The sequence below is a fragment of the Hordeum vulgare genome, chromosome 5H, assembly GCF_904849725.1.
Source record: "Hordeum vulgare subsp. vulgare chromosome 5H, MorexV3_pseudomolecules_assembly, whole genome shotgun sequence".
NCBI lineage: Eukaryota > Viridiplantae > Streptophyta > Magnoliopsida > Poales > Poaceae > Hordeum > Hordeum vulgare.
Window position 1 is genome coordinate 8,306,490 of NC_058522.1, and position 72,089 is coordinate 8,378,578.

General features: G+C 42.0%; 2 protein-coding genes and 1 long non-coding RNA gene across 3 annotated transcripts; 2 read left to right on the plus strand and 1 right to left on the minus strand.

Moving 5' to 3' along the window:
* Positions 1-16,139: 16,139 nt before the first annotated feature.
* LOC123399932 lies at positions 16,140-43,297 on the plus strand. The gene is made up of 2 exons (XR_006610455.1): positions 16,140-16,173; positions 42,968-43,297. It is a non-coding gene; the product is annotated as an uncharacterized LOC123399932 (long non-coding RNA).
* On the plus strand, positions 41,279-43,297 carry LOC123399931 (basic leucine zipper 23-like). Its single transcript, XM_045094321.1, has 3 exons — positions 41,279-41,435; positions 41,621-42,407; positions 42,862-43,297. Exon 2 carries the CDS (start codon positions 41,623-41,625, stop codon positions 42,403-42,405), a length of 783 nt encoding a protein of 260 aa, XP_044950256.1. The 5' UTR covers positions 41,279-41,435; positions 41,621-41,622; the 3' UTR covers positions 42,406-42,407; positions 42,862-43,297.
* Positions 43,298-43,666: 369 nt separating this feature from the next.
* On the minus strand, positions 43,667-50,508 carry LOC123399933 (anaphase-promoting complex subunit 5). Its single transcript, XM_045094323.1, has 20 exons — positions 50,220-50,508; positions 49,579-49,738; positions 49,363-49,478; positions 49,013-49,256; positions 48,633-48,726; positions 48,461-48,539; positions 48,272-48,357; positions 47,653-47,785; positions 47,507-47,539; positions 47,075-47,329; positions 46,786-46,863; positions 46,368-46,642; positions 45,685-45,744; positions 45,467-45,534; positions 45,258-45,363; positions 45,028-45,169; positions 44,844-44,942; positions 44,490-44,754; positions 44,334-44,401; positions 43,667-44,206 (listed from the first exon to the last, which is right to left on the minus strand). The coding sequence occupies exons 1-20, from the start codon at positions 50,469-50,471 to the stop codon at positions 44,051-44,053; spliced, it is 2,769 nt and encodes a 922-aa protein (XP_044950258.1). The 5' UTR covers positions 50,472-50,508; the 3' UTR covers positions 43,667-44,050.
* Between the last annotated feature and the right edge of the window lie 21,581 nt (positions 50,509-72,089).

Consider the following 72,089-nt stretch of genomic DNA (forward strand, 5'->3'; position numbering starts at 1 on the left):
AGTGATGCCAGGATATGAGTCACTACAGCTCGATATTCCTGGAGGTGAAGGGTAGCAGACACTGCAAGAAGTCATACGTGGCCTCTGCTTATGGAGAAAAGACTGCATCGTCTTTCCAAGTCCACCGACTCCTCCTCCAAGTCCGCCGCGCCAGCCGACTCCAACCCGCCAGCCGACTCCACCCAGCCAGCCAACTCCACCCTGCCAAACCATCACTGGAAAGCCATTTCACTTTCTGTCAAAGAACCAGAGTCCAAGGCGGAATAAGCCTAGGAAGAAACGCACCCCTCCTCCCTCGTCAAAGTTGGCTTACGAGAAGACCAGAGAGGAATTAGACGAGACAGTGGCTGCTGAGTTGCAGGCCCATAAAGACAAGAGAAAGCTTGTACCAAAGGATATAACACCTCTGGGACACGTCAAGCGTGTTCTGGCCAATCTTGCCGACCCGCCGCCTTCGAAGAGAGTTAAATCAGACTCTGGCCGCTCTATTGCCAAGTCATATCAAAAAGGTTAAACGAAGACGGTGCTCCTTAATAGAAGAAGCAGGAAAACTATTTCCCAGCTGGGAGAACAGCTAGTGCAATCGATCCCGCCGCTGAAGGTGTGTACCAATGATTCCGTAGTCGACCCCGATGTTGCTCAAAAGATGGCTATGCTTGCCGGTGTCACCGTTGCACAACTCCTAGGCAACGAGAGCATTCCCGCCACGGTGGATAAACAACTAGTTGGACATTTCAACCCAAGAAACCTCTCGTCAAGCCTGAGCTTGTCAAGCAGCTACCAAAAAAAATATACAAATTGCATAGCTGGTACATGAAGGAAGCAAAACTCGGGCGTGAGTCCCTAATGGTGAAAGTCAAGCTAGAGCATTTCTTCAATTGCAAAGATTTGTGGATTGAGATGCCAGAATCTTGGCAGTTATACAATCAATACGCACTTGACAAATCTCTCATCAATTGCTATTGTTTCTAAGTGATTTATTTCTGTAATTCAAGTCTCTAGCTCATCGGCTCGTTCATTTGCCTCTAATTATCCTCACTATGTTCTTTTGTGTGTGTGGTGTTATCCAGAATGAAGATACTTGAAATGAAAAGATATGGACTATATGACATTGGCTTCATTGACCCAAATACCATTTTTGAACAGGCGGTAGTAGAATACACAGAAGAGACAGAGGAGAACTTGTATCGGTTTTTAGAGATACTAATTCACAATGAAACAATATTATTTCCTTACAACTTCAAGCGAGTGTTACTGATGTCTTGTACTATAAATTCTATTTTGCTTACCGGATCGATGTTAAGTTTACGTATAGTTCTTTATGAGTTGCATGCATGCCCGTTTATCAACGCGGATTCCACTTTATCCTGCTCGTCATTACGATTGATCAGGGAAAAGTTCAAGTACTCGACTCACTAAGAAAAGACGAAGGCGAGTACATGTCCCTGAAGTTGATGTTGGATCGGTAATTTCAATCATTATCGCACTATGTCGGCCTCTTTAGTTCATTAACTGATATCAATAAATAAATGACTCCTTCTATTATTTTCCTTTGCCACGCAGGGTTTGGAGCCGGTTCATCAAGAATGTTTGCGGTGAATGGAAACCAGAGCTGCGATGGACACCGTCCAGGGTAATTAAATAGTATTGGTTACGCCCGCGCATCTCTTTAGATCTAGTTTCAATACCATTATAATGCTTGATTATTATCTGACTGAATTCTATTCTCGTAAAGTTTTGCATGCGACGGCAATCGGGAAATAATCTATGTGCATACTTTGTTTGCGAGAGCATTCGCTCCTTTACGACCGAACTAACCACTAAACCAGGAACTCTTGCGGCACATAAACATTATTCATAATTTTTATATTCATGGTAATATATATATATATATACGCACATATAAAATATTCATATTGGATGCCTTCTTTAAAAGATGACGAAGAAGCAGGAGGAACTCGTCCGAACGGGATGCACACGAGCACTTCAAGAGGAATTTGAAGGATTTTTGCTGGATGAGGTTATAGATTCCAAGGAAAAATACCACTTTACCAGTTAATGCATGCATGTAATTGATCAGCAAATTGTAAGAAAAATTATATATACCAAATTGTATATATATATATATATATATATGCATGTGTCTATGCATATATATGACCGTTTGGGGCACCTAGGTGCCCAGGCTCCTTACCTTTTCACCATTTGATTGCATTTAGATGCGTGCTATTGTGACAGGTATGGAAGGTAACTAGTCAATCCACTAGTAATTGCCAATTCTGAAACAATTAATTTTGAAAACAATTATGACGCAAATCATTAAATGGATGTCATTAAACATGTCATACATGGTATCATATCTTTAGAAAGAAAGAAAAATTACACATTAGGCATATGGACATTTATTTCATATATGTACGAATTAGATATGTATGAATCATTTATTTAGTGTATCCATCAAATTTTTGTATGTACATATCTATAATATTTAGTACATACGCATTAGATTTTTTCGTATTAATATATCCAAAATATTTAATACGTACCAATTGGATTAGGTATGTGGATTCGTTTACTTCGTACATACTCACTAGATTTTTTTTAGTATGTATATATACCCAGAATATTTAGTATGTAACGCATTTATTTTTTGTCTATGTATATACCCACAATATTTAGTACATGCCCATTAGATTATGTATGTATGAATTCACCTATTTACTATGTATCCATTAGATTTTTGTGTAGGTATATACCCAGAGTACGGAATATATGTTTTCTTGTATGTGCATACTCATCGAATTTATATACCTCGACATGAAATTGAGTATATACCCTGATAAAATAAATACATAGGTTTGTACGTGGTTATATAACATACATTTCTAAAAGTAAAAAATAATTATGGATGGGTCTATGTACGTAGGAAAAACATCATGCGTGTAGGAATATGTACATTTTATATTGGGGTGTGTAAATTTTAATGTACGCACACATAAATATCACGGAAGGATATGTACATTCAGGGGTATATGCACATAAATTTTAAGTCGGAGTATATAAATTTGTATGTATGTATATATAAATTTCACATCGGATATGTACATGTATATGCACATTTTTATTTTTAATGGCTAAAAAAGTAAAGATAAGTGCAGCATATGTTTGTGCATTGTATTCCAGTTACGAATACAGGACAAAAGTAAAAAAAAAAGATACACAAAATATTACAGTTTGTACATTATGTATAGACATTTACAAGGAAACTAAGACATCATGCCATATCCAGTAATAAATGGCATGATACTATAATGATGTGCATTTTTTATGACACGTTTAACTCACACCAATATTTGGGGAAGGAATCAATCACATATGGCAATACTTGCATGGTGTCTAGGTGCCTGGGCACCTAGGTGCCCCAAACATTTTACCTATATATATATATATATATATATATATATATATATATATATATATATATATATATATATATATATATATATATACACGAGATATTCTATGATATACGTCCTACGAGAAATTCTATGATATATATATATATGTACCAAATTCTATGATATGTTTGAAATGAAAAAGAATTAAATGAAAAACAGAAAATGAAAAGTAAAAATTAAAATCAAATTCCCAAAACCCCAAATCACATAATCCTTTAGTCCGGGACTAAAGGCCCCTGCCCCTGGCACACTCTAACAACCAAGTGGAAGGGATTTAATCCCAGTTCGTGGCAAACCGGGACTAAAGGGGGGCGGGCTTTAGTCCCAAGTTAATAGTCCCGGATGGGCTCGTACAAGCATACAGTGATGAACGAGAAATTCAAGGACTTGCAAGAATGTTCGCCGAATTCCTTGCCATGAGATCATGCCGAGGACTGGACATTGATCAACCTACTGACCTGCTGCAACAAACATCCCTTCAGGGAGGGAGGTTCTTCATGAAGAGCAAGGTCAAGAGAATCAGTTCGGTTGCTGCTGCTATTGAAGGGGGCTTGTTCAAGAGATCAACTGAACTTTAGCACAGAAGGAACAGCTGGCAGATGACTTGGAGCTCCACTTGGACACTGAAGGTGTCAAGCAGATTTACAGTTCAGTTGCAACAGGTAGCTGAGCCAAAGACTGACGAGGTAGTCATTCCTCCTGCTCTACCTATCCACTCCTATTCGATAGATGCCCCACCTGTACGTGGTTGACCCCGGCATCAGGCTCCCTCCATCTTTGCTTTATTCAAATCCAAAGCGCAAGTACATCTCTCCTCCTCATGTTAATTAGTGTTGGGACTGTTAAGAATTAATTAATTAGAATAATTAGAGGGTAATCCATGATTTTCCTAAACCGTCATTTAATCAACCATCGCGTTGTTTCACTTCCGACTCTTTGTAAAGGCATCCATTCGTGGGGCCCCTTGGGCATGTATAAATAGTTCATCTCATCAATAAAGAATACAGTTGATTCTCTCAATCAGTTTCACTTCTAACAGGGGCAAAGTGCAAGTACATCTCTCCACCTCATGTTAATTAGTGTTGGGTCAACTTTATTTCAAAAATATTTTGATTTTTTATATTTTTTTGATTTTTTTTACATATAAGATGTATACACACCCAAGTTTTAAAAGTTCCCATCCCGATCTGCAGGAAATATGTAGGACTAACCACGACGTGTGGCGTTGTGCAGTGGCGGAAACAAGCCTAGGGCAAATAGAGCTATAGCCCTAGGTGTAGTGACAATAGTCTTTGTAATATCTTCTTATAAAGTATAAAAAACCTTTAAAGTACACCACTCAAGCCAATTTACCCCTATTGGTAACCTCATGCTAATTCCGCCCCTGATGTTGCGTTCTAGTCGGACATAGATCAGCATCAATAGTAGTAGTGGGATTAGAACTTCAAACCGAGTAGGCAATCCTAGCTGCTATATATACTCACATATAGCCCCGTGTAATCACCAGATCAAAGGCAATACAAAGTTTACTGAAGACGAGCCTGCGGCAATACATCATCCAGTTTCCCCGGTCGCTTCGCCGGAAGACCATCAAATCGATTGGTCGACGCCAGCTAAGCTAGTGTGTACTCATGAATGCATATATATGTTAGTGTTAGGTCTAATTTTTCAGTAAAAATTGTCAAGCTCCGCCACTGTACTCACGTACACGTACGCGTACGGTGAACGTGGAGGCACTGTTCATCAATTAAGCTGCTAGCTTGCTTTTCTGGACGTGCACATTGTTGCAAAGGGTAATTGATCTAGACATCAGAAGCAACGAAATATATTTTGATTTCTGGTTGTATATGCAATCTATATGGAAAAAAGGGCGGCGGCGGGGGCTAGGGACAAGAGGGGAGTGTGGCGGGGGGAGGGGTGCGACATGCCCTACTGGGTGATAGGCTCCCCTTTACACCTCGCTTCTCTGCATCCACACATATGTTGTTATCCCGCTGGCATCCTCTGTTTGTTTCCATTGATTTTGTCGGCGAGATGAGTTGATTAATCAGGCCTTGTTTTAAAGTGCACAATTATTCAAATCCACCTATAGTAATCCATTGTCTATATGATTTCCAATGATTAATGAGACGAGACGGTGACAGTGGGGTCAGAGACGAGAGGAGCCAGCGACGGCGGCATCGAGGTTCGGGGGAGCGGAGACGGCGGCGATCCGGCAGCCTGGCGGCATCGCGTGGGTTCGGCGTCGGAGTGGAGAGGAACATTGGCGAGAGAGGGCCACGGACGTTATATATCCCAACCCTTTAGTCCAGGTTTGTAGCTCCAACCGGGACCAAAGGGTTGAGATCACGCCCGTTCGATTGACAAATTGCACCTTTAGTCCCGGTTGATGGCTCCAACAGGGACTAAAGGCTTGGTCTCCCTCCATTTGCGCTGGCAAAATTTAACCTTTAGTGCTGGTTGGTGGCTCCAACCGGGACTAAAGGACACCCTTAGTCCCGGCTGGTGGCACCAACCGGGACTAAAGGGTTGGTGCTGAGGCGGGGTGGAAGTTTAGTCCCACCTCGCCGAGCGAAGTCCACTTGCAACGGTTTATAAGCCCATGTGCGGCTATCGTCCCGAGCTTCTCTCTAACACAAGGAGTAAATGCCTAAATTTCATATCTTCCCTGCTGGGCCTACATTCTATGCGGGACTGCATCCTAGCCATGTATAAATGGGTTTCTAGTCGTATGCACGCACACTACACCACGACACTGCTTCCCCCACAAACAGTTTGGTTGGGAATACGAGTTTCGCCAACAAACAGTCGGACGGGAAAAACTATTGCCGACCGACAATGTCTGTTGGGGAAAGTCCAGACGGGAAAACCCTTTCCCGACCGACATAGATTTCCCGACCGACTGCTTGACAGCTATGGAGTATGTTTCCCGACCAACAGTCTGTTGGGCCTCCCATGGGCCTTTCCCGACCAACAGTCTGTTGGGGCAACCATGTGCCTTTGTCGACCGACTATTGGATAGGGTATTCTTTCCCGACCGACATTATGTTGGGCCTCGTGTTAGCCTTTGCCAACCGACTGTCAGACATGGTTTGTTTTTCTGACCAACAATCAGAAAGGGTTTTTCTTCGCCGACCAACAATTCATAAACATTTTCTTCAGCCAACCACACCTTACATATGGTACTGATTGTCACATACATATAGTTCATGTGTTCTAAGTACAATCACCAAGACAACGATCAGGCTCACTTCAGGTCCACCAAACATTTTTTATTCCATTAACTATTTGTCACATACACACACTTAAGTCTGTTCTAAACATAACCAGTGATACACCATGTATCATGTTCACAAAAGGATAGGTAAAAGATGCATGTATGAGAAATAAGTTGTACAAAATGACCATACATCAGGTTCACAAAAGTACATGTAAAGGATGCATGCATGAGACATCAGTTGTACAAAATGAAATCTAACACATCTAGTTGACGTAGATCATTGGCTTCATGGTTCCATGGGAGTGAAGTCCTTTTGGTGGAGGAGGGAGGGGGCAATCGCTAGTCTTCTTTGACCTTTGCACTTCTCTGTCCAGCATCTAAAACTAAAACTAACTTCAGTAGTATATAAAATCAAATAATGTATAATTCAGAAAAATACTCAAGTATTATATAGAAAACATTCATGTATACAAAGGCTAAAATGATAAGGGAAAATAGTATCTAATAACTGTAAAACCTGTAGAAGCATGATTGTAAATTAGAAACTGCTAACATATGTATCTAATATTGTTTCTAGAAAGTGAACTAAAGTTTTACAGAATAAATGTGCCAAAATTACAGATAAAAAAGTAAAGTGCTAATGTGGTACTATTGGCTACTAGCTAGCTTCTACATGAACACTTCTATGATACTTCTCATCTGTACTGGCGTGTACTAGAGGGCCAGCTTACAATGTAAAGCTAGGTCCAATGGCTCTTATGTCATATTACTCGTACAACATATATTATCATAGAAAATTATAGAGAAAAAAGTTGCAAGTTAATACAAGCCTAATCTGCATGTATTACATAACTACTTCACAAAAAGTCAGAAATACAACATACTCCCTCCGTTCCAAAATATAAGTCTTTTTTTGATATTCCATTATGGACTACGTATGGAGCAAAATGAATGAACCTACACTCTAAAATATGTATATATACATCCGCATGTAGTTTTTGATGGAATTTCTAAAAATACTTATATTTAAGAATGGAGGAAGTATATCTATAAGAATGGAGGGAGTATGTAAAACAACCAAGTAACTTGCTAACCCTGCACCATTCTTACTAGCACAACAAATAATATGCACCATTCTTACTAGCAAGACAAAGCACGAGTTTTTGCGTTTCGATGCATTCATAGAACAAATGAGTTTGTACAAGCCCAGAGAGTAAAAGATCAAGTAGAGAATATATGTTCTTCTCCAATCTTATCAAACAAGACAAAGTATTACCAATATGGGGAATCTAAACTACAAAGTCCAATCCTACCATGGTCAAGAAGCGTATTATAACTAAAACAGTAGCATAGCCAAGTCCAGTCAGTTCCTATACCATGCCACTTTCAAAATTAAACCTAGCTAACTTAGCATATCATCTGGAAATAAACAAGCCATGTTCCCATCAAAATTACTCCATAGAAATTCCAGAATGCTGATTGGAAATACGTAAAAGAAAGGAGACCTACCTATAATTGGGCACGAATTTTTATCAGGTCAATTAACATGTTCAAAATTCACATCATACTGATTTCTGGTTCGGATTCAAAAAACAAACACCATGCTTTTTGAAACTCCAAACTTCATTCCTTTCCGTGACTTGTCATAATTTTCCGGATTCCAATAATCATTTACCTCCCTCAAAAAGAAGTAGGGCTTTAGGTTTCAAAAGAGACACACACCTGGATACAAAACTACCTAAAACCTAACACCCGACAAAACGAAAACCCATCAAGCACTTGCCAGAACAGCATCACATTGCAGAATTTGACAATATAGAAGACGGGGCTTATATGCTACAACCACTATCACAAATGCGTGTATGGTCACATGACCATACTACAAGCCAAACACTACCCCTTGAGAAATTACCATGGCTAGAAGGCCATCACAGTACGGCTTTGGCACGATGGTCGGGCACCACATGTGATTTCTTAGTACTCCCTTCGTAAAGAAAATAAGGATGTTTAGATCACAACTGGAGTGATTTAAACACTCTTATATTTCTTTACAGAGGGAGTACACTACTGCAGCCAAGATCTAGCCAGCGCGGTCAATGGGTACAAGCAACCCGCATCACAAGTTCTTCTAATATAAAGAAATAGCTCATCTATAACCTCACGGGAAGTTAGGGACGGCCCTCCAATCAGCAGATCATAGGGACGTTGTTGGGTTCAACCTTCTTCTGCTTGCCTCCTCCAAACTTGGGATGCTTGGACGACTACGGCAGAGGCTGTGAGAGAGGGGGATGCATCAGTACATGGCTGCACTGCTGCTCCTACTATACAAACAATAATGCTAATAAAATAGTAAGGGAATGAGCTGATTTGGAAACCAATAAACAATTTAAACAGATCAGTTCAAGCATATATCCATGCACACTAGCCATATCAAATACTACAAGGTGATCGCTAAGTACCAAATACTATGCTACTAGATCTTCTTCCTCCGCTCAGTAGTACGAGTAGTGGTTCTCTGTGCTACCTGCAAGAAAACAAGATAGTTTAAGTAAGGTCACAGAGAGCAGTTGTACCTCAGCTAAATGTGAGAAAGTTTGAAAACTAATCCATACCTCAACCCAAAAAACTCAAAATAGGAAAATTCACACGTCGGAAGTTAGCATTCCAATCCTTTTGTGTTGCCTCAAAAGCAACATAATTTTGATTAAGTGTGTGTATTACATTTCATCCTATGAGAGAAACCATGATAGCACCAACACATCCCAAAATAGGAAAATTTGACAAAACTTAAACAACATTAAATCCACTAGCTGTCAAGTTCTTCACTGCATAGTACATATATCAACGTATAACTGTTCATCATTTGGGACACCCTTTATTTTAGAAAGTTATCATTAGTCTCCATTGGAAGTTCCTGTGTTCTTACTATTTCGACTAAAATTGTGCATCTATTAAAAATGATAGTGATTAAGTACTTCAGAGGTATCGCCCCCTTGATTTTACTGAATTGCAATTTATTGATTCTAACTTGTCCCTCACCTCATCAAGTTTTTCACGCTCCTCATATAAGTTACTAAGATTGTGTTATAACTGAAGAGAGGATTCATTAAGATAGCACACACAGGTACAGGATTAAAACTTAAAACAACTAAACTTGAGACCTGCAAGGCAAATAATAGGACCCATCCCAGGAACTCCTAAAAATCTGTGCTAAAAAGAACCACAAAGTGTATGATAGTACACAGTCCTTATCATAAATAGGTTCCCTAGATTTACAATAGTATGTCCACACCATATTGCTGAAGCAAAAATAATAATACGTTTATAGTACTCCATAACAGGTTTTTGATTAGGTAAAAAAATACAGTCCACGAGCAGACACCTTAAATGAACCAAAAACCCCATCATTCGGTCATCATGACAGGAACCATCTACTGGCATTTACACAAATAACAGAATCATGTAGAAACAACGCATGGCCTGCGTGTTATAGAAAAAAGACAGCACATGCATACTCCATGTGTACATCGTGACAAAAGAAAATATGATGAATTATTGAAGTAAAATTATATATCATGTCTCTTCATATCTCATGCAGCAAGTAGTAACTAGTAATCCTAATAACCAAACTAATCCATACCTAAACGTGGCAACCCAAACCGTGCAGGTGCGGAGCCGCGGAGGCAGGGCCAGTGGGTCCAAAGACGGACGCCGCAGGACGGCGCGGGGCGGCGAGGGGCGGCGCGGGGCAGTGGGGGCGACGGGGGAGACACTGGGCGGCGGGGGACGGTGTTGGGCGGCGTGGGACGGCGAAGGACGACGCGGGGCGGTGGGGCGATGCAGGGCAGTGGGGGCGACCCGGGGCGGCGGGGGACGGTGCTGGGCGGCGCGGGGCGGCGGGGCGACGCAGGGCAGTGGGGGCGACCCGGGGCGGCGGGGGAGACACGGGGTGGTGGGGGAGACACGGGGCGACGGGGGCGACGCGGGGCTGCGGGGGAGACGCGGGGAGGCGGGGGCGACGCGGGGCGGCGGGGGACGGTGCTGGGCAGCGCAGGACGGTGATGGGCGGCACGGAGGAAGACTGGCCGCAAGAACGGGGCACTCGGAGGATAAGGTTTTTGGCTGGAGAAGATAAGGTCATTTGGGGAAAAAAGACCGCGCGTTGGGCCAGAATTGGCGCTAAAATTTGGCTATTCACGCGCGAGGCCCATTTATTGTCCAACTGTTGCTCGGGATTATTTACGGACCGACGAACCGATGGGAACATGAGCTTTCCCGACCGATCGTTTGACAGGAAATATTCTACCATTGCGGACCGACTGTTTATTACTGTTAGCATGATTTCCCAACCAACTGTTTGTCACAAGTTTTTCCGACCGACAGTCGGTCGGCGATACTGACTTTTCCCAACACCTGTCTGTAGGGAATGCAGTGTCGTGGTGTAGTCGCAGTTGTTGCAAACTTAATCTGTAGTGCACGGTCCTTTTTTTCTCTCTTTCCGGCGACCATACGAATTGCAATAAACATCCATTAAATTAAAACCAAATTAAGAGGAAAGAAAACATCGTTAACCACACATGCACACCTTTGGAAAATCTCGTGGGGAGAAATAACATATTTCTCATCTTATTCCAAGTGACTGTACATTCAAACGCGTTTTCGTTGTGTGAGCACTGAGGCCATCGTCGGTAACAGAAATGTGATGCCATGTGAAAATATATTGCGTTCAGAGCGTGTGTTATTTTTTCTTCCATTGCAACGCACGGGCTTTTTTGCTAGTTCAAACCAAGAAGCCTTTGGGTGTTTGATCCCGTCCTCCTCGTCCAGCGCGGCCGTCTCACAAATCCCCTCCTCCCCATCCAGCGCCGCTAGGACTGACTCCCTCCTCTTCCCCGCGATGTCTTCCTCCTCATCCCGCGGCACCATATCGCGCCACACTAGTCATCGAAGCCGCCAACCTGCATCTCGTCTAGCAGTCGACGAGGATGGTCCGTTCTAGCCACCGTGGTGGAGCAGCACGGCCCGTCTCCGGATTTCCATGCCATCTCTTCTTCCTCCATCAAACTCCTCCTGCAAATCTTGTGAGGTTAGGGTTACAAATCCACCCGCCCATCTAATATTTATTTGATCTATTGTTGATCTGTTTCTTGGTCTATTATATGGTGATGAATATTGGATCTGATTTGTTGTTGATATGTTTCTTGGTCTATTCTATGGTGTTGAATATTGATTTATACGAGATTGTGAGTTTAGTGTTACTTATATTACTTGGAAGATGATGTCAAGGAAGTACAAGACATTGCAGATTGGAATGATGTCAAGACAGTGTACTACTTGCAAGATGATCTGTAATGATGATTTTTTTGCTCATTTCGTTGCAAGTACATTCTTTTAGCACTACTTGAGCCAAGTTTTGGTGAAGGATAGATATAGTATAGGATCTCAAAGTCTTATCTATTGAATGTCTCATTTTCAAATATTCCCCATTGGCATTCATAGGAGTGTACCAGACTCCTACGGTCCTACCAGTTCAATGATGATGGCCACTTTTTAAGGTGTTGGAAATCTTTAATATGATAAATTACAACTTTCCTGAACCATGTTAGTAGAAACTTTATGAAGACAATTAGTAGAAACCGTGTTGCAACTGTTGGCTTCTTGCCTATGCATTGCTAGTTGTGTTTTTATTTATTGTTGTTTGTGGTATTGTTGAGTTGCTGGTGAGTGTTGGCCTGTTGTTGTTATTGTTTGCTTTGCTGCCTTGCTAGCTAGGTGGATTTGGAAGCAGTGGCATGACAAGTAGCCAAACTTTGGTTACTGGACTTGAGGATCACAATGACTTAAAAGAGACATGGAGGCAACAAATGAGGCAGTATTTTGATCTCATCTCGCATCTCAAAACTATTCTTTGTCTTTATTATATATGATAATTTATTAATTATTTATATATACTTGCCAATCGCCGTATTGTCATTTCTAAAAGTTGTTGTATCCACGTACCCATATCGTCGTGTTAGTTTTGCCGTATCGGTTATTTGTAGGTTTGATGCACTTGCTTATGTAGCCTCCATGTGCATGCCTTTGGTTTATTTTTTAATTTATACAAGATGTCCTACTGAAGGAAAACATATGCAATTATGTCTACAACTAACTAGAGAGTAAACCTTCTTCATATATCTCGACTATTTATTTTGTGATCGCAATAATCATCATTGCACCAATTCCTAAATGTACAATAAATATAATCATTGTTTATTATATTTTGTCATCATGAAATCTATTTTGTTTCTTGTTTTGTACTACTACTAATTACTAGGAAAGAAAATCATACCAACCTTAATTAGCTATAGTTTCCTTATACTTGTATATCAAACTATAAACTTGATCGACTTCGGTTAGTGGGCAATTTTCATATACTGTTTTATTTCTTTATATCTAACTCTTGCTTATTGGCCGCTGCTCATTGGCAGATGAGAGGAAGAAGCAAGCTTGATCGGAAAGGAAGGTCTTTTTTTCCAATAGTGGTGTGACATGTGTGTACTTTGATGCAGAGGCTGCGGCTTTCCTCCTCCTAAAAAAAGTGCAGTGGGTTGTTAGTAGGCATAGAAATACCCATTATGTCCTTGGAAACACTGAATAAGATAACGGCTATGGTTTGGTGATCATGTTGTTCAATCATGCCAAATTCATCTCTAAGTACACCAATATGTTTGTTCCCGTGCTAGATGGTAGCCTTGGCCCGATAAATAATTATGTTTCCAATAGGTCCTTTGAGAAAACAAGGTTTGCTCCAAATTAAATCCTAACTGCAAATTGGAAGGTGTGAACTACCTAAAAGCAAAATAAATCTTGCACGTGACATCCAATTTAAGATTTCCTGTTGTGAGCATTGATGTAATGGCCACATTGTAATTTATCATTTGACTTTAGCTTTACTTCACTTTCTTTTTCTCCCCGGGGAATGGAATTAGCGGTTGGCATTTGTTTTCATAAACTCTGTATTACAAAATTGTGTGTTGTAGGTACATCATCACGTTATAGAGGTCCGAAGGTTAATGAAATTATATGTTTCCAAAAATAAAAGGTAAGTGACTGCATCACTTTCTTAAAGCTCGCGTGATCTTGGACCTACCGGAGGTCCAAGCTATTTATTGATTGGGGGAGAGGGACACCCATGTCTCTTATAAAAGAGCAAGGCTTCTCCCAAGCAAAGCATGTCTTGGAAGTATATACCTTGTACTGTTCTATGCATTTTTTGCTGTGACTCATATATATTAGAGATCTAATTAGATAAATATAGGCATAGAAGGCATCAAGAATTACCAATGGATAACTAGAATTATGACATGCAGGTTGTTCCTTCCAGATTCCTCGTACATCTCCCTCCTACTCTAATGCCTCGACGTGACTATGGCATGAAACATCGGATGGGCTCGTACAAGAATACAGTCATGAACGAGAAATTCAAGGAACTGCAAGAATGTTCGCCGAATTCCTTGTCATGGGATCATGCCGAGGACTGGACATTGATCAACCTACTAACCCGCTGCAACAAAACATCCCTCCAGGGAGGGAGGTTCTTCATGAAGAGCAAGGTAAGAGAATCAGTTCAGTTGCTGCTGCTATCGAAGTGGGCTTGTTCAAGAATTCAACCGAACTTTAGCACAGAAGGAACAGCCGGCAGATGACTTGGAGCTCCAATTCGACCGTTCACTTGCAACAGGTAGCTGAGCCAAAGACTGACGAGGCAGTCATTCCTCCTGCTCTACCTATCCACTCCCATTCGATAGATGCCCCACCTGTACGTGGTTGACGCCGGCATCAGGCTCCCTCCATCTTTGCTTTATTCAAATCCAAAGCGCAAGTACATCTCTCCTCCTCATGTTAATTAGTGCTGGGACTGTTAAGAATTAATTAATTAGAATAATTAGAGGGTAATCCATGATTTTCCTAAACCGTTATTTAATCAACCGTCGCGTTGTTTCACTTCCGACTCTTTGTAAAGGCATCCATTCGTGGGGCCCTTTGGGCATGTATAAATAGTTCATCTCATCAATAAAGAATACAGTTGATTCTCTCAATCAGTTTCACTTCTAACAGGGGCAAAGCGCAAGTACATCTCTCCACCTCATGTTAATTAGTGTTGGGTCAACTTTATTTCATAAATATTTTTATTTTTTATATTTTGTTGAATTATTATTTTTTTACATATAAGATGTATACACACCCAAGTTTTAAAAGTTCCCGTCCCGATCTGCAGGAAATATGTAGGACTAACCACCACCACTAGTGGGGACGGGGCCTTTAGCCCCGGCCCGTAAGGGGCTTTAGTCCCGGTTCACCAACCGGGACTAAAGGGGTGGGACTAAAGGCCTAACCTTTAGTCCCGGCCCTGTTACAAGCCGGGACTAAAGGTGCTCCACGTGGGCGCCTCGTAGCGCCCTAGGGGCACGCCCTTTAGTCCCGGTTCGTTACACGGACCGGGACTAAAGAGTTTCAGATTTTGCTTATTTTTAGGGTTTTTTTGAATGAAATTATTTTTGGGTTTTAGGGTTTAGGTGTTCGGGAGATTAACGTGATGCCTCGTTTGTTGTTCGGGAATTAGTTTTCATATAATTTAAATAGAAATAATTATGCATATATATATATAAGATTAACTTATCTTACAAGCGAGCATATATATACAATTATATGGAGATCTGAATTATCGGGACTAGAGCCCGTCTATTCGATTACATGGACGAACATCAGTAATGGCCCCTAGCTACACTAAATCGTCCTTTGCATCTCTAGCTTCCGTCCTCAGAAATCCCGCAAGCTCCTCTGCAACAGCAATCGCGCGTTGCTCTGGTAGGACCTTCATCCTCATGGCCGTGTGCTATATAAGAAGAGGAGATGAATATGAATATCAATCATGATAACAAAGAATGACGGGTAAAAATAGAGGTGTGAATGTTCATTGCTTACGTCGAATCTGTGATCCTTTTGCTCAGAGGTAAACGTGCGAATGGTCTCGCAAACATAGTATCCGCATAGATGTGTTCCCCGTGGCTGTTGGTCGCACTTTACGAGAATAGAATATATATAATCAAAATAATAATCTAGCATCATAAATGTATTGAAAATAGAAGTATATCATACTACTACTTACGTGAGCCGCTCTAAAGGTCAGCTTATCAGGAAAGTTACCGGGAGTCACGCACTTGAACCGCTTCCAAACCCTGCCCGACAAGGATAATGATTTGCTAAGTTTTTCATTAATTGATATATCAGAAAATCATCGAAAGAGACCGATAGAGCGCAAGAATGATTGAAATTACCCTTGGAGCATGTCCTGCAGGCTTTGGAACTGTTCCAAGGGTCTCGATAATGGGTCGAAGGCATCAACTCTTCCCTTATCAATTTGAATGTCCAACAGAATGCAATGGAAGCTGCACATGTATATATATATATATATATATATATATGTGTGTGTGTGTGTGTGTGTGTGTGTGTGTGTGTGTGTGTGTGTGTGTGTGTGTGTGTGTGTGTGTGTGTGTGTGTCAGTAACTTATCAATTACACTTATAAGTGAATGGACACAACAGAGTAAAGACCCTCACCTGAAGTATGTGGTCACAGAAACCTTAGAAGGTTTTCCTCCGTCTCCTTGGGTTTATCAGTTAGCGTCGCTATATGTATTTTATCTGGGTCAATAAACCCAATATTTAGGATTTTCTTACTTTTACAATCCAGAATCTTCATTCTGCATAATAGAGTACAAGTTATATATAGACAATGAATTGAAATAACTAAACAAGTTATATGTAGACAGCAAATTGAAAAACTTACAGACAATAGCAACTCATAAGCGATTTGTCGAGGGCGTCGCCATTGTACATCTGGAAGAGTTCATCAAAGTCGATATGGATTTCTTCGGGGCGGCCGTAGTACTGCCGTGGGACACTCAGCACGATCATCGTTCTCCCATTCTTTGATTCACTTAAGTACCATTGATGCAAGTAACGCATATTTGTTGGGAGATCATCTTTGCTGACCAAAGGCTCTCCCATGACAAACTGTGGCTTAGGGGCTACCACAGCCTTGGGTATCCTGTCGTCTTGGGAAGCCAGCAAATCTTCAACCGAGACACCACATTCAGCCGCCCACTCCTTTGCTATTTCAAAAGCTTGCCCTGCACCGGAGGGGGAACATTCTCGGTTAACACCTTGAGGGGTGGGATCTACTGTTTGGCCTGTTGTCCAAGCTGAGGAACGTCTGATTTTTTCTTGCTTGTAGTTGAACTTGATTTGCTCCCACTTGCACTTGCACGTGATCTGCTCTTTTTCACTTCCTTCTGCAATGTGCGTGTATAGTCATCAGGCTTATGGTGTAAGTCATACTGTGATGGAAGGGTCATGAAGTCTTTTTCCCATGCTATTTGCTTCTCGGTGTATTCCGGGCGGGGCTCGGGTTTCTTCTTTTTAATCTGCGCATCATGATGTTCCTTTGCTATCCTGGCGTTTTTCTCGGGGGTACGATCATAAGGTCTGATAGGAAGATTAGCATGAGGTACCTTTGGGAGGGGCGACCGTTTGCGCTTTGGGGGGCTCCGTCGCTTAGGAATCGTCGACGGAGCGTTCTTGGTGGCACGCTTCCGCTTAGTATCCTGTGCGGGCGGCGACGAAGATGGACGACCCAAGTCCGGCGGCGGTGATCGAGATGGACTCGTGTTGTGCTGGCCGACGTCATGTGGAGGGCTTGGAGGTAATGGAGGTATAGTTGACCTGCGACGACTCGGAGGCGGTGTTGTCCTTGGGGCCGAGCCTGGAAGCTTGATGTAGTTCTTGTCCCATAGGATGACTCCACCCAGTACTTCTCCAAGTGTCCTCTCATCTTCAGGTCCAGCTACGTCGAGCTCCATATCATGAAACCCCGCCATGATTTCATCCACCCCGACTTTAGCAAAGCCAGCTCGAATCTCACGGCCATGCCAGCGTGCATCAGGGCCAGAAGGTAAAGCTTGTCCGACGGCCACCTTCATGGATATGTTCTTGAATTTCTGATGGAGTTCACATGATGTTGACTCCTTGATTCCATCCACGGGGTAGCCGGGACCGCCCTCTATCATTCTTCGTCCATCGTCGGGCGGGGCCTCAGATTCAGCCACGCTGCTTTTCCGCTTAGATGGGGCGCCGGTAATATCAAGTGCAGGATCTTCCTGGCGCGCTACTCCTCTAAGCTCATCAATCTGCTTCTGTTGCTCGTTAATCCTGGCAAGCAACTGGTTGAACTTGTCATTCTCCTCATCCTGCTGCCGCTTCTTTGCTCTCTCTCGGCTTCTGTAAGTGTCTTGGTCTCTGGCAAACCCAAGCCACCACGGGTAAGAAGGACCGAAGCCTCGCGTTCGTCCTCCATGTTCGTGATTGCCGAGGACCAGTGTGAGCAAATCTTTCTCTCTATCTGCAGTGAACTTTCTTTTTCCCTCCTTAATTTCTTTCACTATCCTTTTCCAATTCTCCTTGGGTATCATAAGACCGTCACTTCAGATGAGGTCCCCTGTTTTTTCGTCGTACGACCCACCATGCGCAAGGAACCAATTTCTTGCTCTCAATTCCCACTCATCATGGAGTGGTTCAGGTACGATGCCTTTATCTAGCAGATCTTGCTCTTTCTTATCCCACTTTGGGATGGCAGTCTCATAGCCCCCTGGCCCCAGCTTGTGGTGATATTTCTTCTTGTCGGCATTTATCTTGTTCTTTTCTGATAATGCCTGGGCATCTTCTGACTCCTTGTACTCTTGAAATGCCTTCCAGTGATTCGCCTGCTTCGCTAGATACCCCTCGAATACTGGCACGTTCTTTGTCTTCAGATAGTTTTCCCATAGCTTTTTCTTCCAGCTACGGAACAGTTCGGCCATCTTCTTTAGAGTCCACTGCTTGACTTTGGCCCTCAGTTTGTCTGCGGCGTCTTCATTCTCACATTCTGGCAGGTTGAAATGTGACATGAGATCATTCCAAAGATTATCTTTGTACCTTTCGGCGACATAGTCAGTATCGGCTGCCCCTTTGCGCTTGTTCCACTCCCGAACGCTGATCGGGACGTGATCCCTAACGAGAACTCCGCATTGCTTCTTGAATGTGTCAGCAGCATTCTTAGGAAGCTTGAGTTCGCCCGTAGGCAATATCACCTCAAAGGTGTAATGCGTCCGTGCATCCAACTTTCTAGTCGGGCCTCGTTTCGTAGTTTTGCTCGATGTGGAGGCCTAAGAGGGAGAAACATTCATCAAATGAATGTATATGTATACAATATAGAGCTATCTCCAATATTTTTCACATATTACAAGTGATTGTCGAACTTCATATGTATACCTCGCCGGACTTTATTATTTCTTCACCGGCTTCTCCACCGGCTTCTCCATCAGTGGAGCTATCACCTTCTCCGTCATTGGACCTATCTCCTGCCCCATCGGCTTCATCTTCGTGTCGCTGGACCTCCATTCCAACGTCGGGGTTTAGATATGATGACGGAGATTCAGCTGGTTCAATGTCGGGGCCGTCTTTGATTATATCTTCGAGAAGTTCTTCCTCTTCGAGGTTCCTGATATGTGGATCCATAGTTTTGCAAAAAACGGATTCTCTTAACCTTTGTACCAAAAAAGAATTATTCTATCAGGAACTCCGTTCCAAAACAACTTTAGTCCCGGGTCGTGGCTCCACCCGGGACTCCTAGATTTCTGCATAGTATTCAAAGTAGGAGTACTTTTCCAATTTGAGCATTCAATAAGCAAAACCAAATCGTAAAATAAAGTAGTATTCAAATTAGCATGCATTCAATTATAAGCAAATACATCATCTCTTTTGTCCGTACATCGTCGAATATTATCACTAATACTCCTCGAATACTATCATACATATAGCATCACTGATATATCTAGAACCGTAGCGCCCGACGGGTATCGGCGCGGGCGGTGGACACCCAAAGAGAAGGAACCATCACAGGATCATAGCTCTAGTGAGATCCCCGAAGAACCTGCCAGGTATGCTCGAACCTGCCCTCCAACGCAACCATGTAGCGACGGACGTGCTCATCCTTCTCGCTGACACGGTGACGTACCACCTCCGTGGTGTCCGGAAGCCTCGGCACCCTCACTCGCCCACGCGACCGCCACCAATCAAGGATCGGGTCAACGACGGGCTGGCTCCTCACCAACCTACGCCCCCCGGAAGGTAGCACCTCCCAAGACCAGCCGGGCGGAGCCCAGTCCCGGATAGGGCCCCTCTGATCAAGCAGGTGTCCTCCGCCGAGTCGACGACGAGGATGCGGGATAGGCATCGTAAAATGAACTAAAAAAATAAACTAGTTCTATTAATTTTCTTGCTAAAAATAAACTATTAACACTTAAGCATATACAATAGCAAAATAAAACTATTAACACTTAAGCATATACAATAGCAAAATTAAGGAATAATCTAAGAAACACTATTAACACTTAAGCATATACACTATACAATAGCAAAATTAAATGACAAAAAAATATTTCTTCTTCTTGTAACCCTAAACTAATTTTTCCTCTTCTTCTACTTCTTCTTCTACTTCTACTTCTCCTCTTCTTGTAGTACTTCTCCTCTTCTCTTCTTCTACTTCTCCTCTCCTCCTCTTCTAATTTTTTCTCTTCTTCTATTTCTCCTCTTCTTCTATTTTTCCTCGTATTCTCCTCTCCTCCTCTTCTTATTCTCCTTTTTCTTCTTTTATTCTCCTCCTCTTCTTATTTTCATTTTTCCTAATCTTATTTTCTTATTTTTGTTCATATTTCTTCTTCTTGTAACCCTAACCTAATTCTAAATATTACTAACCCTAATAATCTAGCACAAACCTAATAACAATAGGAATTAAATGACAAAAAAATATTTTTCTTTTTCTTCTTTTCTTCTCCTTTTTCTTCTTTTCTTCTCCTTTTTCTTCCTTTCTTCTCCTTTTTCTTCCTTTCTTCTCCTTTTTCTTCCTTTCTTCTCCTTTTTCTTCTTTTCTTCTCCTTTTTCTTCTTTTCTTCTCATTTTTCTTCTTTTCTTCTCCTTTTTCTTCTTTTCTTCTCCTTCCCTTTTTCTTCTTTTCTTCTCCTCCTCTTCTTATTCTCTTCTTCTACTTCTCCTCTTCTTCTATTTTTCCTCTTCTTCTCCTCTCCTCCTCTTCTTATTCTCCTTTTTCTTCTTTTCTTCTCCTCCTCTTCTTATTTTCCTTTTTCCTAATTCTAAATATTACTAACCCTAATAATCTAGCACAAACCTAAATATTCTAAATATTTTTCTTTTCTTCTCCTTTTTCTTCTTTTCTTCTCCTTTTTCTTCTTTTCTTCTACTGGCCGGAGTGTTGGGGAGGAGGGGGCGGGGGGCTTACCGGCCGGAGGTGTCGACGGCGCGTGGCGAGGAGGACGGCGGAGCGTGGCGAGGAGGGCGGCACGCGGCGAGGAGGACGGCGGCGGCAAGGAGGACGACGGCGACGGCGAGGAGGACGGCATGCGGCGGCGAGCAGGACGGTGGGCAGCCTGACGGCGTCGTTGAGTTCGTCGCTGTGCCGCGCCGGGCAGGAGAACGAGAGGAAGAAGAAGAGAAATGGGCGATTTGGGTTGGAATTTTCTAACTCCCGCTTATATAGGTGGATCTTTAGTCCAGGTGCATGGCTCGATCCGGGACTAAAGACCCCCCCTTTAGTCCCGGGTGGAGCCACGACCCGGGACTAAAGGCCCTTTTTCGGCAGACCAGAAGGCGGGAAAGCAGGGGCCTTTAGTCCCGGCGCGGCGCTCCAACCGGGACTAAAGGGGGTCTTTAGTCCGAGGGCGTGGCTCCACCCGGGACTAAAGCCCCTCCTGAGCTGCACGATAAGTTTAGTCCCACCTCGCCCAGCGAGGGGGACTAACACTTGTTTATAAGCCCCGTCGCAGCTTCTCCATCGAGCTCCTCTCTAAAGCAGGCTTACGGGCCTAAACTCACTGAAAATTAAAACTATATTCGAAATTATGGAGAAAATTCAACCTGAATTCAAAGTGAACTCACTTTGAATTTAGATTGAATTTTCTATATAAATTCTCATATAGTTTCAATTTTTTTTCTATTTTCATAATTAATAATTTTGACTATCCAAACTATTATCTATTTTGTTATTTTCAATTAAAAACTATGTTTATTAAAAATTCTTTTTGCATATTTGAGAATTTGGCAAAACTATGATAATGAAAAGTGTTTGAAATTGAATAAATAATGCAAAACTATTTTCTATTTTCATAATTAATAATTTTGACTATCCAAACTATTATCTATTTTGTTATTTTCAATTAAAAACTATGTTTATTAAAAATTCTTTTTGCATATTTGAGAATTTGGCAAAACTATGATAATGAAAAGTGTTTGAAATTGAATAAATAATGCAAAACTATTTTCTATTTTCATAATGAATAATTTTGACTATCCAAACTATTATCTATTTTGTTATTTTCAATTAAAAACTATGTTTATTAAAAAAAATTGCATATTTGAGAATTTGACAAAACTATGATAATGAAAAGTGTTTGAAATTGAATAAATAATGCAAAACTATTTTCTATTTTCAAAAGTAATTATTTTGACTATCCAAACTATTATGTATTTTGTTATTTTAAATTAAAAACTATGTTTATTAAAAATTCTTTTTGGATATTTGAGAATTTGACAAAACTATGATAATGAAAAGTGTTTGAAATTGAATAAATAATGCAAAACTATTTTCTATTTTCATATTTAAAAATTTTGACTATCCAAACTATTATTTGTTTTGTTATTTTCAATTAAAAACTATGTTTATTAAAAATTATTTTTGCATATTTGAGAATTTGACAAAACTATGATAATGAAAAGTGTTTGAAATTGAATAAATAATGCAAAACTATTTTCTATTTTCAAAAGTAATTATTTTGACTATCCAAACTATTATATATTTTGTTATTTTCAATTAAAAACTATGTTTATTAAAAATTCTTTTTGCATATTTGAGAATTTGGCAAAACTATGATAATGAAAAGTGTTTGAAATTGAATAAATAATGTAAAACTATTTTATATTTTCATAATTAATAATTTTGACTATCCAAACTATTATCTATTTTGTTATTTTCAATTAAAAACTATGTTTATTAAAACTTCTTTTTGCATATTTGAGAATTTGACAAAACTATGATAATGAAAAGTGTTTGAAATTGAATAAATAATGCAAAACTATTTTCTATTTTCAAAAGTAATTGTTTTGACTATCCAAACTATTATCTATTTTGTTATTTTCAATTAAAAACTATGTTTATTAAAAATTCTTTTTGCATATTTGAGAATTTGGCATGCTATCATCATTTCACCCACATAGCATGTGTTAAAAAGTTGAGAGGGCTACGACAAAAACTGGATGCACTTCGTCTACAAAACGGACAATCTCTCTCGAAGTATCAGTGTTTCACAAGGAGAAGAAGGAGAAACGACCCCCACAGCAACAGTCGACATTCTTCTTCTCTCATGTATGGTGGACACTCCCTCACCTGATTTTTTGACCGTCGATGATGGTCGCTATTCCTTCTTTCCCTAATGCATAACAAATATCTAGCACAAGGAGAAGAAGGAAAAGCGACCCCCACAACAAAAGTGGTTCCGCGGCACGCCACGTGGTTCCGCTGCACGCCACGTGGTTCCGCTGCACACCACGTGGGACTAATGGTCTTTCATTTTTAAATGACTGTTTTAATCAAAAACAGATCTGTTACAAAAGGGATTTCATTTTTTGAACTTATTTGAACTGAAGACTTTTTGTATATATATATGTGGTCGAAATGCATGATACCATGAAGTTAGAAAGGGCTAAACCATTCAAAAGTAGCAAATGAAGTTAGAAAGGGCTAAACCATTCGAATTTGGAAACTATAATGGCACAAACAGAAACTAGACATATACAAATTGGTCCAAGCAGTACATGATACTAGTCCAAACAGTACATAATAATAGCTACCATAGATATATATACAAGTGTTCGACATTGAGAACACTACTCGTCTGAATCGTCTGAATCAGAATGTCCACCTTCCTCGAGGTGACGTTGGCCATAGTTGATGACTCGAATCTTGCGGTACAACTCGTATGAAACGTATGCATCTTTTGCTGCATACTCAATGTTGATACGATCAAGTGGGGCCTTCTCCCAAAGTTTGTGCTGAGACTTTGGGAAACTAGTCTTCATATCACCATATTCCTCGTCGATCAAGGCAACTGCCATATGAGCCATCGAAGTCCTGACATGTTGAAGCCTGAATACCGTTTGGAGATCAATGAGGCAACCAGTTGGTATCTCAATACCGAAGTTGTACCTCATCTTCAGCTTGTCGTTCCTTATGTCAACGGTAGCAAAAGTGATGCCGTTGCGAAGGAAGTCCATGAGTTCTGGACAATGCTTGTCACTACTGCAACAGAAACAAATTAAAATGGAACAAATGTTACATACTGCTGCAATAAGGAAACATGTTTCACTACAACTAAAGAGAAAATTATCTTTAGGATTCAAATAGAACATATGCAATGGAACCTAGAGAGATCACTATAGCTATCCAATGGATGCTAGAGAGATCACTAGCTATATGCAATTTTCATGACTATGACATATCATATTGCTATCCAATGGAACCTAGAGAGATCACTAGCTATATGCAATTTTCATAGCCTTGGATCAAAGAACACCGCATAAAATTGTATCACTACAACTATGATTTCAATGGAACATATTGAACCAATCAGATTTTTCAGATTGTGGAATACTATTCCAATCAGATTGTGTTCCCTTCAACTAATCAAAATTGTTTCACTACAACTATTTGAAGCGAACCAACTATGATTCCAATGGAACATATTAAACACTAGTTCATTCTAATACGATTTTTTAGATTATGGAACACTATTCCAATCAGATTGTGTTCCCCTTCAACTAATCAAAATTGTTTCACTACAACTATTTGAAGGGAACCAACTATGATTCCAATGGAACATATTAAACACTAGTTGATTCTAATACGATTTTTCAGATTATGGAACACTATTCCAATTAGATTGTGTTCCCCTTCAACTAATCAAAATTGCTTCACTACAACTATTTGAAGGGAACCAACTATGATTGAAACAAATAAACTTACAATGTCATTATCTTGGATCAAAGAAAGCCTCAAAACTTACCTCGCCCATTGGAAGATCAAGACATGGTGTGCGAAGCATAGTTAGATGACGGCAACACCGCGTTGATCGGCCGTGTACTCTAGATCAAGCCCCAAGAACTTCTCATGATCCATTGCGGCGTCAAGCCATCGTTCCTTCAACTGTTCAAGAAAAAACGGCATCTCCCTGCTCTCGTTTGTGTACACGACATCGATCATGGTCGTGCCATGTGCGAGCACCTCTTCAAAGCGAGTTGGCATGGTGGAAGAAGAAAAGGGAAGAAGAGAGGAGAAGAACAGAGAGCGGGAGCGAGAGAGAAGAAGAAACAGAGAAATGGCGACTCTGCTTCGGTTCGTACTTTTCATCGCCCGAAACGACGCGGGATGCAAACCGTTTGGGCCTTTAGTCCCGGGTTGAGCCACCTACCGGGACTAAAGAGGTATACCAACAGTTGCCACCACTATGGCAGGCCACGTGTTAGGCCTTTAGTCCCGGGTTGAGACACCAACCGGGACTAAAGGGGGATACGGACGGTTGCCACCACCACTGCCCACCGCGTAGCCCTTTAGTCCCGGTTTGAGACACGAACCGGGACTAAAGGCTCCTTACGGGCCGGGACTAAAACCTCGAGGGAGGCATTCAGAATTGGGACGACGTGGCCGGGCCTTTAGTCCCGGCCCAGAGGCAGGCCGGGACTAAAGGGTCCCGGCCAAAGGCCCGTTTTCCACTAGTGCACGTGTGGTGTTGTGCAGTGGCGGAAACAAGCCTAGGGCAAATAGGGCTATAGCCCTAGGTGTAGTGACAATAGTCTTTGTAATATCTTCTTACAAAGTATAAAAAACCTTTAAAGTACACCACTCAAGCCAATTTACCCCTATTCGTAACCTCATGCTAATTCCGCCCCTGATGTTGCGTTCTAGTCGGACATAGATCAGCATCAATACTAGTAGTGGGATTAGAACTTCAAACCGAGTAGGCAATCCTAGCTGCTATATATACTCACATATAGCCCCGTGTAATCACCAGATCAAAGGCAATACAAAGTTTACTGAAGACGAGCCTGCGGCAATACATCATCCAGTTTCCCCGGTCGCTTCGCCGGAAGACCATCAAATCGATTGGTCGACGCCAGCTAAGCTAGTGTGTACTCATGAATGCATATATATGTTAGTGTTAGGTCTAATTTTTCAGTAAAAAATTGTCAAGCACCGCCACTATACTCACGTACGCGTACGGTGAACGTGGAGGCATTGTTCATCAATTAAGCTGCTAGCTTGCTTTTCTCGACGTGCGCATTGCTGCAAAGGGTAATTGATCTAGCCATCAGAAGCAACGAGATATATTTTGATTTCTGGTTGTATATGCAATCTATATGGAAAAAAGGGCGGCGGCAGGGGCTAGGGACAAGAGGGGAGTGTGGCGGGGGGAGGGGTGCGACATGCCCTACTGGGTGATAGGCTCCCCTTACACCTCGCTTCTCTGCATCCACACATGTTGTTATCCCGCTTGCATGCTCTGTTTGTTTCCATTGATTTTGTCGGCGAGATGAGTTGATTAATCAGGCCTTGTTTTAAAGTGCACAATTATTCAAATCCACCTCTAGTAAACCATTTTCTATATGATTTCCAATGATTGATGAGACGAGACGATGACATCGGGGTCGGAGACGAGAGGAGCCAGCGACGGCGGCGTCGGGGTTCGGGGGAGCGGAGACGGCGGCGATCCGGCAGCCTGGCGGCGTCGTGTGGGTTCGGCGTTGGAGTGGAGAGGAACAATGGTGAGAGAGGGCCACGGACGTTATATATCCCAACCCTTTAGTCCCGGTTTGTGGCTCCAACCGGGACCAAAGGGTTGGGATCCTGCCCTTTCGACTGAAAAATTGCCCCTTTAGTCTCAGTTCATGGCTCCAACAGGGACTAAAGGCTTGGTCTCCCGCCATTTGCTCTGGCAAAATTTCACCTTTAGTCCCGGTTGGTGGCTCCAACCGGGACAAAAAGACATCTTTAGTCCCGGCTGGTGGCACCAACCGGGACTAAAGGGTTGGTGCTGAGGCGGGGTGGAAGTTTAGTCCCATCTCGCCGAGCGAAGGCCACTTGCAACGGTTTATAAGCCCCGGTGCGGCTATCGTCCCGAGCTTCTCTCTAACACAAGGAGTAAATGCCTAAATTTCATATCTACCCTGTTGGGCCTACATTCTACGCGGGCCTGCATCCTGGCCATGTATAAATGAGTTTCTAGTTGTATGCACGCAGTTGTTGCATTAGTAGGTGGCATTTAAAAAAATATATTAAAGTTTTTAACAAAAAATACTTTATGAAAATTCCTTTTCCTATTATTTTTAACATATTTTAACTACAGACTTTTTTTGCGTTCAGTATGCACCATTCAAAGCCACGTAATCAATTTTCAACCATGTTCTAACTTCATTTTCTATTTTTCATGCATTTAATGATTTTTTTGAACTAAGTGACCCTGAAATTAAAAAGCACTACAAATAAACTCTGGAAAGATTGAAACTTGGCATGGTATCATATCTTCACCCACATAGCATGTGCTAAAAAGTTGAGTGGGTTACGGCAAAAATTGGATGCACTTCGTGTACAAACTGGACAATCTCTTTCAAAGTATCGGAGTTTCGGACGAAAACTCATCTATTACAAAGGGGTTTCATTTTTTAACTTATTTTAACTCCAGACTATTTGCGAGCTCAATATGCAGTATTCAAAGCCACATCATCAATTTTCAACCCTTTTCTGACTTCATTTTCTATTTTTCATGTATTTAATCATTTTCTGTGCTAAATGACCCTGAAATTGAAAAACACTACAAATAAACTCTGAAAAGGTTTAAGCTTGGCATCGTATCATAATTTCATCCACATAGCTTGTTCTAAAAAGTTGAAAGGGTTACGGCAAAATTTGGATGCACTTCGTGTACAAACTGGACAATCTCTTTCGCAGTATCACGGTTTCGGACGAAAATTCATCTGTTATAAAGAAATTTCAATTTTTTGAACTTATTTTAACTCCAGACTATTTGTGAGGTCAATATGAACCATTCAAAACCACGTAATCAATTTTCAACTTTTTCCTGACTTCATTTTCTATTTTCATGCATTTAATGAATTTTTTTGAGCTAAATGACCTGAAATTGAAATTAGTACAAATCAACTCTGAAAAGGTTGAAACTTGGCATGGTATCATAATTTAACCCACATAGCTTGTGCTAAAAATTCAAGAGGGTTACGGCAAACACTGGATACACTTCGTGTACAAACAAGACAATCTCTTTCGAAATATCACGGTTTCGGACGAACACTCATATATTACAAAGAGATTTCATTTTTCGAACATAGTTTAACTCGAGACTATTTGTGAGGTCAATATGCACCATTCAAAACCACATCATCAATTTTCAACCATTTTTCTGACTTCATTTTATATTTTTTTCATGCATTTAATCATTTTTTAAGCTAAATGATCCTGGAATTGAAAAGCATTTCAAATTAACTCTGAAAAGGTTGAAACTTGACATGGTATAATAATTTCATTCACATAGCTTGTTCAAAAAAGTTGAGAGGGTCACGGCAAAAACTGGATGCACTTCGTGTACAAACTGGACAATCTCTTTCGAAGTATTAAGGATCCACACGAAGACTCATCTGTTATAAAGGGATTTCATTTTTTAGAACTTTAACTCCAGACTTTTTGTGCGTTTAGTATACACCATTCAAAGCCACGTAATAAATTTTCAACACTTTTCTGACTTCATTTTCTATTTTTCATGCATTTAAATATTTTTTAGCTAAATGACCCTGAAATTAAAAAGAACTACAAATGAACTCATAAAGGGTTGAAACTTGGCTTGGTATCATAATTTCCCCCACAAAGCTTGTGCTAAAAAGTTGAGAAGGTTACGGCAAAAACTGGATGCACTTCGTGTACAAATTGGATAATCTCTTTTGAAGTATCAGGGTTTTGGACGAAAACTCATCTGTTACAAAAAGTATTTCATTTTTTGAACATAGTTTAACTTCAGACTATTTGTGGGGTAAATATGCATCATCCAAAGCCGCATCATCAATTTTCAACCATTTCGTGACTTCATTTTCTATTGTTCATGCATTTAATAATTTTGTTGAGCTAAATGACATTAGAATTGAAAAGCACTACAAATGAACTCTGAAAAGTGACCAAATTAATAAAACTTCTTCATCAAATGTTATTACTGAAAAAATAAATACATAAAGTCCATACATATAGTCCTCATAGAACATAAATTAAAAATAATATACAACTATGTAAAATATTTAAATGCAACAACAAATGCGACCAAAATCATAACTAAGGTAACAATTGTTCCAACAACATAATGATACCAAGCCTCGTTACATTTATTACAACTGAATTTGTTTGCATTATGAAGACTATATCAATGCGTAATGTGTATAGCACCATTCTTTCTGAGTTGGAGGGAGTGATTCCCCATAGAAAAATAGAATTTGAGGGAGTGATTGCTCTGATACTACTTATTTTCTTTTATGAAAAACCTAATGTGGACAGATACACATGGCTTCTTAGTTCTTCTGGCAATTTTGATTTTCCTTATACAATGCTTTAAAAGTAGACATGCATATTCATTGTGCCTAATGTGGTTCATACAAAGTACCATTGACGTTAAAGGTTTCGTCTTGTTAGTATCGAGGAATAGTGTGCTAACTACAGGTAATCTTAGAAGAAGCGGTGTGTTGAGAATGATAGGTTGTCTTTTTTGTGGGGCGGGGGGGAGGGGGCTTTCTCTTTACATGCACGCAACGTAACATGGGCAAAGGTTGACACTGACCTGCCTTTTGCCGGCGAGACCGTGCCCCTCATAGGGAACTACTTTGCAGCCTGCTCCACAAGTAAATGATGGTAAAACTAAAACAAAGTAACCGACCGCAATAATATGTTGAAGAAAAAAGACAATTCAATTAGTGAAGAACGTCATGGCAAAGCGTGTGTTATCCTCTAGTATGATACGCCATTTGCTTTATTTTTTTACTTGACAAAATATACCGTTAGTGAAGTTGATGTCATGCCACTCTTAGGATTGCACGGTATAATTTACTAGGAACACAACTTGGTTCATTTTTTCTCTTTGAGGAAGGAGCATTAGCTGTTGGGGTTTGTTTTCCATGAACTTCGTACGATAAAATTGTGTGTTTGATAGCTACGACATCTTGATGCAAAGGTCAAAATAAGATAACCGAAATTACACCTTTTGGAAAAGATAAGGAAACTAAAGGCATGTTTATTTAAAGCTAGTTGCTTACCTACCTGACCAAACCTATAACAAAGTAACTTGCAGCTATTGTTATTGTTCTTCCAGAGGACTAGTGAGTTCACATCATTGCCTACCGCCCAATTCTCTTATAAAGATAAAGGCTTGCCTAAGCAAAGATGAGTACCTGCGGATAGGGTATTCAGGAACTGTGATGTAAAATTATCGCGGCAGTCTCCATTAGCGCGATAAAATCCAATTTATATGCTATAGTAGCCTCTGAGAGAAATCGAATTTTAGCCAAGTCTTTAAGATGAGAGGGATCTTTTGGGATAGCAGAGGTCGCCGAAAATTCTTGTGTCCAATGTGTTTTCTTCTTCTTCGACCTTCATGTGTCGAGTGTGTGTAAGAGAGAGGTTCATCCGACGTTTGTGTCGCCGAACCGGGTTTGTCCCAACACTAATTAACATGAGAAGGAGGGATGTACTTGCTCTTTGGATTTGAATAAAGAAAAACCACGTACGGGAGGGGCATCTATCGAATGGGAGTGGATAGCTAGAGCAGGAGGAATGACTGCCTCGTTAGTCTTTGGCTTAGCTACGAGTTGCAAGTGCAGTATATATAGTATATCACTGGAAATCTGGTTGACACCTTCAGTGTCCAAGTGAAGCTCCAAGTCTTCTGCTGGTTGTTCCTTCTGTGGTAAAGTTAGGTTGATCTTTTGAACAAGCCCTTCAATAGAAGCAGCAACTGATCTGATTCTCTTGACCTTTCTCTTCATGAAGAACCTCCCTCCCTGGAGGGATGTCTTGTTGCAGCGGGTCGGTAGGTTGATCAATGTCCGGTCCTCGGCATGATCTCATGGCAAGGAATTCGGTGAACATTCTGGCACTTCCTTCAATTTGTCGTTAAGTTCATGATTGTATAATTCTGCGAGCCCATCCGATAATTCATGCCATAGTCACGTCGAGGCATTAGAGTAGGACGGAGATGTACGACGGATCTGGAAGGAACAATGTGCATGTCGTAATTCTAGTTATCCATTGGTAATTCATGATGCTTTCTAGGCCTATATTTATCTAATTAGATCTCTAATATATATGAGTCACAACAAATAATTCATAGAATAGTACAAGATATATACTTCCAAGACATCCTTTGCTTGGGGGGAAGCCTTGCTCTTTTATAAGAGACATGGGTGTCCCTCTCCCCCAATCAATAAATAGCTTGGACCTCAGGTAGGTCCAAGGTCACACGAGCTTTAAGCAAGTGATGCATTCACTTACCTTTTATTTTTGCAAACATATAATTTCATTAACCTTCTGACCTCTATAACGTGATGATGCACCTGCAACACATAATTTTGTAATACAAAGTTTACGAAAACATAGGATTAAAGCATAATTCAAGGATGATCTGATTAGATGGGTGTCTCACTTACCCCCTTAATTGTGATAGGTCTGTTTGTAGTGTAGGATTTTGAATCTTTTTTCTTGGGGCCTTCTCCCTTGTAATTATCTTTGCACTTTTTGTTGTTTGAATAAACTGAAAGGTTGCGTTTTTTTACCCTTGCAGTTACAAGTTAAAAAATGTGCAAAGCGTCAACTACGTCTTTATTACCTTGTTTCCTCGGGTAGGTCCAAGGTCACGCGAGCTTTAAGCAAGTGATGCATTCACTTACCTTTTATTTTTAACATATTTTAACTACAGACTTTTTTGCGTTCAGTATGCACCATTCAAAGCCACGTAATCAATTTTCAACCATGTTCTGGCTTCATTTTCTATTTTTCATTCATTTAATTATTTTTTTGAACTAAGTTACACTGAAATTAAAAGGCACTACAAATAAACTCTCGAAAGATTGAAACTTGGCATGGTATCATATCTTCACCCACATAGCATGTGCTAAAAAGTTGAGAGGGTTACGGCAAAAACTGGATGCACTTCGTGTATAAACTAGACAATCTCTTTCGAAATATCAGGTTTCGGACGAAAACTCATTTGTTACAAAGTTATTTCATGTTTTAGAACTTATTTTAACTCCAGACTTTTTGTGCGTTCAGTATGCACCATTCAAAGCCACATAAGCAATTTTCAACCCTTTTCTGACTTCATTTTTTATTTTTCATGCATTTAATTGTTTTTAGCTAAATGACCCTAAAATTAAAAATCACTACAAATAAACTCTAAAAACATTGAAAATCGAAATGGTGTCATATTTTCACCCATATAGCTTGTGCTACAAAGTTGAGAGGGTTACGGCAAAAACTAGATGCACTTCATGTACAAACTCGACAATTTCTTTCGAAATATCACGGTTTCGGACGAAATCTCATCTATTATAAAGGGATCTCAATTTTTTACATAATTTAAGTCCAGACTATTTATGAGGTTAATATGCACCATTCAAAGCCACGTAATCAATTTTCAACCCTTTCCTAACTTCATTTTCTATTTTCATTCATTTAATGATATTTTTTTAACTAAATGACTGTGAAATTGAAAAGCACTACAAATGAATTCTGAAAAGGTTGAAACTTGGCATGGTATCATAATTTCACCCACATAGAATGTGATAAAAAGTTGAGAGTGTTACAGCAAAAACTAGATGCACTTCGTGTACAAACTGGACAATCTCTTCGAAGTATCGGAGTTTCGGACGAAAACTCATCTATTACAAAGAGATTTCATTTTTTAAACTTATTTTAACTCCAGACTATTTGCGAGGTCAATATACAGTATTCAAAGCCACATCATCAATTTTCAACCCTTTTCTCACTTCATTTTCTATTTTTCATGCATTTAATCATTTTCTGTGCTAAATGACCCTGAAATTGAAAAACACTATAAATAAACTCTGAAAATGTTTAAACTTGGCATCGTATCATAATTTCATCCACATAGCTTGTTCTAAAAAGTTGAAAGGGTTACGGCAAAATTTGGATGCACTTTGTGTACAAATTGGACAATCTCTTTCGGAGTATCACGGTTTCGGACGAAAATTCATCTGTTATAAAGAAATTTCGTTTTCTTGAACTTATTTTAACTCCAGACTATTTGTGAGGTCAATATGAACCATTCAAAGCCACGTAATTAATTTTCAACTTTTTCCTGACTTCATTTTCTATTTTCATGCATTTAATGATTGTTGTGAGCTAAATGACCTGAAATTGAAATTAGTACAAATCATCTCTGAAAAGGTTGAAACTTGGCATGGTATCATAATTTAACACACATAGCTTGTGCCAAAAATTCAAGAGGGGTTACGGCAAAAATTGGATACACTTCGTGTACAAACTAGACAATCTCTTTCGAAGTATCATGGTTTCGGACGAACACTCATCTATTACAAAGGGATTTCATTTTTTGAACATATTTTAACTCGAGACTATTTGTGAGGTCAATACGCACCATTCAAAGCCACATCATCAATTTCCAACCATTTTCTGACTTCATTTTCTATTTTTTCATGCATTTAATCATTTTTTTAAGCTAAATGATCCTGGAATTGAAAAGCATTTCAAATGAACTATGGAAAGGTTGAAACTTGACATGGTATAATAATTTCATTCACATAGCTTGTGCTAAAAGTTGAGAGGGTCACGGCAAAAACTGGATGCACTTCGTGTACAAACTCGACAATCTCTTTCGAAGTATTAAGGTTCCAAACGAAGACTCGTCTGTTATAAAGGGATTTCATTTTTTAGAACTTTAACTCCAGACTTTTTGTGCGTTTAGTATACACCATTCAAAGCCACGTAATAAATTTTCAACCCTTTTCTGACTTCATTTTCTATTTTTCATGCATTTAAAGAATTTTTTTAGCTAAATGGCCCTGAAATTAAAAAGACTACAAATGAACTCAGAAAGGGTTGAAACTTGGCTTAGTATCATAATTTCACCCACAAAGCTTGTGCTAAAAATTTGGGAAGGTTACGGCACAAACTGGATGCACTTCGTATACAAACTGGATAATCTCTTTCGAATTATCAGGGTTTTGGACGAAAACTCATCTATTACAAAAGTATTTAATTTTTTAAACATAGTTTAACTTCAGACTATTTGTGGGGTAAATATGCACCATCCAAAGCCGCATCGTCAATTTTCAACCCTTTTGTGACTTCATTTTCTATTGTTCATGCATTTAATAATTTTGTTGAGCTAAATGACATTAGAATTGAAAAGCACTACAAATGAACTCTGAAAAGCGACCAAATTAATAAAATTTCTTCATCAAATCTTATTACTGAAAAAATAAATACATAAAGTCGATACATATAGTCCTCATAGAACAACATACAGCTCTCTAGAGTATCTTAAAACATAAATTAAAAATAATATACAACTATGTAAAATATTTAAATGCAACAACAAATGCGACCAAAATCATAACTAAGGTAACAATTGATCCAACAACATAATAATACCAAGCCTCGTTACATTTATTACAACTGAATTTGTTTGCATTATGAAGACTATATCAATGTGTAATGTGTATAGCACCGTTCTTTGTGAGTTGGAGGGAGTGATTCCCCATAGAAAAATAGAATTTGAGGGAGTGATTTCTCTGATACTACTTATTTTCTTTTATGAATAACCTAATGTGGACAGATACACATGGCTTCTTAGTTCTTCTGGCAATTTTGATGTTCCTTATACATTGCTTTAAAAGTAGACGTGCATATTCATTGTGCCTAATGTGGTTCATACAAAGTACCATTGACGTTAAAGGTTTCGTCTTGTTAGTATCGAGGAATAGTGTGCTAACTACATGTAATCTTAGAAGAAGCGGTGTGTTGAGAATGATAGGTTGTCTTTTTTGTGAAGCGGCGAAGGGGGGATTTCTCTTTCCATGCACGTAACGTAACATGGGCAAAGGTTGACACCGACCTGCCTTTTGCCTGCGAGACCGTGCCCCTCATAGGGAACTACTTTGCAGCCTGCTCCACAAGTAAATGATGGTAAAACTAAAACGAAGTAACCGACCGCAATAATATGTTGGAGAAAAAAGACAATTCAATTAGTGAAGAACGTCATGGCAAAGCGTGTGTTATCCTCTAGTATGATACGCCATTTGCTTTATTTTTTTACTTGACAAAATATACCGTTAGTGAAGTTGATGTCATGCCACTCTTAGGATTGCACGGTATAATTTACTAGGAACACAACTTGGTTCATATTTTTCTCTTTGAGGAAGGAGCATTAGCTGTTGGGGTTTGTTTTCCATGAACTTCGTACGATAAAATTGTGTGTTTGATAGCTACGACATCTTGATGCAAAGGTCAAAATAAGATAACCGAAATTACACCTTTTGGAAAAGATAAGGAAACTAAATGCATGTTTATTTAAAGCTAGTTGCTTACCTACCTGACCAAACCTATAACAAAGGAACTTGCAGCTATTGTTATTGTTCTTCTAGAGGACTAGTGAGTTCACATCACTGCCTACCGCCCAATTCTCTTATAAAGATAAAGGCTTGCCTAAGCAAAGATGAGTACCCTATTCGTCATTTCGTTCGGCTATAGAAGTATCCAATATCAGCTCATGTCTTCATACCTTGTTTGCCGTCTCTGCATAACAGGGGTTTGAATTTGATGAGTATAGGCTTAGAAGGTATCAGGAATCAAAAGTAGATTACTGGAATTACGAAATGCACCTCTTTTGCTTTTGTCTCATTTTTCATCTCACTCCTACTCTAACATTTCAGTTTCAGAGTGACCATGGTCTGCATTGTATTACTACATCGTGGGAATGCACATTGCACACTCATGATCATGACGGGAAGCTGGATGACCTAAAACATTTGCTTGGTTTTTTTGCATCGAGGTCATTTTATTTGTTAAGTTGCAAACAAAAAAGAGGAATGACTGCTAGTAGTCAACTTGTCAATGAAATGTTCTGCTGCAACCCATTCTTCTTCAAGGATCCATTACATCTGGTTAGGTGTTGAATACTATGTTATGATTCTGTCTTTGCTGTTACACCATCTGGGATTATCCAGGTATGCACGGTCAGGCTAAGGTCCCAGATTTTTGTGCCCCCTCCACACACACCGTAACTCCAGCCATGCTCATTTGTTTTCAGGTCCAAAGCTGATAGTATCAAACAGGACCCCAACATTAGATATTGTAAAAGTTGTCTCAGACAGGACCTTAGCACTACAAATTGAAAAAGTAAGCTGGAAAGTCAGTCTGATCATTTGTTACAACTACACTTATGATGCACCACTCTTGCAGGGTAATTAATTTTCTCAGCTACTTGTGTCACTTGTAATTTGTAGGCTCCTCATGATCAATTAACTGTTGCATCCATGCCCCTTTGGCATCTGTGTGTCTTATAGATATGCATACCGGTGACGAAATATTTTCAGCTCGTGTTTACACACTACCAGAATGACCTCTTGTGCCAACGGCCTATCCCCGAACAATGACACTATCCGGTGTCCCGTTTACTCTGTCATTCCGTTGGGAACAAGGACACTATCCGGTGTCCGGTTTTGGGCCTTTGTTTACTTCGACATTTCGTTTCAGCATTGCATCCTTTGAAATACTTATTTTGCTTGTTGTCCAAAATCGTCCTCAGGTAGGAAAAAATGGGCATTTGCTTCTGAAGGTAAGGATTGCAAAATACAAACAAGCTTGACTTGTCATAGACTTTCCAAAAGCTAAAAAAAATGTATAGGAAAGTAGACTGAAGGATAACCTTCTTTTTTTTGCAAAGACCAGGCAGCTCTAGACAAGCTTCTCGGTTCATTCTTTGTATGTTGTAGGTTTGCTGTACTCCCTTTTTCTTTGGGTTTGTTTTCCTTTGGAACCCTTTTTGTTTTTTTTTTTGTCGGTTATCTTGGGTTTTTCTTTTTTTCTTCATTTTACTTTCTGTTTTCTCTGTTTTCTCATTAGCTTTTTTGATTTTTCTTTCTTCTCTTTGTTACACTTTGGTTATCTTTGTTTTTTTCTTGGTTTTCTTTTGTTCTTTTTTCTCTTTTCCTTCTGTTTCTTTGTCGGTTTTATTGGTTTCCTCTTTTTTATCACACTAGCAAAATGGCCCGTGCGTTGCAATAGAAGAAAAAAATATATAATCTTCAACGATGATGACCACATTATGTTCACACATCATCGCTTGATTTTGAATTTTTTTGCACAATGCAAGAAAATATTTTAGAAAAAGTTGAAGCAATCTTTACATTTAAAAAAAATATCATGGTTGTCAAAAATCTTAGTAACTCAAAGAATTATTCTTAATTTCAAGAATTTATATTAGAAAACATACAATAATAATCCGATCCATCCAACAGTTAATTCTTCAAAAATCACACGGGTTTAAATATTTTCTTTTGAATATTTTTTATATTTCAAACAGGTTTGAATATTTTCTTTTGAATTGGCGACCAATTCTAGAAAAGATGAACATAATTTTTGATATTGGAGGATTTTACTTTAAATTCACAAACATTTTTGAAACACATGAAGTTTTTCTGAATAAACAAACATTTTTATAAGTCAGTAATATCTTTATTAAATTCACGGACATTGTTTTGGAATTTGCAAAAAAAAATATAAAACTCCGGCGCCTTTTTTGAATCCACAAACATTTTATGTTTTCATCAACATTTTAATTCCAAATTCCTATTTTTTAATATGCAACTGCTTTTGTAATTCTAAATTATTTAAATTAGAAGTAAACAAAAATGGAACGGAAAAATGTAAATAAACAAAATTTATCAAAACAGGCATTAGCTATTTTTAAAATTTTAGGACATTTTGTAAATGCATTAACATATTTTGAATTAGAAAGCATTTTGTTAAATGCTTTTAATAATTTTTAATACATGGAGTTCGATTTGAAATCATGGAATTTTCTTATTTTACAAACATTTTTTCAAACTTGCAAACATTTTATTGTATATGCGAGCAGTTTTTGAAGTCACAAACATTTTACTTTTTTTAATATGTTGATTTAAAATTTTAAGTTTATTAAAAGTTTAAAGGTTATTTGACGTTCGAAATTATTTAAAATAGAAAAATTAAATGGAACTGAAGAGAAATAAATAAACGGAACTAAAAAAATGGGCCTGTGCATGGGCCGGCCCATATGTTGTGCTGGATATTCTCGCAAGTTGCAGAGCGTAATATAGGAGGTTTTAACATGGGCCGGCCCAATTCGAGATTTTTTGCTTTGTGAAATGTTTTCTATTACTTAACGGTGGCATGGTGGGTAATTTATGCAAATTTCAGGAGCAATTTCCATGACGTACCACAGAAGCAATAGGTTATTTATTAATAGGTAAAGATGTAAAAACAAATCTCAGTACACAATGTACATTTTGAGAGGACAAGTGGTACTTTTTTCATATAAATGTTGAACATTTATCAAAATCAGTATATACATTTTATTTACCATACAAGCTTTGACCTCTTTTTTGAATACGCGGCAACATTTTTGACATACATGCTGCACGTATTTTGAAAGACAATAAACAATTTTTAAACTATGCAAAAGATACATTATATAGACCTTTTGTAAAATTACACAAACATTTGTTTGAAACACGTGATTATTTATTTAAAGTGTCACATGCATTTTTTAATATAAATAAGTATTTTATTACGAACAAGAACATTGTTTTACATTGTATATTACGTACTTAAAAATTTCATGATTGTTTAATGCCAAAATATTTCTATGAAATGTCACATATTATTTTTAATTATACAAAACATTTGTTGAAATTACGCGAACTTTTTGTTTACATTGTATAATCCTTCTTAAAAATTTGTAAAGATTTTTATGAAATGCGGGGACATTTTTTGATTGGCACGAACATGTATTTTGACAATTATCAACATTTTAATAAAAACTATGCTGAAAAATACGGATACTATGTTTAAAAAAATCCTATTCAAGGTATTTTAATTTCTTAAGTAAATTGAAGGTTTTAAAATATATGATTTTAAAATGTGAAAAAAAGAAAAGCAAAAAGATATTGAGTGACATTAGCATGAAGTGACACGTCTTACTGGGCCCGCGTACCACCGGCGCCCTATAGGCGAGGAAGCCGTGTGGATTATGTCGTATGGAAGATTCGTGGAGGCATTCCTTGCTCGAGTGTTCGATGTCTTGGAGCATATGTGCTCTTGTCAATGAGGTTTTAATGGAGCACTTAATTGCATCGACTGAACCCAGCACAAAATAGTGCCTCTTTGCAATGATTGAATCAATGCCACACGATGCTTTTGTTACACTGAAGTAACTCTCTGGGCTACATGGTGGACAAGGAGGAAAGCCATTCACGGGCATGTATTTCAAAGTCCTTTATGCATCAACCTGTTTGTGAAACGGTTCACTGTAGAACGTGGTAATGTCAATGCGAAGCCAGCTAACACAAAAGGTGCACATGTGATAACGCCACATAGGAGGACCGGATGGCAGCTCCGCAGACGGGCTTTGCAAAGATTCACGTGGATGCGGGATTGGCCCGAGAGGGGGGAAGGGGAGCAACACATATTGTTTGCCCGTCATTGGTAACTCAAGCATCAGTGTCATGGTTTGCAGGATTGGCTAATTTTTGGACATAATAGTTGTGGAACAAAATACCAATGACATGCACATATTGTTTGCCCGTCATTGGTAACTCAAGTACCAGTGACGGGCATTGTTTGTGCCTGCGACTGATACCATTTGTCTCATGGCTAATCTGGACAAATGTTACCGGTAGACACAACCTGGCGCCTGCCGCTGGTAAGCAAAAAGCCTAACAGGCACATAATAATTTATTATTTGGATTTAGTTTTTACTTTATTCGTCTTTTCTCCCTGAGACGAAAATGAGCCGTTGGAGTTTTTTTCCCATAAACTTTGTACTACAAAATTGTGTGTTGCCTAGAAGTGTGGTCATGATATAGAGATCAAAAGTTAGTATGAAATTATACCTTTCCAAAAATGAAAGGATAAGTGAATGCGTCATTTGCTCACGTGACCTCCGACCTACCCGAGGTCCAAGCTACTTATTGATCGTGAGGGTGGCATTCAAGTCCCTTATAAAAGAGAAAAGGTTTCCCAAGCCAAAGATGTCTTAGAATTATCTAGTACCATTCTGTTCAATAGTTGTTGTGACTCTGCATATTAGAGATTCGAATTGGATATGCATAGGCATGGAAGGCATTCGGAATTATCGATGGATAACTAGAACTAGAACTAGAGGATGCACCTTATCTCTCGCACAATCGTCGTAAGTCCCCCTTCTAATATGTCGGCCCAGCGTGACTGTGGTCTTCTTTTCAACGAATGAATTCATTTTCCATCACTCCCTTCAAACAAGAAAGAAAGAAAGAAAAAACTCCTTTTCCATCCACGCAAATTAACAAAATCTTGCAACTAAGACCCGACCATTTGTGTGCATACCGCCCTAAAGATTTTGTTTCCTTACAAACAAGGCCAAAATGAAGTGTGAGGAAGTTTAACGGATTTTTTGCTACGGGGTCATGCTGCAAAAACAACCACCGGTGTTATTAGTGTTAGTCGTGCACTTCCTTCAATTTAGAAGAAAATGATGTCTTGGATGGGTGTACCTCTGATGTTGTTTATTTTCAAGTAAAGCTTGAAAATCAAAAGAAAAGAAACATCTCTCAAAGAGCATCGATCGAAAAATTACGGTTCACACATACATATATTACAACAAGAAACAGCGGTCAAAATTGCATTTGTTTCTCCTTTTCCTAATACCTTACAATCATATATGCCCACATATATGCGCATACCCTCAAACGCATGCACGCACATCCTTCGATACACTGAACCGGGTGCGTCACATCTTAAGATTGACGAAACCACTACACACGTTCCGTAGTTGATGAAAAATGTCTTCTTTCACTAAACTAATATAATTGAAACTTAAACTCTAATGGATTGATTTCACCATAGAAAGTCTAACCATCCGAGCTGTGCTCAGTTCGCTGAAACTGCATTTGGAAGACGGTGTCAATGATACAAATCTTTTGTGAACCAGAAGAGACCAAATGCAGAGGCATAGAAGATTGAAAGGTTGCTAAAAAGTCTCTAACAACATTTATTATTTTTCCTAGTCTCCATCCTCAAAATCGACACGGCCCCCTTTTTTCCCCTCAAAATCTGTTTATTTGTTTTTGTTTTTTTTTTGCGGGGAATCTCGTCCTGCCAAAAATACATCTGACCCACCACCACCGTGCCGCCGCTCAGCCTCGCCGCCGGCGCCTCGCGTCGCCGCCCTCGCCATCCCCGGCAGTCCCCGTCCACCTGCCCCGTCCGTCCGCAACCCTGGTTCCTCCTGATGTACGCGTGAGCTTCTCGGCATCGATCCAGTTATTTACTAATCAACCTCCACGAATTCTCGGAGCGGCGCGCCAAGATCCAATTTTTGGCCGGCAGCGAATTCCCTTTCGGTTTTAATAAATCTCCATGGTGCGGATTCCCCTTTGTCTAGCACTGATAGGTACAGCATGGGTTCTTGGTTGCAGCAATGGATGACGGGGACCTCGACTTCTCCAACCCGGAGGCGTACCTGGACGCTGCCGGCGGCGGATGCTCCATGGACAGCTACTTCGACGGAATCCTCAACGACACGGAGCACCTCGCGTGCACCCACACCCACACCTGCAACCCGCCCGTCGACGACAGCTCGCACACCCACACCTGCGTCCACGTCCACACCAAGATCGTCTCGGCGTCCTCCGACGACTCCCCGGCCGGCAACGGCGCCTCCAAGAAGCGGCCGTCTGGCAACCGGGCGGCCGTGAGGAAGTACCGGGAGAAGAAGAAGGCCCACACCGCGCTGCTGGAGGAAGAGGTGGTCCGGCTGAAGGCTCTCAACAAGCAGCTGCTGAAGAAGCTCCAGAGCCACGCCGCGCTCGAGGCCGAGGCCGCCAGGCTCCGCTGCCTGCTCGTCGATGTCAGGGGGAGGATCGAAGGGGAGATCGGCGCTTTCCCTTACCAGCGGCCTGCCAAGAACGTCGATTTGGTTTCTTCTGGTGTTGATCAGGGGGGGTTTCTTGGCAGCGCCCAGGTTACTATTAACTCGTGTGATTTCAGATGCAACGATCAGATGTACTGCAATCCAGGGATGCAGATGAGAGCAATGGGCGATGATGGTGCTATGAGTGGCCAGATGTTTGGGCAAGGCGCCGGGGATGTTGCAAACATCCAATGCATTGGGAGTGCGAAATCTGGGCTCACGATGCCCCCAGGCTGTGGGGGTATGGGGACAATGCCTTCTGGCTGTTTACCCAGTTCCGAAAAGCAGTGAAGGTCAGTGTCTTCTTGTATTGCTTTTGTTGTTAGATAATTCTTTTCTAGCCAGACCAATCTAGGACAATGATTCGCTAGCTTGGTTCACTCTTGTTTGTGTTTATCAATCCAGCACTGGTTGTTAGTTCGCTTGCTGCTTTAGTTTTGTTGCAAACATTCCAGCTGCGGCCTGTGCTTGGTATTTTGCATCTTTTATTTATATGAAGAGCAAGTAGTGATTGCCGGTTTATCACTAGAAACTTTGTTCATTTATCAAGTGTTGCGTATTTTAGACTGGGCCTGCCTTTCACTAGCATTCGTTTTCTTTGTAGTTCAGGCTGTTTTAGTTGCCAACATTGCTTTAGTTCCAGTGTTAGTGTGCAAACCTGCTGTGCTGTTGCTGTTTCTTTGCTGTTGTATCTTCTTTGTTTCCAGTGAAGTAGTGACCCACATTTCTATTGCCCTTTTTTTTCAGGATATCCCGAGGTGCATATCTTCTCCTTGGCAGGCACTATCGGTTCCCGTGGAGGGAAGACGGTATAAATTGCTACCTTCTATCCGTCGTGCTGGTTCTCGAACAGTTGTGTGTGATTCTGTCGCCAATGATGCTTCTTTGACGGTGGCCTGAGGCGCTGAAACTTTGTTGGGTCTAGAGCTATCAGGACATTCTCCTTCAATTTTCCCTAGTTGCCACTTCCAGTTTCGCCATTAGAGTTTGACTGCCTTGCTCCCTGTTTCGAGGCACTCTCTCTTACAAAAAGAGTCGAAGCAGAATGGACAAATCCTAGGGAATCATGAATAATAACCACAAATATATGTTCAGTTTGGGTAGACCCCGACGTTGGATTTGATGTAAACCTTATGTAAAGCACATTTTCATGGATCATTTCAGAGTAGTTGGTGTGCCTGTATGTGCCTTTGATGTCATTGATTCAATTACTCGTTTAGATGTTCCGTTATTTGAACCTTGAGTAAACAAAATAATGTTGCCATGATATGCCATCTGAAACATCCATCACAAGTGAGTGAATGAGCTGCGTGGCTGAAGCATATATATTGTTATAATCAGACAAACACGGTACAAGAACAAGTTCTACTCCCTCCGTTCCTAAATACAAGTCTTTTTATAGGTTTTACTAGAGGACTGCATACGGATGTATATGTATATAGACATATTTTTAGAGTGTAGATTCATTCATTTTGCTTCGTATGTGGTAGAGCTTCGTATGTAGTCTACCCCTAGTGAAATCTTTAAAAATAATACTCATTGAAAGCTGAGATTGACTGATAGAAAGCTGAGACGGCGCAGGAACAAAATTCAATTGATTTTACAACTCATACAAAGCTCTCTCGAACTGTGCCGAAAGTTGAGATGGACTGATATACATTCATTCAGCAATAGAATGCATCAGGCCATGAGTAGCTGGTGAGACCACCCAGTTGTTCTTCCTCGTACAAAGCTCCCTCGAACAGTGCTGAAATTCAGCCAGTGTGCATGCCAAGGTCCTCGCCCGCCCAACCGATGAGGCGACTTTGCAGAGGAAGTCATGGAAGGAGTCTTGAGATCAGGTGGACAAAGCAGGCACTTCTGTTTGTGCTCCTGCTGCTACCTCGCTGCAATACATGGCCCCGTCCTACCAGAGCGGTTGATTAACTGTGCAATGTCAGTAAGCAAGTGAATCCTCCTCGTCGCGCGGGTTCTCAAGGGTGGTAACGTGCTCCTTGAAACGAGCCGCGGCTTCCTCCCTCTCGTCTAACTTGCCCAGGTGGTTATACGCCATGGCCTTCAGATAGTACACCTCTGTCGCCATCTCGTGGTACTGCATATCACAATGGATTTTAAATTTGTGTGAGGTTTATAGTCCTCTCTTCAGGCGCTTTGGACTCGATCTCGGTAATGTCTCAGCGTTTCAGGAAGAAAAGTTTGAGATGCAGCTGTCAGCTCACCTCCAAAACATGCAGATCTTCAGCTGCTTGATTTAGAGGGTCCAGAACAGCACAGGGATCTTCAGAAACTGTCATTAATAAAGAACGAGAGATCCATCAAGCAACTGAATGTGAAGTAGGAAGCACGTGGTAGGAAACCATCATCCGGTTACATACCTGAAAATTCTGGATCAGTTAAATGGCATTTTGCTAAGACTAACTGAGACCGAGCACGCAGCTCAAGACCGCCATGGCCGAGAATCATAGGAAGGCTTTGATAAACAAGACTTAGGGCCCTCTTCGCGTGGTTTGATCCAAGAGCTAGCCACAGTTCAGCGAGAGTAAGTGTGGCCGAAGCTTCAAGCAGATCCAAATTAAACGATTTGCAAAACGATTGGCTGGCTAATGCGTAAGGGAGACCAAGGACCGCGTTGTCGGACTTCTGTGGAAGGAGGGAAAATATTAGTTCTCTCTGTGTAGCATTGCAATATTTTATGAGGTTTTAGTCTCAACAAAAATGATCTGTCTTACTCTATGTATTTCGGCAAGTAACAAAAGGACACTTGCATTCTCTACTTGCATGTTGTACTTGTGGCATGTAGTGAAAAGGGAATTCGCCACAGCTGCTGCCTGCACAAAGGACACAAAGGAAACTCGAGTATTAGGGGAATACTTGGACCAACATGGTTGAATAGTAAGCAAGTAAATCCAGAACCTGGCTAAACTCTTTTGCAGCGAGTAACGTGCGGGCACGCCGTAGACTAGCTTCAGTCTTTAGCTCAATGTCTACTCCACTGACAGAAGATGAGAGCACCCCAAATTCATCACAGATTTGTTGCGCAATTCTCAGGTGTCCTCTACATAGATCAATTTTACACCAAATAATAACAGATCAAATTGTGGACGAGTGCAGTTGATAGAAGAAGTGAAGAAACAGCTCCGTACCGATGCAAGGCACGCTCATGTAGCAATTGCATTTTGAGAAGGTGGATCTGTGAATTCATCGAGGATGGGAACTTCTCTTCGGCAAGCTTGAGCGCACAGAATGCCGCTGCAGAAAAAATGGATATTATCGAGCCATAAGTAACTATGGAAACTTACATAGCTCTTGGAGGTTGTAGCACATACATGTTGGTCATACACAAGTAACTAACCTGAATATCCTTTGAAGACTGCTAACTGTTCAATTAGCTTGACATATGCCAGTGACAGCTCCGATGAACTGTTAAAGAAAATACAATACTATCACATATCTAGATTAGTGAAGCATCAAAACAATTTAAAAGCTACTGCTTGCATGGTACATGATAAATGTGTACATAAAGCTGAAGTGTTACACAAATATAATTGCCAGAATTTCGTTATGTTCTACCTTGCAGCATCAGCAAAGCAGGTTGCATAGACCAGCGTATTCATTCGAACCATCTGAGCACTGTGGAGAGGGTTAACAGAAATCAGTTTTCTAGAAAGGACAAGTTAGCAAAAAAAAAACATTGGAGTTCATTCCATAATATGATTTACCATAATTTCAAGTAATAATGGAATGTAATAAAACGTCAGCTGAAAGTTGGCAACAAAGGAGACGATCAAACGTTTCATGTAGCACGAGGCTGAAGCAGATCAAGGCTTGAATTAACACTATGTAAGACCAAAAGTTTTTAAAAGGTCTTATGCACATTGAACAAGTAACAACATGTGGGGCCAACATCCCGCTGTTTCTAGTATTTAAAGTTATCTACTCCCTCCGTCCCAAAATAATTGACTTAAAAGTGACTTTGTTTTATACTAAAGTTAGTACAAAACTGAGTCATTTTCAAGTCACTTATTTTGGGACGGAGGGAGTAATATTTAGCGGTATCAGTGAATAGTCCAACAACATGCGGCCCAAGTATTTGCACTTCCTAAACTGAGACACTTGGTCATTGTTTATCTAAAGCTCCCTTTCGCCAGCACATCCACAATTATGTACCAAGCTGGCAAATAATTATACAACTTGCAATTTCTGCTATGAAAATGAATTTTGTTAGTAAACATTAACAGAGAACAGATAAGTACCTTCCATAGTGCTCCCAGGCAGTGGCCCTCATCAAATGTGCTGAGCCGGCTAATTGCAATACTGATGTAGGTATTGGACTTGGTTGTGCATGAAAGTGGAAATTGTCAAAGTCATTTGCAATAAGTTTTCTAGTCTTTGCTGAGCTATTAGACCAAGATCTGGAAGCATCAGACAGATTCCTAAGCCATGAGGTACTGAAACTACCATTATCATTCGAAATTGATAAGCTATCTGTGCCGAAGTCGGACAGCACATGGGAACTTAATCTTAAATTCTGCAATGAAGCATAAGACAGAAAAACTAATTAATTTAGAAGCAAATATATACATCCTCTATATTAAGGATGAGTGTCCAAAGTAATGATCTAAACGCTCTTATATTTCTTTACAGAGGGAGAATAGTTTAAGTGTGACATACCTTGCAGACATCTGCAGGACAGGTTCTAAGCTTTGTAGAACCATTAGGGCCAAAGGACACCAACGGCCTTTGGACATGCTGGCAAGTAAAGGTTTAGAGTCAGAAGGAAAAACAGATCAACAAGGACGCACAACTACACTGTATATAAAAGTTGTGATGCCATGTCTGAACGCTCGCACTAGGACAGCCCGACAGTGTACAAAAGCAGGAAGATGAACAAAGAAACTTAAACATAGCTAAGTATTTTAAAGACCTTATAAAGGCAAATAATACCAAAATGAGGTCTTACCTTCAAATCAAATTTTGCAAGAGAGATGTGATCAAAGGATAGTAAGCTTGTAAGTTTCAGCATATCAGCTCTCTTAAGGGATCGCTTCAAAAGAACAAGCAACTGCTGCTGAATGGACAATGGTGTGCCCAGTCCAATATTGTTTCCAAGTGAATATCGAGAACCAATTAATCCAACTGTGCTTGATATACCTATCTTTGATAATAGATTGGAAATGGCTCCTAATATATATGCAAGGCACGAGTCATCATTGTTCTGAAAAAAAAACAAATTATGGTATCTGTTAAGCAGCCAAGTGAAGAGCAGCTTGCATTAATAGTGAGATATCACTAAGACAATGTAATATATACGCAAGGCATGAATCATCATTGTTTCTTTCAAAATGGTTGGACGGAATTCTATTTGAGAAAGAGACAAGTTCAGTAAACTAACCATTTGAGAAACACGCACTGCTTCTGTGAATGCCTGCAAGAAAGCAACCGAACATAACAATAATCAATGTGCAATGTTGAAATAAATAGCTCAACGGAGTGATATGCTGATAGCAGAAAACAAGAAAAACAAATACCTTATATTACCTCTAGGGCTTTCTTTGGATGTCCAAAATAACAATGCAGGTTGCCTAAGCAGAGCAGAGCGCTCTCATACTTTCCGACAATATTATCTTGGTGAGGAGATAAAGAACGACTGAAAAGACCTTGCATCCCAGCACTGTAAATAAAGTATAACCAGTTAGGAACAAATTTACAAGAGGTTACTGTGTCTCCAATATACAGCATACGCAACATGTCATTATCACATCTTGGGTTGTGGACAAAAGACTCCAACCTTTCAGCCTAGAGAGCAGGCCAACAAATAAGCGGTAGCATTAAGCAACACTACACTAGGATAATATAAGTGACACTGTTGAATGAATACGACTTTTAGTGGTTTTATTTCATGTAGATGCTTTCAACAGTCTAGATTCTATAGCATAACATGACTATGCTGATTTATCAGGACATTGCATACAAAGGCATTCATTAACTTCAAAAAATGTCATCAGGCATTGCTTAAATGGACAGAACAGGTGTTGAAGCATCAAAAAGTCACACCAATGAGCTGGTGACTAAATGCTCAACGGTCACATTCAATTATGGAAAAATGTGGTCACAATATCAGCACTCCCCATAGTATGGTCGGGAATCTGGGACTGACCTGTAATCAAAATAGCGGTGAAGATGGTCCAACGAAGCAACATAGTCATCATGGCAAAGAGCATTCAAGTATTGCAAGAATTGGACCTGACAGGTAGAACAAGGTTCAAAGTAAACCAAAAAGTATTGGAAGCTGTTCACTGTCCTGCATAGTCACATATGAGATGCATTATACTGTGGCATAACTTACACGATGAAGCTCCGGAGCTAATGTCTGAAGCTGTGTCATAGTGTTGTTAAATGAATTCAAAGGCACCGAGCTGGGATCCCTGCAACAAAAGAGCTGCCGTTAAAGGCACTGTGCATATCCTTGAGTTTTCAATACGTGGATTAGCTGATTAAATGTAGGAAACGACACTCACTTTTCAAGAACGTCAGCTTGCTGGTTCAGATATGCCTCTAATTGCCACCTTGATCTCAGACAAGTTGGACTATCCTCTGCTTTGAAAATATCGGCTAGAAAAGAAAAGACAAATGCTTAATAAGTATAGTTGATCATTTGACATCCTGCAATCCTGGTAAAACCAAAGTAACTCTCACAAATAGGTTTCATGTGGTACAGGTAAACAAAGAAGAGTAAAATTCAGTCACCTAATCTGTTTGGCAACAAAAATAATCACGGATGGTTCTCAAATTTCCGCTGTGCCATTTATTCTTTCTTCCGTGGCAAATTCAAATAATTCCACAGCCCCATGAAAGTTGAATTAAAATTAGGTTAAAAGGGTTTAGAGTACAAGTTTACCTTCATCAAAATTATGGAGTGAGATTGGTGCTTGGATTAGAGACGAAGAGCTCTCCCCCATATGGCTCCCAGTGGCATAGCCTTGAGTATATCTGTCAAATACCCCAGATCTAACACCTATATCTGCATCCATCGGGTCGCTCATTTCTATTTCACTATTAAAGTCCTCATCTTCTGCCAAATCATATGAAGCGTCAGCAGAGTTACAGTACGCCACAAGATTTGCCAACAGATGGCAGACACCCTACAAGAATTTTCAGCCTACTCAGTTCATACCCCAAATAAGAAGAGAGAAGGGCATATAAATATCAAAAGAAAGGGCTGTGGATGCAATATTCTACTTGTAGCACCTCAAAAGTCATTGAATTGAAGGCCAGTATACAGCAACGAAGAAAAACTCCAAGCTGACTATTTGGATCCAGAAATTCATCTCCCACATTTCCACCCTCCGGTGAAGTGAGCACACCTGGCGAAAAACACTGCAGGGTAAGCTGTCTATTTGGGAGCCGTATATTAATAAGAGAACACCAAGGACTAAAAAAATCCACCCATACTGTGAAGCTCACCTCTTAGCTTATCAAAAAAGTTGAACAAATCGTCTGGTGAGTTAAGCCCAGCCAGTGTGGTTGTCAGCTGCTCACAAAGCCAACCATTAACTAAGTCATCTACCGCCTTCAACTGCCTCAAAAGCTCTTCCAGCGGCGGTTCCAGGAAATCCTCACATGACTGTAAAAGAAGAATAAGGTACGAGTCAAGACATATAACCGTATATATCAAAAACATATAACCGTACATATCAAAAACAGCAGAAGAACCACATGCTATCGATCAACAACAAATGTATTAACGAACATTCCCTCGAGCCAAGTCCAGATTGCATATATCAACAACAGTGTCGTTCGCAAGGCCATAGCGAATCGGCGATAATGTGGCTGCATCAGCTGCCAAGTTTCTCACGCGAAATATAGCGGCTACCGAGGAGTTCCTGTAACAAAATCGACTGAACCGGCAAAAAAACTGATGCTTTACTGAATGACACGCGGTAGATGAACACTTGACCGGATGGAGCCCATTCTGCACTTGGATGCAAATTACGGTGTGCAATGGGGCTTGGAGATGGTGGTAACTGGTAAAGGTAATCTCCGTCGAAGAAAATGGTGGGCAGTGGGAGCACACGGACAACGGCGGCGAGAGGGGAGGAGCTTACGCGGGTGAGGGCGAAGAGGAAGAGCCCGAGGCGGTTGTGGTGGGCGGACGACTCGAAGGGGAACGGCGGGGCCTGCTGCTGCGCCGGCGGCGCGAAGACCTGCACGAGGTGGCACACCGCCATCTTGTGCGGCGTCAGCTCCAGCAGCGCCCCGAAGTCCGCCGACCCCGCGTCCCTCGCCGCCGCCCCGGACCCCGCGCCCGCCCCGCCGCGCTCCCCCGCGCTGCCGCCGACCCCCGCGAACACATTCATGGCGGCGCCGCCGCCGACGACGACTTCGCCGGAGACGAGGGGAGGGGAGGGGAGGGAGTGGAGTGTGGTGGGGTGGGTAGGGGCTTTGGGCTTTCAGTTCAGCCTCGTCCTCGTGGGCTCCCACGACGGAAGTAAAGTGGGCCGGCAATTTTCTCTGGCCAATGGGCCACATGTGCATAAATGGGTCGGCGGCCCCTACCGTTGCTTCTAGAGCTGGCAACAAATTTTTACAACAATCTATACGCATCTGAGGGGGTGGGTGCATGATATGAAGCGAGTTCTGAATGTCGTTCCAACAATGGCTACACCGGCTATGAATGATGTCTTGAATGCTAGGGTACACTCAGGAGGAGGTCAAAACGGCACTGTTCCAAATGTTCCGTCTGGCCCAGATGGGTTCCCGGCCCATTTTTTCCAGCGTCACTCGGAGATCTGTGGTGCCGATGCCACCCAGGTTGTTATGCGCATCGTTGACGCCACCGAATCAGCTGAGAGTATTAATGAGACTATCTTGGTTCTAATACCGAAGGTAAAGAACCCAGCTCAACTGTCACAGTTTCGACCGATTTCCTTGTGCGATGTTCTGTATAAAATTGCTTCGAAAAGTAGTATCAAGCAGGCTGAAACTAGTGCTTCCAGATATCATCTCCGAGGAACAGTATGCTTTCGTCTGTGGTAGACCTATAACTGGCAACATAATATGGCAACTTAAGAGCAATAATGTTGAAGCTTGGCTTTTCTGAAAATTTGGTGAATATTGTGATGGGCATGGTGAGTTCAGTAACTTTTTTTGTGCTCTTCAACGGCAAGAAACTTCAGGAATTTAAACCTTCCCGAGGGGTTCGACAGGGAGACCCCATTTCTCCGTTCCTCTTCTTGATAGCAGCAGAGGGCCTTTCGTGCCTCCTAAAACCAAAAGACGAGTCGTCAAATCTGAATGGCTTTCGTGCCTCCTAAAACCAAAAGACGAGTCATCAAATCTGAGTGGCCTGAAGGTAGCTACCACAACGCCTCCAATCAACCATATACTATTTGCACATGACAACCTGTTATTCTTTAAGGCGGGTGCTAGTGGAGCGAATGAGATAAACCAGGTGTTGAATGATTATTGTCAAGCGTCTCGTTAGAGGATCAACCATGATAAATCCGTTATTTTCTTCAGCAAAGGATTCCCAGATAACGTGAAACAAGAAGTGAAGGTTGTGTTGCAAGTGCCAAATGAAACCCTTGGTGCCAAATATCTGGGAATGCCTACTCAGGTGGGCTCCTCCAAAAACGGAGCCTTCAAATACCTCAAGGACTATCTATGGAGCAAAGTACAAGGTTGGATAGAACAAACGATGTCATCAGCAGGGAAAGAAGTTCTTGTAAAGGTTGTGGCACAAGCAGTCCCGGTTTACTCCATGTCCCGCTTCAAACTGTCGAGAGGGTTGTGTGAGCACCTAAACATGTTGATTAGGAAATTCTGGTGGGGCAGTAAAGAAGGGAAGCGCAAGCCGAGCTGGGTATCATGGGAAGTTATGACACAACCGGAGAGCATGGGATGACTAGGTTTCAAGGACTTTGAATTATTTAACCTCGCTTTACTAGCTAAGCATGCTTGGCGAATATTGAAAATACCAAATTCTTTGAGTGCAAGGGTGTCGAAGAGCATCTACTTCCCAAATGGGTCTATACTACAAGCTGAACTTGGAAGCCACCCAAGTCAAGTTTGGAGGTCAATCGCTGAAGGGTCGGATATTCTGAAATAAAGACTAATTAGGTGAATCGGAAATGGTGAGTCCACTAATATTTGGATGATAATTGGATTCCAAGAGCCACGATGATGCGCCCCTACAGGTGTCGAGTGAACAACCCTTTAGTGTGGGTATCTCATTTGATTGATGCTACATCTCCCACCTGGGATCTCTCTAAGCTGGAGGAGTTGTGTTTGCCTATTGACATCGCTGCTATTATCAGTATCCCTCTTTGCACATCGAATATAAATGACAGCTGGGCATGGCATTTTGAGAAGAGTGGAATTTTCACCGTCAAATCGGCGTATAGGATGATGACGTATACAAAATTTTGAAGGGAGGCATGGCTTGATGGTCATTCGGGGTCTTCCTCTACGGACCAAGATTCATCTTCGTGGAAGCAGTTATGGAAAACTCAAGTTCCTCGCAAAATCAAGATGTTTTTGTGGAGGTTAGCTAAACACTACTAGAAAAAAAGCTGTTAGTGGCACACCTATTTTGGCTATTAATGACGCACTATAGGTGCGCCACTATTATCACACCACTACTAATAAATAGTAATGGCCCACGGCTGGTGCGTCACTGTTAATCTACATAACACTGGCGCACCACCTGGTGCGACATTACTATCCCAGACACTAATGGCGCAGCTAAAGTGCGTCATTACTAGGCCCAGAAGTGCGCCACTGCTGTTACTCCAAGGGGCCATGTGTACTTTGTGCTTTGGGTTACTAATGGCGTACTTTTAGATAATGCGCCACTGGTGTGTTTATTTATGTGCGTCACTAAAGTGTAATATGGTGCGCCACTACTATGAATATTATGATTTTTTTTTCTTTTCTGATATTTGCATAGGTTACAAAATACATTAAAACACAGAATATAAACAACACAACATATAAACAACAGATTTATCGAATACAATAAAAGATTAGTCTCCGAATACAATTCATCATATTAGTCTACGAATTTAAAATACCAAACAAAGTTAGAACATTCAAGTCTTGAGACCGCGGGTAGCGAGTTTGTCTTCACATTACAAGTCGATATCTAAACTACCATCACATAGAAGAGGGTTGCGGTCACGATGAGCATATCTTTCCCCCACTGACTTGATTCCGCGGATGCGTTGCTCTCGCACTTGATCTTGAACTCCAGGTAGTAAGCTTCACTGATCGAAGGATTTGTCTCCTTGATCTTCTCATAACTATCACCTCTTAGAATCCTTCTCTTCACCGCAGCTCTCCAAGTAGCCAGGGTCGTGCTCATCTTCGTGAGGGCGACACTGTTCACTTTATTCCCTGAGAGGCGTGTGTTTGCGAAGTCATCGGGAAACTTGTATCGTTCGTGCAGCTTCGTGAAGAGGAGGTTGCACAAATTCCCTCGGTCATGATGCCTTAGGTTCTCGGTGTTGATCGAGACGGTGCTCCGGAGAATGCACCCGAGTTGTCCCGCGTACCCACCAACTAATTCTTTGGGCGCCGTTGGATGCCCACTAGAGGACACTTCAGTAAATTCCTCCTTGACGGTGTCGAGCACGTTCGGGCGCCGGTCCTTCCGTTGCCTCTTCGGTTGGCTGCCATCTGTGCGTTCGCTGCCATCATCAGTGGTGGCATCCCCAGCGGCACCATCAGTGGTGCCACCCCCGACGCCACTAGGGGTTGTGTAGTCGGGATCGGTGTCTTCCTCGGCGTCCTCATAGCGGTGAGGTTCTTCCTCCATCTCCTGGGACAGCTCCCAGAATGGCTTGCCCGAACCGCCGGCCTCATCGTTGTCGGCCATGTTCGCTCTAAATAGGAAAAAGGCTACTAGAGTTATTGGATGAGATCAGGGTAGTATCTATTCTTCTTAGATTTAGAGGAAAACTGAGAATAAAACATGCAAATTGATGCACACCCATAGGTAAGATCTCCTTTTCTTGGTTTATTTTATTTTGAATATGAATCATACAAGTCCTTAGAAAAACTTGCTATCCCTGCATTCGTTACATCAACTACAAAAGGATTTGATGCTCAGTTCAGGATGCCGGAGGATTTGATGTTGTCCCCATTGGTGAGGAGGAGGAGGAGGAGGAGCGAAGCACGGGGTGCCGGCCGGAGGAGATGGCAGCCGCCTGAGTCGCCAAGTCGGGAGATGACGTGGGGGTATATCCCTTTTTTCTGCTCTGGATCTCGGACACCGCCCAAAGCAATCAGATATGTGATCGACAAACTGCAACGAAGGTGCAGAGTTAGTAGAGCGTTTGAACCACGTAAATGAGAATGTAACTAAAGAAGAGCTAGGTAAGAGCATCTACAAATGCAAATCCGGTTCCTCAAATGTTCTGTGCAACCGCACGTCTCGTATTTTTCCACGTATGTCCGATCATTTGAACGTGATTGATGGAGAAAAAGAAAAAGAAAGAAAAAATGAATAAAGAAAGATAAAAGGTGATCTAGAATGGGGTCGCGTCCTACGTGACGGACTGATTCGGACGCGTCCGTGAACCCTCATATCGTATCCATATTTAAAATGAATATAAGGGATGCCGGTTAGTCGAAACATTTAAGATAGATACGAAGGGTTTAATTGAATTATTTTTCATAACCGATCAGTGGTCGAGCAGTCTGCCGGACATTCAAGACGGATTAGAGAGGTCCGTTTGTAGATGCTTTAAGCTAAGGTTGAGACGTCGTTTTGAAGTTGTAAATCTTACACCTGGTTTCACTTTACAGTTGTATTCAGCTCGTAATCCATCGGTTTGCAAAACACTGCACAAGTCAGCGTTTTCTTTCGTATTCTCGACGTTTCACTCGCTCGATTGACTGGCCACAAGCGCCGCAACGGCTCGCTGGAGCATGCCGAGGGCCTGGCCGTTCACCGGAGGCATCACCGCCAACCTCTACCGTTGTTTCCTCCTGCCGTGTCCGGCTCCATCACCACGGTCCGCCATCAACGCCCAGCGTCCGCCTCCGCTAACCTTGCCGAGCTCCGGGCCGACACCGTCGCCATGTCCGCGTCATCGATGGAGTGCCTCCAAACAACGCCACCAGGCCTCCTTTGCGCGCCACCGCGGAAGCGCATCTGCGCGCTGCCACTACGTCTCAACGCCGCCGTGGCCGGATTCCGCGTCCGACACGGCGTCGTTCCGCCACAGGGGAGCGCCAGGGATAACGGGGTTGCCGGGGCATCTAGCTGGTTCGATGGGGCCTGGTGCGAGAGGTACACGTGTTAGATGAAAAATGGAACCACCCTGGTCCGGTGATCACCGGAGACAAGGTGCTGCGACGAGAGGATGAACACGGTGGTTTTCCCGGTGCTCGAACACCTGCGCCGCCCGAACAGCGCGCTCTGTATAAATCTCCTGAGCTCGAACTCAGTTTCTCTCTCGCCGCTAGCTACAACACGGGGTGGGAGGGTTTATATCCCAGTACATCGTCGCCCCACAATGCGCTCCCGACGTGCCCTCCTCGCGCACTCCCCCCGGTTTCTCGCCAACGGCCTCGTGCAGCCTCACGCACACACGCGCTGGCTCACGCACACACACGCGCGCAAACCCGGCTCGCCCACCACGCCCAGTGCGCACCCATATACGCACCCGACGTGGTCGGCTCGCCGCCGCGCCTTATTCCCAACAATCTCGCCCTAAGACACGGCTCAGAGCAGGCCGGCGTTCTCAATGTCGACGTCTCCGAGCAGTGCGTGTTCCTCCGCCGCCGGCCCGTTCCTCCGATGCGGGCAGTCCCTCTTGAAATGTCCTCGCTCGTCGCAGTGGTAGTAGCGTCCGCGGTGGTTCTTCCTGACGTTAGACGCCACGTTGTTGCCGTCGTCGTCGTCGTCTCGCGCACCGCTTCACCGTCGTTCCCGCGCACGCCACTGTTCCGCGGTGAGCATCAGCTGGCCGTCCTCCCGTTCGCCGCCCGTCTGTCCCCGGCGCTGCAGCCTCTCATCGAAAGCCTTCAGTCGGCCGAGAGCGTCCCCGAACAGCATGGTGCTCACGTCGCAGAACTGCTCGATTCCGGCCACCGCCGCGTACAGGCGGTCCGGCACCGAGTCGAGCAGCTTCTTGACGAGCGCGGAGTCCTCCAGGGTTGAGCCCAACACCACATACCGCGCCGCCATGCCTCCCAGCCTTCCGGCGAACGCGTCTAGGGTTTCGGCCTCCGCCATGCGCAAGAGCTCGAACTCCCCTCGAAGCGTGCCGAGCCTCGCCGCACGCCCACGGTCCGCGCCCACGAACCTAGTCCGCAGGCTCACCCAAATCTCTACCGCCATCTTCTTCGACGCGACCTGCAGCAGCACATCATCAGCGAGCGCCCGCAGTAGATACGCGCGCGTCGGTTTGTCCTTCTTCGCGATCACCGCCGATGCCGCTTCCTCCGGCGGCACGACCGCCTCCCAGAGTCCGGCGGCGTCGAGTTCAGCCTCCAGCTTGATGGCCCAGGTGGTGTAGTTCGCCCCCTTAAGCATCGGGACCGACGTCGCCATCGTCGTCCCAGACCCGCCGGAGTACGGGACCAACGCCATGGCCGTCGAGATCCCTGGTCACACGAGGCTCTAATAGCAAATGTTAGATGAAAAATGGAACCACCCTGGTCCGGTGATCACCGGCGACAAGGTGCTGCGACGAGAGGATGAACACGATGGTTTTCCCGGTGCTCGAACACCTGCGCCGCCCGAACAACGTGCTCTGTATAAATCTCCTGAGCTTGAACTCAGTTTCTCTCTCGCCGCTAGCTACAACACGGGGTGGGAGGGTTTATATCCCAGTACATCGTCGCCCCACAATGCGCTCCCGACGTGCCCTCCTCGCGCACTCCCCACGTCCCTGCGCTCCCGGCCCGCGCTCCCGCCGCGCACGCGCGCGATCTGCGTGACCAGGCCTAGCGCCTCGACGCGGTCTACTCCCCCCGGTTTCTCGCCAACGGCCTCGTGCAGCCTTACGCACACACACGCTGGCTCACGCACACACACACACGCGCAAACCCGGCTCGCCCACCACGCCCAGTGCGCACCCATATACGCATCCGACGTGGTCGGCTCGCCGCCGCGCCTTATTCCCAACAACACACGACTAGAGATTCCGCCGGCCTTCGAGTTGTGGCAAGGACGACCATGGAGGATGGTGGTCGTCGACGGCATCTCGCATCATGGCGGCATCCGGGCTCCCTAGCGACAGCGGTCTTTTTCCTTGCGTTCCTGACGATACACTAGTGGAAAACGGGCCTTTGGCCTGGACCCTTTAGTCCCGGCCTGCCTCTGGGCCGGGACTAAAGGCCCGGCCACGTCGCCCCAATTCTCAATGCCTCCCTCGAGGCTTTAGTCCCGGCCCGTAAGGAGCCTTTAGTCCTGGTTCGTGTCCCAAACCGGGACTAAAGGGCTACGCGGTGGGCAGTGGTGGTGGCAACCGTTCGTATCCCCCTTTAGTCCCGGTTGGTGGCTCAACCCGGGACTAAAGGACTAACACGTGGCCTGCTGTAGTGGTGGCGACGGTTGGTATACCTCTTTAGTCCCGGTTGGTGGCTCAACCCGGGACTAAAGACCCAAACGGTTTGCATCCCGCGTCGTTTCGGGCGATGAAAAGCACGAACCGAAGCGTAGAGTCGCCATTTCTCTGTTCTTCTTCTCTCTCGCGTCGCCCTCTCTGTTCTTCTCCTCTCTTCTTCCACCATGCCAACTAGCTTTCGTAAGGTGCTCGCACATGGCACGACGATGCTCGATGTCGTGTACACGAACCTGAGCAACGAGGTGCCGTTTTTTCTTCAACAGTTCAAGGAAAAATGGTTTGACCATGCAACGGATCATGAGAAGTTCTTGGGGCTTGATCTAGAGTACACGGCCGATCAACGCGGTGTTGTCGTCATCCAACTATGCTTCGCACGCCATGTCTTGATCTTCCAATGGGCGAGGTAAGTTTTGAGGCTTTCTTTGATCCAAGATAATGACATTGTAAGTTTATTTGTTTCAATCATAGTTGGCTCCCTTCAAATAGTTGTAGTAAAACAATTTTGATTAGTTGAAGGGGAGCACAATCTAATTGGAATAGTGTTCCATAATCTGAAAAATCGTATTAGAATCAACTAGTGTTTAATATGTTCCATTGGAATCATAGTTGGTTCCCTTCAAATAGTTGTAGTGAAACAATTTTGATTAGTTGAAGGGGAGCACAATCTCATTGGAATAGTGTTCCATAATCTGAAAAATCGTATTAGAATCAACTAGTGTTTAATATGTTCCATTGGAATCATAGTTGGTTCGCTTCAAATAGTTGTAGTGAAACAATTTTGATTAGTTGAAGGAAACACAATCTGATTGGAATAGTGTTCCATGATCTAAAAAATCTGATTGGTTCAATATGCTCCATTGAAATCATAGTTGTAGTGATACAATTTTATGCGGTGTTCTTTGATCCAAGGTTATGAAAATTTAATATAGCTAGTGATCTCTCTAGGTTCCATTGGATAGCAATATGATATGTCATAGTCATGAAAATTGCATATAGCTAGTGATCTCTCTAGGTTTCATTGGATAGCTATAGTGATCTCTCTAGGTTCCATTGCATATGTTCTATTTGAATCCTAAAGATAAGTTTCTCTTTAGTTGTAGTGAAACATGTTTCCTTATTGCAGCAGTATGTAACATTTGTTCCATTTTAATTTGTTTCTGTTGCAGGAGTGACAAGCATTGTCCAGAACTCATGGAGTTCCTTCGCAGCGGCATCACTTTTGCTTCCGTTGACATAAGGAACGACAAGTTGAAGATGAGGCACAGCTTCGGTATTGAGATACCAGTTGGTTGCCTCGTTGATCTCCAAATGATATTCAGGCTTTGACATGACAGGACTTCGATGGCTCATATGGCAGTTGCCTTGATCGACGAGTCATATGGTGATATGAAGACCAGTTTCCCAAAGTCTTAGCACAGACTTTGGGAGAAGGGCCCACTTGATGATATCAACATTGAGTATGCAGCAAAAGATGCATACGTTTCATACAAGTTGTACCGCAAGATTCGAGTCGTCAACTATGGCCAGCATCACCTCGAGGAACATGGACATTCTGATTTAGATGATTCAGACGAGTAGTGTTCTTAACGTCGAACACTTGTATATATATCTATGGTAGCTATTATTATGTACTGTTTGGACTAGTATCATGTACTTCTTGGACCAATTTATATATGTCTAGTTTCTGTTTGTGCCATTATAGTTTCCAAATTTGTATGGTTTAGCCCTTTCTAACTTCATTTGCTACTTTTGAATGGTTTAGCCCTTTCTAACTTCATGGTATCATGCATTTCGACCACATATATATACAAAAAGTCTTCAGTTCAAATAAGTTCAAAAAATGAAATCCCTTTTGTAACAGATCTGTTTTTGATTAAAACAATCATTTAAAAATGAAAGACCATTAGTCCCACGTGGCGTGCAGCGGAACCACGTGGCGTGCAACGGAACCACTATTGTTGTGGGGGTCGCTTCTCCTTCTTCTCCTTGTGCTAGATATTGGTTATGCACTAGGGGAAGTAGGAGTAGCGACCATCATCGACGGTTGAAAAATCAGGTGAGCTAGTGTCCACCATATATGAGAGAAGAAGAATGTCGTCTCTTATTGTGGGGGTCGCTTCTACTTTGAGAGAGATTGTCCATTTTGTGATGTGCCTTTGAATGGTGCATTTTGAACACATGCTATGTGGGTGAAATGATGATAGCATGCCAACTTTCAACATTTTCAGAGTTCATTTGTAGTGCTTTTCAATTTCAGGGTCAACTAGCTCAAAAAAAATAAGTAAATGCACGAAATATACCAAATGAAGTCAGAAATTTGTTGAAATTTTGTGATGTGCCTTTGAATGGTGCATTTTGAACACACAAAAAGTATGGAGTTCAAATAAGTTCAAAAAAATGAAATCCCTTTGTAAGAGATGAGTTCTCGTTCGAAACCCTGCTACTTCGAGAGAGATTGTCAGTTTTGTACACGAACTGCATCCAGTTTTTGTCATAGCCCTCTCAACTTTTTAACACATGCTATGTGGGTGAAATGACGATAGCATGCCAACTTTCAACATTTTCAGAGTTCATTTGTAGTGCTTTTCAATATCAGGGTCAACTAGCTCAAAAAAATAAGTAAATGCACGAAATATACCAAATGAAGTCAGAAATTGTTGAAATTTTGTGATGTGCCTTTGAATGATGCATTTTGAACACACAAAAAGTATGGAGTTCAAATAAGTTCAAAAAAAGAAATCCATTTGTAAGAGATGAGTTCTCGTTCGAAACCCTGCTACTTTGAGAGAGATTGTCAGTTTTGTACATGAACTGCATCCAGTTTTTGTCGTAGCCCTCTCAACTTTTTAACACATGCTATGTGGGTGAAACGATGATAGCATGCCAACTTTCAACATTTTCAGAGTTCATTTATAGCGCTTTTCAATTTCAGGGTCAACTAGCTCAAAAAAAATAAGTAAATGCACGAAATATACCAAATGAAGTCAGAAATTGTTGAAATTTTGTGATGTGCCTTTGAATGGTGCATTTTGAACACACAAAAAGTATGGAGTTCAAATAAGTTCAAAAAAATGAAATCCATTTGTAAGAGATGAGTTCTCGTTCGAAACCCTGCTACTTCGAGAGAGATTGTTAGTTTTGTACACGAACTACATCCAGTTTTTGTCGTAGCCCTCTCAACTTTTTAACACATGCTATGTGGGTGAAATGATGATAGCATGCCAACTTTCAACATTTTCAAAGTTCATTTGTAGTGCTTTTCAATTTCAGGGTCAACTAGCTCAAAAAAAATAAGTAAATGCACGAAATATACCAAATGAAGTCAGAAATTGTTGAAATTTTGTGATGTGCCTTTGAATGGTGCATTTTGAACACACAAAAATTATGGAGTTCAAATAAGTTCAAAAAAATGAAATCCCTTTGTAAGAGATGAGTTCTCGTTCGAAACCCTCCTACTTCGAGAGATAATAGTTTGGATAGTCAAAATTATTAATTATGAAAATAAAAAATAGTTTTGCATTATTTATTCAATTTGAAACACTTTTCATTATCATAGTTTTGTCAAATTCTCAAATATGCAAAAAGAATTTTTAATAAACATAGTTTTTAATTGAAAATAACAAAATAGATAATAGTTTGGATAGTCAAAATTATTAATTATGAAAATAGAAAATAGTTTTGCATTACTTATTCAATTTGAAACACATTTTATTATCACAGTTTTGCCAAATTCTCAAATATGAAAAAAGAATTTTTAATAAACATAGTTTTTAATTGAAAATAACAAAATAGATAATAGTTTGGATAGTCAAAATTATTAATTATGAAAATAAAAAATAGTTTTGCAATATTTATTCAATTTGAAACACTTTTCGTTATCATAGTTTTGTCAAATTCTCAAATATGCAAAAAGAATTTTTAATAAACATAGTTTTTAATTGAGAATAACAAAATAGATAATAGTTTGGATAGTCAAAATTATTAATTATGAAAATAGAAAAAAATTCAAACTATATTCGAAATCATAGAGAAAATTCAATCTAAATTCTCCGTATAATTTGAGAATTTAGATTGAATTTTCCCTATAATTTCGAATATAGTTTCAATTTTCAGTGAGTTTAGGCCGGTAAGCCTGCTTTAGAGAGGAGCTCGATGGACAAGCTGCGACGAGGCTTATACACAAGTGTTAGTCCCCCTCGTTGGGCGAGGTGGGACTAAACTTATCGTGCAGCCGAGGAGGGATTTAGTCCCGGGTGGAGCCACGCCCCGGGACTAAAGACCACCTTTAGTCCCGGCTGGAGCCACGCACCGGGACTAAAGACCCCCTGCTTCCCGCCTCTTGGTCTGCCCGAAAAGAGGCCTTTAGTCCCGGGGCGTGGCTCCACCCGGGACTAAAGGGGGTCTTTAGTCCCGACTCGAGCCACGCACCGGGACTATAGATCCACCTATATAAGCGGGACTTCGAAAATTTCCAACCCAAATCGTCCATTTCTCTTCTTCCTCTCGTTCTCCTGCCCGGCGCGGCACAGTGACGAACTAACCGACGTCGTCAGGCTACCCGTCGTCCTGCTCGCCGCCGCCTGCCGTCCTCCTCGCCGTCGGCCGTCCTCCTCGCCGTCGTGCCGTCCTCCTCGCCGCCGCGCCGTCCTCCTCGCCGTCGCGTCGTGCTCCTCGTCATCCTCCTAGCCGTCGCGCCGTGCTCCTCGCCGTCGCGTCGTCCTCCTCGCCGCGCGCCGTCGACACCTTCGGCCGGTAAGACCCCCGCCCCCTCCTCCCCAACACTCCGGTCAGTATAGAAGAAAAGAAGAAAAAGGAGAAGAGAAGAAGAAAAAGAAGAAGAAATGATGAAAAAGGAGAATAAAAGAAGAAAAATGAGAAGAAAAGAAGAAAAAGAAAAATATTTTTTTTGTCATTTAATTCCTATTGTTATTAGGTTTGTGCTAGATTATTAGGGTTAGTAATATTTAGAATTAGGTTAGTTTTACAAGAAGAAGAAATATGAAAAAAATAAGAAAATAAGATTAGGAAAAATAAAAATAAGAAGAGGAGGAGAAGAAAATAAGAAAAATTGTATATTGTATAGTGTATATGCTTAAGTGTATAGTGTATATAGTTTATAGTGTATAAGGAGAGGAGGAATTTTGCTATAATGTATATAGTGTATAGTGTATAAGAAAAGAAGAAAAGAAAAGGAGGAGAAGAAAAATGAAAATAAGAAGAGGAGGAATTTTGCTATTGTATATGCTTAAGTGTTAGTAGTTTAATTTTGCTATTGTATATGCTTAAGTGTTAATAGTTTATTTTTAGCAAGAAAATTAATAGAACTAGTTTATTTTTTTAGTTCATTTTACGATGCCTATCTCGCATCCTCGTCGTCGACTCGGCGGAGGACACCTGCTTGATCAGAGGGGCCCTGTCCGGGACTGGGCTCCGCCCGGTTGGTATTGGGAGGTGCTACCTTCCGGGGGGCGTAGGTTGGTGAGGAGCCAGCCCGTCGTTGACCCGATCCTTGTTTGGTGGCGGTCGCGTGGGCCAGTGAGGGTGCCGAGGCTTCCGGACACCGCGGAGGTGGTACGTCACTGTGTCAGCGAGGAGGATGAGCACGTCCGTCGCTACATGGTTGCATTGGAGGGCAGGTTCGAGCATACCTGACAGGTTCTTCGGGGATCTCACTGGAGCTATGATCCTATGATGGTTCCTTCTCTTTGGGTGTCCACCGCCCGCGCCGATACCCGTCGGGCGCTACGGTTCTAGATGTATTAGTGATGCTATATGTATGATAGTATTCGAGGAGTATTAGTGATAATATTTGACGATGTACGGACAAAATTGATGATGTATTAGATTATAATTGAATGCATGCTAATTTGAATACTACTTTATTTTACGATTTGGTTTTGCTTATTGAATGCTCAAATTGGAAAAGTACTCCTACTTTGAATACTATACAGAAATCTAGGAGTACCGGGTAGAGCCACGACCCGGGACTTAAGTTGTTTTGGAATGGAGTTTCTGATAGAATAATTCTTTTTTGGTACAAAGGTTAAGAGAATCCGTTTTTTGCAGAACTGAGGATCCACATATCACGAACCTCGAAGAGGAAGAACTTCTCGAAGATATAATCAAAGACGGCCCCGACGTTGAACCAGCTGAATCTCCGTCGTCATATCTAAACCAGGACGTCGGAATGGAGGTCGAGCGACACGAAGATGAAGCCGATGGGGCAGGAGATAGGTCCAATGACGGAGAAGGTGATAGCTCCACTGATGGAGAAGCCGGTGAAGAGGAGAAGTCCGGCGAGGTATACATATGAAGTTCGACAATCACTTGTAATATGTGAAAAATATTAGAGATAGCTCTATATTGTATACATATACATTCATTTGACGAATGTTTCTCCCTCTTAGGCCTCCACATCGAGCAAAACTACGAAACGAGGCCCGACTAGAAAGTTGGATGCACGGACGCATTACACATTTGAGGTGATATTTCCTACGGGCGAACCCAAGCTTCCTAAGAATGCTGCTGACACATTCAAGAAGCAATGCGGAGTTCTCGTTAGGGATCACGTCCCGATCAGCGTTCGGGAGTGGAACAAGCGCAAAGGGGCAGCCGATAGTGACTATGTCGCCGAAAGGTACAAAGATAATCTTTGGAATGATCTCATGTCACATTTCAACCTACCAGAATGTGAGAATGAAGACGCCGCAGACAAACTGAGGTCCAAAGTCAAGCAGTGGACTCTGAAGAAGATGGCCGAACTGTTCCGTAGTTGGAAGAAGAAGCTATGGAAAAACTATCTGAAGACATAGAAAGTGCCAGTATTCGAGGGGTATCTAGCCAAGCAGGCGAATCACTGAAAGGCATTTCAATAGTACAAGGAGTCAGAAGATGCCCAGGCATTATCAGAAAAGAACAAGATAAATGCCGACAAGAAGATATATCACCACAAGCTGGGGCCAGGGGGCTATGAGACTGCCATGCCAGGGATAAAGAGCAAGATCTGGTAGATAAAGGCATCGTACCTGAACCACTCCGTGATGAGTGGGAATTGAGAGCAAGAAATTGGTTCCTTGCGCATGGTGGGTCGTACGACGAAACAACAGGGGACCTCATCTGCAATGACGAGCTTAGGATACCCACGGAGAATTGGAAAAGGATAGTGAAAGAAATTAAGGAGGGACAAAGAAAGTTCACTGCAGATAGAGATAAAGATTTGCTCACACTGGTCCTCGGAATGACGAACATGGAGGACGAACGCGAGGCTTCGGTCCTTCTTACCCGTGGTGGCTTGGGTTTGCCAGAGACCAAGACACTTACAGAAGCCGAGAGAGAGCAAAGAAGCGGCAGCAGGATGAGGAGAATGACAAGTTCAACCAGTTGCTTGCCAGGATTAACGAGCAACAGAAGCAGATTGATGAGCTTAGAGGAGTACCGCGCGAGGAAGATCCTGCACTTGATATTACCGGCGCCCCATCTAAGCGAAAAAGCAGCGTGGCTGAATTTGAGGCCCCGCCCGACGATGAACGAAGAATGATAGAGGGCGGTCCCGGCTACCCCGTGGATGGAATCAAGGAGTCAACATCATGTGAACTCCATCAGAAATTCAAGAACATATCCATGAAGGTGGCCGTCGGACAAGCTTTACCTTCTGGCCCTGATGCACGCTGGCATGGCCGTGAGATTCCAGCTGGCTTTGCTAAAGTCGGGGTGGATGAAATCATGACGGGGTTTAATGATATGGAGCTCGACATAGCTGGACCCGAAGATGAGAGGACACTCGGAGAAGTACTGGGTGGAGTCATCCTATGGGACAAGAACTACATCAAGCTTCCAGGCTCGACCCCAAGGACAACACCGCCTCCGAGTCGTCGCAGGTCACCTACACCTCCATTACCTCCAAGCCCTCCACATGACGTCGGCCAGCACAACACGAGTCCATCTCGATCACCACCACCGGACTTGGGTCGTCCGTCTCCGCCGCCGCCCGCACATGATACTAAGCGGAAGCGTGCCAGCAAGAACGCTCCGTCGAAGATTTCTAAGCGACGGAGCTCCCCAAAGCGCAAACTGTCGCCCCTCCCAAAGGTACCTCATGCTAATCTTCCTATCAGACCTTATGATCGTACCCCCGAGGAAAACGCCAGGATAGCAAAGGAACAACGTGATGCGCAGATGAAAAGGAAGGAACCCGAGCCCCGCCCGGAATACACCGAGAAGCACATAGCATGGGCAAAAGACTTCATAACCACTCCATCACAGTATGACTTACACTATAAGCCTGATGACTATACACGCACATTGCAGAAGGAAGTGAAAAAGAGCAGCTCATGTGCAAGTGCAAGTGGGAGCAAATCAAGTTCAACTACAAGCAAGAAAAAATCAGACGTTCCTCAGCTTGGACAACAGGCCAAACAGTCGATCCCACCCCTCAAGGTGTTAACCGAGAATGTTCCCCCTCCGGTGCAGGGGCAAGCTTTTGAAAGAGCAAAGGAGTTGACGGATGAATGTGGTATCTCGGTTGAAGATTTGCTGGCTTCCCAAGACGACAGGATACCCAAGGCTGTGGTAGCCCCTAAGCCACAGTTTGTCATGGGAGAGCCTTTGGTCAGCAAAGATGATCTTCCAACAAATATGCTTTACTTGCATAAATGGTACTTAAGTGAATCAAAGAATGGGAGAACGATGATCGTGCTGAGTGTCCCACGGGAGTACTACGACCGCTCCGAAGAAATCCATATCGACTTTGATGAACTCTTCCAGATGTACAATGGCGACGCCCTCGACAAATCGCTTATGAGTTGCTATTGTGTGTAAGTTTTTTAATTCGTTATCTACATATAACTTGTTTAGTTATTTCAATTCATTGTCTATATATAACTTGTACTCTATTATGCAGAATGAAGATTCTGGAGTGTAAAAGTAAGAGTATCCTAAATATTGGGTTTATTGACCCAGATAAAATACATATAGCGACGCTAACTGACAAACCCAAGGAGACGGAGGAAAACCTTCTAAGGTTTCTAACAGATCAAAATTTCTGTGACCACATACTGTTTCCATACAACTTCAGGTGAGGGTCTTTACTCTGTTGTGTCCATTCACTTATAAGTGTAATTGATAAGTTACTGACACACACACACACACACACACACACACACACACACACACACATATATATATATATATATATATATATATATATATATACATGTGCAACTTCCATTGGATTATGTTGGACATTCAAATTGATAAGGGAAGATTTGATGCCTTCGACCCATTATCGAGACCCTTGGAACAGTTCCAAAGCCTGCAGGACATGCTCCAAGGGTAATTTTAATCATTCTTGCGCTCTAATTTTTGGATCACTTTTTTCGGGGTTAATCTGACCTTCTCGGTCTCTTTCGATGATTTTCTGATATATCAATTAATGAAAAACTTAGCAAATCATTATCCTTGTCGGGCAGGGTTTGGAAGCGGTTCAAGTGCGTGACTACCGGTAACTTTCCTGAGAAGCCGACCTTTAGAGCGGCTCGGGTAAGTAGTAGTATGATATAGTTCTATTAATTTTTAATACATTTATAGATTATTATTTTGATTATATATATTCTATTCTCGTAAAGTGCGACCAGCAGCCACGGGGAACGCATCTATGCGGATACTATGTTTGCGAGACCATTCGCACGTTTACCTCTGAGCTCAAGGATCACAGATTCGACGTAAGCAATGAACATTCACACCTCTATTTTTACCCGTCATTCTTTGTTATCATGATTGATATTCATATTCATCTCCTCTTCTTATATAGCACACGGCCATGAGGGCGAAGGTCCTACCATAGCAACGCGCGATTGCTGTTGCAGAGGAGCTTGCGGGATTTCTGAGGACGGAAGCTATAGATGACAAAGGACGATTTAGTGTAAATAGGGGCCATTACTGATGTTCGTTCATGTAATCGAATAGACGGGCTCTAGTCCCGATAATTCAGATCTGCATATAATTGTATATATATATATATATGCTCGTTTGTAAGATAAGTTAATCTTATATATATATATGCATAATTATTTCTATTTAAATTATATGAAAACTAATTCCCGAACACCAAACGAGGCATCACGTTAATCTCCCGAACACCTAAACCCTAAAACCATAAAACCCAAAAATAATTTAATTCAAAAATAAAAAACCCAAAACCCAGCAAAATCTGAAAATCTTTAGTCCCGGTCCGTGTAACGAACCGGGACTAAAGGGCCTGCCCCTGGGGCGCTGCGAAGCACCCACGTGGAGCACCTTTAGTCCCGGCGTGTAACAGGGCCGTGATGAAAAGGTTAGGCCTTTAGTCCCGCCCCTTTAGTCCGGGTTGTTGAACCGGGACTAAAGCCCCTTACGGGCCAGGGCTATAGGTCCTGTACCCACTAGTGATAGAAAGTGACAAAAAGACGAACCAAGCGCACCGTACACATATGGAATATATCCAGTTGTATTATACTCGCTTCTAGTAATATACAGGGGTAATCTTATACCGTTGTAAATTTTTTACATTGATTTCAAGCGCGGCCTGGATACTGTATGTAACCGGGTCTCGCCCGGTCGCATAGCATATTCCCACAAAAACGAAGAGGGGGGAAAGCTCCAAACACTCGCTTTTCATGGCAGCAAGGAGGATTAACTAGTTAGTATTTGGAGCCTTTTGGCGGGGTGACAAGAGGCATCTGGCAGCCTTGGTCCTTGGATATGCCGATGACTGATGTCGACGGTGACGTCGAGGCACATACTAATGACTAATCACATCTCTTAATTAATCATCATCATGTGGTGACATGAGATCAAGAGGAGATGGCGACATATATATATGCACCCGGGCCATTTAATTAACTAGTACTACTTCTACAGTATACTTAGTCATATACTAGTATCATACATATGATACGAGTCTATGACACCACATTCGTAATGCATAATATTATATTTTATGCAAGACACATAGTAGCACATCATTTAATATGATATGATACTCAACCCTCTCTTTCTTCATTTAATTCTACGCCACCTTATTGAGATTGCTTAGTTGACATGCATGATACTACCTGTGATGCTTTCATTACGGGCAGGCTTAGTCGGCTGATGCCGCTGCTAATGAGCCCATGGGCCGGTTTCTTCGTCGCATGTATGTCATGTATTATTCCACGATCATTGATGCCACCGTCCGTACGCCCTTAGGTTTTTGTCCCATCGATGATGTGCCCAATCGATAAGCCACTCAACACTTATATATACTCCTTAACTAATAGTGCCACGTTACTATTGTGAGAACCAGTAGTACTTAATTCTCAACACTTATCGATGATGTCCCGCTCGCTCTGGTCGCTGTCAAAGCGCCGAGTCGACCAATGAAGCGGAGTGAGATGGATGTTAACGACATGCCTGCCTGCATGGTGACCATCACTCCAAGACTGGATTCATCCATGGGTTAAACCAGCAGCACATGAATTAGTCCGCTATACATATGCTCTAGCTAGCTGGTGATGGCAACCGTTGTTAACATAACAATGGTTGCGATCACTCTCTTGCGTACTCCGGCCAATCCTTCCTCGACACAAGATCTAGCGTTGCAGGCATGCAACTTTGTTCTATTGATTTCGATTTGTTACTCTTGTTACAGCGATCAGGGCCGGGCCCGGGGCTAGCTACCTGGTCACGCAGGTGTCCAAATGGCAGTAACCTCATCAACCTAAGCACTAGCCATCACCTTGAGAAATTCAGTTAGTTCAGATTCACTTTGTTGTCGTTGCGACCTAGCAAGCAAGTGTGTGTCCGTCCGTCTGAAAGCAACGCAAGGTAACATACGTACGTAAGATGGATCACCGTCACACAGGAGCCCTCACATACATGCGTTGCTGTCCTAGGCTTCCCCATTTTTCGAAAATGCAGGAGGTACTTTGAGGGAATGTATTTTTTTTTTCAAGCTGAAACCAAAGAAGAGTTCGCTCGGAAAATGAAAATTCAACCCGCGAGCAGTCACGACAACGACGTTCAAAGCTTTCCCTCGCCATGGAAGACCATGAGAGCAATACCAGCCACTCGACGGAATCGGCCACTCTGTTCAGTGGTAACCTTTACACGCTGGTCGCGTGGCCGACGACGTGGTTGATCCCATGGCCATGGCTGGCAGGAAGGCCCCCGCACACCACACCACACCACACCGCCTTCCGTGTGGACCGAGAAGGGACAACGTTATTTCTCGTTTAAGTTTTAGACGAGGACACAGTCTTTGATATGTCCTTTTCAGATTTCATCTTTTTCACGAAACCAACGGGTGCAAAAGGAGAAAAGTAAGTTGGACGCTTGCCAGATGGCGAGGTAGAGAGATGGTGACCAGCAACGTGGCAGATCCCACCACCGATGACCCATCGACCATCGTGTGCACACCACATGGAGTAAAACTGTAAGAGTGCCTTATCTCTAGCTTTCGTTTCCGGCGTCAACACGATCTACAATATGTCAATTCCAACCAATGGTTTTGTTTCACAAAATGATGACTAAAAAGATACGGTTAGACATCACGGAGACGTTGCTAGATAGTTAGAGAGAAAAGGGTAACTCCCACATGTACTGGAGCACGACCAAACAAAAGGATGTCCATCCATTTATTCTTTTTTCCAACCATATATATCGTCGCTCCTTATCTCTAGTTACCTAGTTAGTAGCTGCCTCTGCCGATTAAGAACTTGCAAATGGGAAAATCAATAAGTAAGATCAAGAACAATCGCACCAATTTATTTTTCATACAAATGAGTGGAAAAGAGCCATATTTGTGCACGATGGCTTTGCTTTATCATGAGTGTTTACAAAATGTCTACATTTACTGTGAGCTGTGAACTCATGTTAGGGGTCACGAGAGGGATTTATGTGGTGATAAATGAGGGAAAACGTGATCTAGAAAGGTAAAATTTGTACCTTGTGGGATAGGGGCAAAGCAAAGGCCCCCTTCCTCCCGAAGCTACGGCATGCCAACATACAAATTGAGCCGTCATTGTAGGAATGTGGTTCCTATAGCGAAATTTGTGTCCCCTGGATGCAGACGATCGGGACATTGTAGACAGGAAAATAGAAACAAAGACATAAACCCTGTTGTTATGCGTTCATCTCCCTCAACGTTCATAGTCTGGGGAGTGGCACCTTTTCTCCTGCCCTAAACGATCGACCAGATCTTCCAACCTGTTTAGGAAATCAGTTCACGGTGTACCCCATCACTACATAGTCACTCCTCCAGTGATTAAGAACAGGACCCTTTAGAAGTCAATGGGCAAATGAATAAGATCAAGAACAACCGTACATTTTTTTTATGTGCAATACCTTTGTGTGAAAGAAACATGGCATACATTTATTTAATAAAATCCTAGACCATATAATTCACATTGCTTTAATACTATAATAGTTAGATATGGATCATATAATGACAATGGTTGCGCCTGGATGCGAACGAGAGACACATTACCTGTGAGGCGACGATATATTACCATCACGTTATTAAAATTTCGACCAACTTTATAGGAAAAAATAGCACCATCGCATTTATGACACTAAGTTAGTAGGAGTATTACTAGATCCGTTTTGAAATGTAATTTCATGATATATGAATTTGAGGTCATATATGTTAGTAACATGTTTTCTCTATATAGTTGGTCAAAATATTAAAATCAAAACATAAATACATTTATTTGTAGACGGATGTAGTAGAGATGATATTTTTCTTCCCACATTGCTATAGAGGTAATCTTGGGATATTCGCAAAAAGAAAAAAGAGGGAATCTTGGGAGATTGGGATTCCGCGGCGTGTCGGAACGTGGCCTCATGGATCTTAGTATTTGTCTCACACAATATACACATGTTGACATGCACATAACGGTGACATGTTAATTAAGTGTAGGCTAGGCAGTAGTGATAATATATTACAAGTGGCAGATTGACCGATGGATCATCAAGAGCTTAAGATCTCCACGTACGAACGATGCATCATCATGCAATACAATGGCATATTCGCCCTACCTCCATGTGACGACGGCGCCTTGTCGCCTCCTAGCTCGCCACATGCATGCATCATTAACGTGGCATGGCAACCCAAATGATTAACTTGATCGAGTCGTATCACGCTCCTCTTAATAGGTCTTATAATGCAAGATGCTTAAAGAAGATGCATGGTTGGGAAAATAAACGTCTACTCTAGATAAATAAGCATGGATGCCTAAAACAGAGAGCTTATTATTTTCAATCACCTCACCTAAGCATCTTGCATTGCATAAGGACTAAGTATCTGGCTTGGTGTAAAAAATGTTGGTTACTTGCACATGTTAAGCACCGTGGCGGCCTGGCTGCTAGCAACAAACTTCTATT

Coding starts and splice junctions, on each gene's coding strand:
- LOC123399931 (XM_045094321.1), top strand. CDS start 41,623: ATGGATGACGGGGACCTCGACTTCTCCAACCCGGAGGCGTACCTGGAC.
- LOC123399933 (XM_045094323.1), bottom strand. CDS start 50,471: ATGAATGTGTTCGCGGGGGTCGGCGGCAGCGCGGGGGAGCGCGGCGGG. Junction 49,739..50,219: donor TCCTCTTCGCCCTCACCCGC/GTAAGCTCCTCC, acceptor CTTCTTTTACAG/TCATGTGAGGATTTCCTGGA. Junction 44,943..45,027: donor CTGCAAAAGAGTTTAGCCAG/GTTCTGGATTTA, acceptor TCCTTTGTGCAG/GCAGCAGCTGTGGCGAATTC.